Source organism: Anabrus simplex, chromosome 6, assembly GCF_040414725.1.
Source record: "Anabrus simplex isolate iqAnaSimp1 chromosome 6, ASM4041472v1, whole genome shotgun sequence".
NCBI lineage: Eukaryota > Metazoa > Arthropoda > Insecta > Orthoptera > Tettigoniidae > Anabrus > Anabrus simplex.
Window position 1 is genome coordinate 348,458,299 of NC_090270.1, and position 71,785 is coordinate 348,530,083.

At 48.5% G+C, this 71,785-nt stretch overlaps 3 protein-coding genes and 5 non-coding genes across 8 annotated transcripts; all 8 read left to right on the forward strand.

Annotated features, from left to right (window-relative positions):
• Positions 1 to 8,429: 8,429 nt before the first annotated feature.
• On the forward strand, positions 8,430 to 8,548 carry LOC137501333 (5S ribosomal RNA). Its single transcript, XR_011018483.1, has one exon. It is a non-coding gene; the product is annotated as a 5S ribosomal RNA (ribosomal RNA).
• A 10,479-nt stretch (positions 8,549 to 19,027) lies between these two features.
• On the forward strand, positions 19,028 to 31,609 carry LOC137501307 (histone H2B-like; the record flags this gene model as incomplete). Its single annotated transcript, XM_068228309.1, has 2 exons — positions 19,028 to 19,144; positions 31,283 to 31,609. Coding segments are annotated over exons 1-2 (444 nt in total), but the record flags the coding sequence as incomplete, so codon positions are not given.
• On the forward strand, positions 19,888 to 20,006 carry LOC137501334 (5S ribosomal RNA). Its single transcript, XR_011018484.1, has one exon. It is a non-coding gene; the product is annotated as a 5S ribosomal RNA (ribosomal RNA).
• Positions 31,610 to 32,280: 671 nt separating the features above from the next.
• LOC137501335 (5S ribosomal RNA) lies at positions 32,281 to 32,399 on the forward strand. The gene has a single exon (XR_011018485.1). It is a non-coding gene; the product is annotated as a 5S ribosomal RNA (ribosomal RNA).
• Positions 32,400 to 43,639: 11,240 nt separating this feature from the next.
• On the forward strand, positions 43,640 to 45,825 carry LOC137501308 (histone H2B-like; the record flags this gene model as incomplete). Its single annotated transcript, XM_068228310.1, has 2 exons — positions 43,640 to 43,702; positions 45,499 to 45,825. Coding segments are annotated over exons 1-2 (390 nt in total), but the record flags the coding sequence as incomplete, so codon positions are not given.
• A 671-nt stretch (positions 45,826 to 46,496) lies between these two features.
• On the forward strand, positions 46,497 to 46,615 carry LOC137501336 (5S ribosomal RNA). The gene has a single exon (XR_011018486.1). It is a non-coding gene; the product is annotated as a 5S ribosomal RNA (ribosomal RNA).
• Positions 46,616 to 60,276: 13,661 nt separating this feature from the next.
• Positions 60,277 to 62,021, forward strand: LOC137501309 (histone H2B-like; the record flags this gene model as incomplete). Its single annotated transcript, XM_068228311.1, has 2 exons — positions 60,277 to 60,432; positions 61,695 to 62,021. Coding segments are annotated over exons 1-2 (483 nt in total), but the record flags the coding sequence as incomplete, so codon positions are not given.
• A 674-nt stretch (positions 62,022 to 62,695) lies between these two features.
• Positions 62,696 to 62,814, forward strand: LOC137501337 (5S ribosomal RNA). Its single transcript, XR_011018487.1, has one exon. It is a non-coding gene; the product is annotated as a 5S ribosomal RNA (ribosomal RNA).
• Positions 62,815 to 71,785: the final 8,971 nt, after the last annotated feature.

The window sequence follows — 71,785 nt, forward strand, 5'->3', positions numbered from 1 at the left end:
AGGTAAGATAAGATACTATCGCTGACCCGTTGATATAACGACGACGTTCGGTAATAAGTTGCAAGTCTGTTGTGCGCTATTTTCTGCAGGTAACTGGGCGTCTCTCATAAGCTTGCTTACGAACGATGATGTACTAGTGCAGGAGAGTGACCCTTGTGCGCGTGTTCCGACAAATCGTAGCATTGACTCCCAGGACTTTGCATTTCTACCTAAGATGAGACGGTTTCCTAATAAGACTGAGAAAGTAACGTTTTCAACGACAAGTGTTAGTTGAAAGTGTCGTGACGTTTTAGGTTAGGTGACGTGAGGAAAGTGCTCGATTTCAGTAGCCTGCACGTCGGCTGACCGACCTTTCGGCAAGTGATGAATTCCATAGAACTAACCTCAACTCCCCATATCATTACCGTTACCGTCCTGGATTTAAATAGGCCATTCTGAGCTCAACTTGGCGAGTTCGATTCCGGTTCACTCCCTTGGTATTTGAATGGCCAAATACGTCGGCCTCATGCCTGTAGATTTACGGGCACGTAAAATAGAAGAACTCCTGCGGGACAAAATTTCGCCTCAGCGGCGTCTCCGGAAACGGTAAATAGTAGTTAGTGGGGCGTAAAGTAAATAACATTTTTCACTACCTACCACTACTACTTCCTGTTAGGCCGGTAGGGATTTTTCGTACTTCGGCAATAATACGTCCATTTGCCCAGCACCTGAACACTGCGTACCTGTACGTCCTACTTTTTCCTCCTTACCTTAGTACTACCGGTTAGAATTCAAAGAATAGGGAGGTTAGGTATCCTGCGTCTAACACGGTCGCCCTTTCACTGCTACCCGGGTCCTATATCCTCTTTTCTGCTGAAGACAAACACCTCAACTTCTCTTCTTAATGTTAATAACTACAATCATCATCTTCATTACCTGATTGCTTTCACGAGTTCGCAGGAATTGATAGGCCTAGAATGGAGACCCTGTACTAAGACATGATTGCAGCGAACCGAGAAAAGGGGCATAAACTGATCGTGGATCTGCTAACTTCAAGCTAAATTACGCACACTTTTATCATCACCAGTCTTGAAAACTGGGAAGGAGGCCTGCATCTTCTCATTACAGGGTAGATGCTAGATATTTCGGGTGCAATATACTGCAGGTTAGGCTTGGATCACCTAAACTAATTAAGAAAAAATAAAAATCTTGAGGTACCGTACCGGTACTGGTCTGGTCTAGTCATACGAAGAGTAACCCTAGCGCAGCTGGCCTAAAAATCATCAGGTCCCTTTACGCATATCCTCCCATGAATGTAAATGACTCGGTATCCCTCATTACGGTACTTCAATTGATATTTGAGGGAAGAGGACTCTTAAACCTCCTGTTTTCTTCACAGGGTATTCTTTTACAGCACAAACTTGAGTAATAGTAGTAGTAGTAGTAGTAGTAGTAGTAGAAGAAGAAGAAGAAGAAGGAAGGAAGGAAGGAAGGAAGGAAGGAAGGAAGGAAGGAAGGAAGGAAGGAAGGAAGGAAGGAAGGAAGGAAGGAAGGTTGTAGTCAGGAAGGGCATCCAGCCGTATAATCACACCGAATCCACATGGCGAGAGAAGTTGTGTTAACCGTGCATCTACCCTCTGTTAGATCCTTCCTTCCTTCCTTCCTTCCTTCCTTCCTTCCTTCCTGATTTCCATCTGCAAGTAAGAATTGAACGTCCAACGTGTTAACCCAACACGTATTCCTGCAATTCCCGGCGTCGTTCGGACCAGGAGAAAGAAAGAAAGAAAGAAAGAAAGAAAGAAAGAAAGAAAGAAAGAAAGAAAGAAAGAAAGAAAGAGAGAAAGAAAAAGTTCCTTACACGTCGAAAGGGACATAGCATTCTCGCGGTTTCGCACTTTACTGACCTTATTCTTTTTTGAGGTTAGGTATGCCGCTGTACTTGTAAGTCAAAGAAGTAATTGCGTAGCCTTTTTGTAATTACATTCGACGTAACCTCAAACTTTAATACTATTATTTGATGTCAGTTCACGCGATCGTCTTCGTTCTATGCTGCTAATAGTGTGATCGATTCTCGGCGCAGCCAGTAGGTTATTTTAAGGAGGCATACTCTCACTTAATGGCAGCTTTGAAACCAAAGGTCGGTTACGAAAGTTAGGTAAAAGTCGTCGTCGTCGACATAGTAGTAGCGGTAGTTGTTTTTTTTTTAATAGCCTTAGCCTACTGTTGTTGTTTGTTGTTTGAGTCACCAGTCCGTAGACTGGTTTGATGCAGCCCTCCACGCCACCCTATCCTGTGCCAACCTTTTCGTTTCTATGTAACTATTGCATCCTACATGTGCTTGTCATGTCCGTACCTTGGTCTACCCCTACAGTTCTTACCGCCTACACATCGTTCTAAAACCAACTGAATAAGTCCTGGGTGTCTTAAGATGGGTCCTATCATTGTATCTCTTGTTCTCATCCAATTTTTTCTGAAGTTGTTCTCTGTAGGCAGCTCCCTCGGAAGCTTCTGTCTACCTCAAGCTGTCCAACTTGAGGGAGGACGCGATCGGCTGTAATATTGGAACAATTAGTAATACCGCCTGGTGTAGATATACTATATATGGGCTTCTTTTCGATTGTGAATAGGCCTAGAGATATTCGGTCCTGGCTTTGTTGCCCGGGGTAGGCGGGACGTTTCTACCAGGCTGTGCTTCCCTCCTACAGGTCAGGGACAAAGTCTTTCGTGAGACTTAACCGGCTGTCTTCCGGTCTGGGCCTTTAGGTACGCCCTGAAATACACCTAGACGTTCTAGGATTCCTCTTTAACTAGGCTTCTCTTCTCTTCCCTTACAAGGGCCTTAAAACAGCAGGAAGTGAGAGAGGGTACCTGACCGTGAGGCAAGTGCCTATGGCCCTAAATACTGCGACTAAAATGAACTTAAAGAGCTAGCAAGAGACCTGGAATCTGACAAGTCGTGGAAACTAGTCCCTAATTTATATGTTTCCTTCTTTATGCCCTTTTATGCAATGCTATTAGAGGCAGATTACGGTGGGTCTCCTTGCTACTGCAGAAATCCACCTGAAGGCCGAACGTCCCTTGCTCTCATTCGAAAGTGGCTAGAGTCCACGAACAGTTCTCTGCCTTGGCAGCTAGAGGAAGGATGGGACTTCCTTCAGGTAAGCGGTGGTCGCTCCCGGGGGCGTCGCGACGACGGCGGCTGCCCCTAAATGTCGGCATGGAGAGGGAGCTGAGGAAATGCTGTCCATGGAACACACCTGCGCCAGGACGCCCTGAACAAGGCGGGCAGCACTTCTTTCATTTGAGGAGCAGCATTAATCCTTTGGCTATCCCTTCCTACCTTGAACTGAACCTTCCGCCGCCCCCACGGGACGCAGGGTGCACGAGAAAGGAGCTAGGAAGCACGTCCCCAACTTATCGCCGCGCAGCCCACCCGACAGCTAGCCACTGCTGTTTCCTGCGCGGTCCGAGTAGCCTGATACACTCCGCCATTCGGGAAAATTTAACACATTCGCACCGTGACCATGGCTGACACTGCAACAGCATCGGCAGCATCCGCACCCGCCTCGGCTCCGGCCCAGGCGTCGCCCAAGAAGAACAAGGCTTCCGCATCCAAGAAACCTCGCACCAAGCCTGCACATCCGAAAACCTCCGAGATGGTGGGCAGTGCCATCAAGAGCCTCAAGGAGCGAGGTGGATCTTCTCTCCAAGCTATCAAGAAGTACATCTCTGCCAACTACAAGGTGGACTCTGAGAAGCTGGCCCCATTCATCAAGAAGTACCTGAAATCTGCTGTGGCTTCCGGAGAGCTGGTCCAGACCAAGGGGAAGGGAGCTTCAGGTTCCTTCAAACTCGCCTCAGCTGCCAAGCCGGAGAAAGCCAGCGCAGCCCCTGTCAAGCGGTCCGCCGCCCCCAAGGAGAAGCGCATCCCCAAGGCGAAGAAGGCTGGGGGAGCCAAGGCTGCAGCCAAGAAAGCCATTTCCAAAAAGCCTGCTGAGAAGAAGAAGGCAGCTCCTGCTCCCAAACCAAAGCAGAAGGCTCCTTCCAAGGCTAAGAAGGCCGCCAAGGTGCCCACTAAGAAACCTAAGGCACCTAAGCCTAAAAAGGCCGCTAAGCCCAAGGCCTCGCCTAAAAAGGCACCTGCAAAAAGGAAGTGAGAACCCTCGAGGTTCTTACACTACCCGTGCACCTCTTGCTCTCACGAGAGCGGAGGTTGCAAAAACGGCCCTTATCAGGGCCATCACCTTCTTTCTAAAAGAGCCTATGAAGTCTTTGAATGTGAACCCTGGCCTCTCTCCTACCTCTGTCTCATAAAGAGGCAAGTGTGCACAAGTGCCCCACTACTCTCTTATTATTATTATTATTATTATTATTATTATTATTATTATTATTATTATTATTATTATTATTATTATTATTTAGTATTTTCTTTACTGTTATTGCACTTGGAGTTTTCCTTAATCCCCTTGGCACAACAACCACCATCAAGATTTATATACTTTGTTATTATTATTATTATTATTATTATTATCAACATCGCCTTTATTATTCAGTATTTTCTTTACTATGATTGCTCTAGGACTCTTCGCATCGTCCTGTGGAATAAAAAATAAAATAAAAAAACCCACCGCCATCCAGATGTATATACTTTGTCGTTGTTGTTATTATTATTATTATTATTATTATTATTATTAAGTTTTGTGTCTACTGCGCTTGCACTTGGAAGGTTCACATCATCCCCTGGAAACAACAACAACCACCACCACCACCACCATCATCATCATCAAGATTTATATTATTATTATTTATTTCCTTTTAAAGAATATTTTAATTCACTGCCCGTGCTAGCTCAGAGACTACGACTGCTCTTTCTGGGATATTTTGGTGGCCCTGAAAAGGGCCGTTTGGTGAAAGGTCCAGCGTTAAGCTAGCTCTGGACTTAGGCACGCTCCCCTCGGATGCGGCGGGCGAGCTGGATGTCCTTTGGCATGATGGTGACACGCTTGGCATGGATGGCACACAAGTTGGTGTCTTCGAAAAGACCCACCAGGTAGGCTTCGCTGGCCTCCTGCAAGGCCATGACGGCCGAGCTCTGGAAGCGCAGGTCGGTCTTGAAGTCCTGAGCTATTTCTCTCACGAGCCGCTGGAAAGGCAGCTTGCGGATGAGCAGCTCGGTGCTCTTCTGGTAGCGCCTGATCTCACGGAGGGCCACGGTACCGGGCCTGTACCGATGAGGCTTCTTCACTCCACCCGTGGCAGGCGCGCTCTTACGGGCAGCCTTGGTTGCCAGCTGCTTGCGGGGGGCCTTGCCTCCGGTGGATTTACGTGCAGTCTGCTTCGTCCGGGCCATGACGTACGGTACTCACTGTCGACACGCTGCAGGGAGAATAACAGGAGCTCGCTCCCGCTCGCCTTGTTTTATTCCTTCGCTTCCCCCTCCCTGTGCTGCTGCAGCGCTGCCATTCGCTAGCCAGTTGCCGACGTCACCGGGGCCAGGCTCGTTCAACAAAAGCACAGGCAAAAGCGGGGCCTGGCACATTCGAGCTCTGAACTCGCTGTTGTACTGATCTACCATGACCGGACGAGGCAAGGGAGGAAAGGGACTCGGCAAAGGAGGCGCCAAGCGTCACAGGAAGGTGCTCCGAGACAACATCCAGGGCATCACCAAGCCTGCCATCAGACGTCTCGCCTGCCATCAGACGTCTCGCCCGCAGAGGTGGGGTCAAGCGTATCTCGGGCCTAATCTACGAGGAGACTCGTGGCGTGCTCAAGGTTTTCCTGGAGAACGTCATCCGGGATGCCGTAACATACACCGAGCACGCCAAGAGGAAGACCGTGACCGCCATGGACGTAGTGTACGCCCTCAAGAGACAGGGACGTACCCTTTACGGTTTCGGCGGTTAGATCTCTTCCGAGCGTGCTCCCGGCAGGGGGCATGCAGTGTTTAAAAAAAACGGCCCTTTTCAGGGCCACCACTTACCTCTCAAAAGAGCTTTGTGTCCCGTGTCCAGTACTCCTCTAGCATTGCTTGTGCAGCACTTCTTCCTAGGAGGTACTGTACTGTACTGTACTGTACAGTACACTTCTCCTCGAGCCCTGCAGAGAAGAAAATATGCCCTCAACGTTAGTAATGAAGTCTAGTCTGAAGTTTATTTTTAATGGACACTAGATATCTGTATCTGATCCTCTTTCTTTCTTTCTTTCTTTCTTTCTTTCTTTCTTTCTTTCTTTCTTTCTTTCATTCAGAAACTAATCACTTGGCTTCTTTCTAAATAAATAAATAAATAAATAAATAAATAAATAAATGCTAAAACGTGCCTATTCCTCTGGTTCATTCTACTCTGATAACCTACTCCAGTTTTGAAGGTTATACCGTAAACTGGTATGATATTAAAAGTACTTCTTATGCAACCTTCCTTCCTTCCTTCCTTCCTTCCTTCCTTCCTTCCTTCCTTCCTTCCTTCCTTCCTTCCTTCCTTCAATTAATGAACTGTGTAATATATCATTAAGTTGGCTAGGCTATTTTCTGTCCTAAACACTAAATTCCAGCATCTGTTGCTACTGAAGGGACACTAAACACAATTCTTCTCTTTGCTGTTGTTGTTCTTGGTTTCACTATTATTATTATTATTATTATTATTATTATTATTATTATTATTATTAGAGACCTGTATGTACTGTACTGTACTGTACTGCTCTTTCTCTTTTGACACCTCCTTTACTACTGAGCAATAAAGCCTGACAAGCAACTCTTTCCTTAACCAGCTGGTGGCCCTGAAAAGGGCCGTTTTTTAAATTTTTGCCTGGGAAACCAAGGCTAAGGCAATTAAGCCTTCTTCTCGGTCTTCTTGGGCAGGAGCACTGCCTGAATATTGGGCAGCACACCTCCCTGGGCAATGGTCACACCAGACAGGAGTTTGTTTAACTCCTCATCATTACGTATGGCCAACTGCAAGTGACGGGGGATGATCCTCGTCTTCTTGTTGTCACGGGCTGCATTGCCTGCCAACTCAAGAACTTCAGCAGCCAGGTACTCCATGACCGCAGCCAGGTACACGGGAGCACCAGCACCCACTCGCTCTGCATAGTTTCCCTTGCGGAGGAGACGGTGGATACGCCCGACAGGAAACTGCAGGCCTGCACGGCTGGAACGGCTTTTGGACTTGCCCTTAACTTTTCCTCCCTTGCCTCGTCCTGACATGATGCTCTGCTAGTCTGCTTCGCACCAAATGGTATTTTGCAGCCTTGTGACCACCAGTTTTGTACTCTGGCAGGTTACGCGAGGCAGCGAGCCAGCCAATGAGGCTGCAGCTAGTTCGCCCCCATTGGCTAGTACGACACAGGCGTTTTCTTTCAAATACACGCTGAAACCGGGTGCCCCCAGCCATTCGTTTGGATTCTCAGTAGCTACACGAGACAACCATGCCTCCTAAGACTAGCGGAAAGGCCGCCAAGAAAGCCGGCAAGGCCCAGAAGAACATCTCCAAGGGAGATAAGAAGAAGAAGCGCAAGAGGAAGGAGAGCTACGCCATCTACATCTACAAAGTACTTAAACAGGTACACCCTGATACTGGCATCTCCAGCAAGGCGATGAGCATCATGAACAGCTTCGTCAACGACATCTTCGAGCGTATCGCCGCGGAGGCTTCCCGTCTGGCCCACTACAACAAGCGCTCCACCATCACTAGTCGGGAGATCCAGACTGCCGTCCGTCTCTTGCTGCCCGGAGAGCTGGCCAAGCACGCCGTCAGCGAGGGCACCAAGGCAGTCACCAAATACACCAGCTCCAAGTAAGGAGCTACAGGGAATAACCACCCTTCTTAAGAAACGGCCCTTTTCAGGGCCACCACACCTTTAAAAAAAAGAGCAGTTGTGTTAGCCTCTTACCCTTAAGCAAACCAAAGGCAAGTTAAAAGGGGGACATCACATCAAAGTGGTTAGCATTGTTACTTTAAGGTCAAAAGAAATTAGAAAACCTCATAATAATAATAATAATAATAATAATAATAATAATAATAATAATAATAATAATAATAATAATCGTCGTCGTTAACACCATCATAGCCGGACGGATTATTCAGTCCTTTTGCCGCTTGAAACGACAATCGCACCGCCGTCAAGAACAACAACAACTACTACTACTACTACTACTACTACTACTACCACTACCACGGGGCCCTGGGTCTTTCTTTCTTTTCTTTCTTGAGGAGATTGGTTGGGATTGAATGTAGGCCCTGGGTCGAGTTGGGGTTAGGTTACGACGAAGTGAGGTTAAAACTACTCGGGTTAGGTTCCGCCGCGCCCCGCCGCGCGCGCTCAGTACCGCCCTCGTACGCTCCTCCATCGCGATCTCCGAGCAAAGTCTCGTCTCGACAACGCGCCCGCCCACCTCCAAAGAATAAATAACCGTTGCCTTCTGTACACATGCATCAATGAAGACTTCCTTTCTCGCCAACGGCCATACCATGTTGAATACACCGGTTCTCGTCCGATCACCGCAGTTAAGCAACATTGGGCGTGGTCAGTACTTGGATGGGTGACCGCTTGGGAACACCACGTGCCGTTGGCTCAATTCCCTTTTTACCTACTATTCTGATCTCTAAATAACCCTTTATCATCAACTTTAGCCTTACGGCTGCACAAATGTCGAAATTGATCGATTTTTGTTACATGTGAAACTAACCAGATGTTCTTAACTTTCCAACATGATTCAAGTTTATTGTAGATACTTAACTTCCTCCGAGGTGCCCGCCTAACCTGACCTGATGATGATGATGATGATGATGATGATGATGATGATGATGATGATGATGATGATGCGAGAGAGAGAGAGAGAGAGAGAGAGAGAGAGAGAGAGAGAGAGAGAGAGAGAGAGAGTGTGTGTGTGTGTGTGTGTGTGTGTGTGTGTGTGTGTGCTGTTATTTTTCTTTTAGGTTAGTGCAGCATAGTGTGCCCTGTCTGTAGGCGGCCCCTCACGGATTCTTAACTCTTCATTCTACTACGTCCTATTTCGCGTAAGATTACAGGTAAGAAGGGTAATCAGTGCCAGGGCGGAACGTGGGTTCGAATCTCCCTGCCCGCCAAGAAAATCGCGAGGAAGATGGTTTCCAAACAACGTCATCGACACTGTCGTGATAACAATGAAAGCCGTGTCCTAGCAACCGCACGCCGCATGTAGCAGCCCTTCAAAGAGGCGAAAAATGATTTCATTTTATGTTCTTTCAGGTAAGATAAGATACTATCGCTGACCCGTTGATATAACGACGACGTTCGGTAATAAGTTGCAAGTCTGTTGTGCGCTATTTTCTGCAGGTAACTGGGCGTCTCTCATAAGCTTGCTTACGAACGATGATGTACTAGTGCAGGAGAGTGACCCTTGTGCGCGTGTTCCGACAAATCGTAGCATTGACTCCCAGGACTTTGCATTTCTACCTAAGATGAGACGGTTTCCTAATAAGACTGAGAAAGTAACGTTTTCAACGACAAGTGTTAGTTGAAAGTGTCGTGACGTTTTAGGTTAGGTGACGTGAGGAAAGTGCTCGATTTCAGTAGCCTGCACGTCGGCTGACCGACCTTTCGGCAAGTGATGAATTCCATAGAACTAACCTCAACTCCCCATATCATTACCGTTACCGTCCTGGATTTAAATAGGCCATTCTGAGCTCAACTTGGCGAGTTCGATTCCGGTTCACTCCCTTGGTATTTGAATGGCCAAATACGTCGGCCTCATGCCTGTAGATTTACGGGCACGTAAAATAGAAGAACTCCTGCGGGACAAAATTTCGCCTCAGCGGCGTCTCCGGAAACGGTAAATAGTAGTTAGTGGGGCGTAAAGTAAATAACATTTTTCACTACCTACCACTACTACTTCCTGTTAGGCCGGTAGGGATTTTTCGTACTTCGGCAATAATACGTCCATTTGCCCAGCACCTGAACACTGCGTACCTGTACGTCCTACTTTTTCCTCCTTACCTTAGTACTACCGGTTAGAATTCAAAGAATAGGGAGGTTAGGTATCCTGCGTCTAACACGGTCGCCCTTTCACTGCTACCCGGGTCCTATATCCTCTTTTCTGCTGAAGACAAACACCTCAACTTCTCTTCTTAATGTTAATAACTACAATCATCATCTTCATTACCTGATTGCTTTCACGAGTTCGCAGGAATTGATAGGCCTAGAATGGAGACCCTGTACTAAGACATGATTGCAGCGAACCGAGAAAAGGGGCATAAACTGATCGTGGATCTGCTAACTTCAAGCTAAATTACGCACACTTTTATCATCACCAGTCTTGAAAACTGGGAAGGAGGCCTGCATCTTCTCATTACAGGGTAGATGCTAGATATTTCGGGTGCAATATACTGCAGGTTAGGCTTGGATCACCTAAACTAATTAAGAAAAAATAAAAATCTTGAGGTACCGTACCGGTACTGGTCTGGTCTAGTCATACGAAGAGTAACCCTAGCGCAGCTGGCCTAAAAATCATCAGGTCCCTTTACGCATATCCTCCCATGAATGTAAATGACTCGGTATCCCTCATTACGGTACTTCAATTGATATTTGAGGGAAGAGGACTCTTAAACCTCCTGTTTTCTTCACAGGGTATTCTTTTACAGCACAAACTTGAGTAATAGTAGTAGTAGTAGTAGTAGTAGTAGTAGTAGTAGTAGTAGAAGAAGAAGAAGAAGAAGGAAGGAAGGAAGGAAGGAAGGAAGGAAGGAAGGAAGGAAGGAAGGAAGGAAGGAAGGAAGGAAGGAAGGAAGGTTGTAGTCAGGAAGGGCATCCAGCCGTATAATCACACCGAATCCACATGGCGAGAGAAGTTGTGTTAACCGTGCATCTACCCTCTGTTAGATCCTTCCTTCCTTCCTTCCTTCCTTCCTTCCTTCCTTCCTGATTTCCATCTGCAAGTAAGAATTGAACGTCCAACGTGTTAACCCAACACGTATTCCTGCAATTCCCGGCGTCGTTCGGACCAGGAGAAAGAAAGAAAGAAAGAAAGAAAGAAAGAAAGAAAGAAAGAAAGAAAGAAAGAAAGAAAGAGAGAAAGAAAAAGTTCCTTACACGTCGAAAGGGACATAGCATTCTCGCGGTTTCGCACTTTACTGACCTTATTCTTTTTTGAGGTTAGGTATGCCGCTGTACTTGTAAGTCAAAGAAGTAATTGCGTAGCCTTTTTGTAATTACATTCGACGTAACCTCAAACTTTAATACTATTATTTGATGTCAGTTCACGCGATCGTCTTCGTTCTATGCTGCTAATAGTGTGATCGATTCTCGGCGCAGCCAGTAGGTTATTTTAAGGAGGCATACTCTCACTTAATGGCAGCTTTGAAACCAAAGGTCGGTTACGAAAGTTAGGTAAAAGTCGTCGTCGTCGACATAGTAGTAGCGGTAGTTGTTTTTTTTTTAATAGCCTTAGCCTACTGTTGTTGTTTGTTGTTTGAGTCACCAGTCCGTAGACTGGTTTGATGCAGCCCTCCACGCCACCCTATCCTGTGCCAACCTTTTCGTTTCTATGTAACTATTGCATCCTACATGTGCTTGTCATGTCCGTACCTTGGTCTACCCCTACAGTTCTTACCGCCTACACATCGTTCTAAAACCAACTGAATAAGTCCTGGGTGTCTTAAGATGGGTCCTATCATTGTATCTCTTGTTCTCATCCAATTTTTTCTGAAGTTGTTCTCTGTAGGCAGCTCCCTCGGAAGCTTCTGTCTACCTCAAGCTGTCCAACTTGAGGGAGGACGCGATCGGCTGTAATATTGGAACAATTAGTAATACCGCCTGGTGTAGATATACTATATATGGGCTTCTTTTCGATTGTGAATAGGCCTAGAGATATTCGGTCCTGGCTTTGTTGCCCGGGGTAGGCGGGACGTTTCTACCAGGCTGTGCTTCCCTCCTACAGGTCAGGGACAAAGTCTTTCGTGAGACTTAACCGGCTGTCTTCCGGTCTGGGCCTTTAGGTACGCCCTGAAATACACCTAGACGTTCTAGGATTCCTCTTTAACTAGGCTTCTCTTCTCTTCCCTTACAAGGGCCTTAAAACAGCAGGAAGTGAGAGAGGGTACCTGACCGTGAGGCAAGTGCCTATGGCCCTAAATACTGCGACTAAAATGAACTTAAAGAGCTAGCAAGAGACCTGGAATCTGACAAGTCGTGGAAACTAGTCCCTAATTTATATGTTTCCTTCTTTATGCCCTTTTATGCAATGCTATTAGAGGCAGATTACGGTGGGTCTCCTTGCTACTGCAGAAATCCACCTGAAGGCCGAACGTCCCTTGCTCTCATTCGAAAGTGGCTAGAGTCCACGAACAGTTCTCTGCCTTGGCAGCTAGAGGAAGGATGGGACTTCCTTCAGGTAAGCGGTGGTCGCTCCCGGGGGCGTCGCGACGACGGCGGCTGCCCCTAAATGTCGGCATGGAGAGGGAGCTGAGGAAATGCTGTCCATGGAACACACCTGCGCCAGGACGCCCTGAACAAGGCGGGCAGCACTTCTTTCATTTGAGGAGCAGCATTAATCCTTTGGCTATCCCTTCCTACCTTGAACTGAACCTTCCGCCGCCCCCACGGGACGCAGGGTGCACGAGAAAGGAGCTAGGAAGCACGTCCCCAACTTATCGCCGCGCAGCCCACCCGACAGCTAGCCACTGCTGTTTCCTGCGCGGTCCGAGTAGCCTGATACACTCCGCCATTCGGGAAAATTTAACACATTCATTCGCACATTCATTCACAGGATTCGCAGCTCAGCGCTCGTGCAGTGCAGTCCTGTAAGCACTCAGCTCCAGCAGCCAAGAATCAAGAACCTAGCACCCAGAACGCTAGATATTCAGCCGCTAACTGCGATACCTACGCTCCAGTCAAGACACAGGGTCCTACCAGCGAGCCCCTGCAACACGGGAATAGGCCACCAGTAACACAGCCTATTTCAAATTAACAATCGCCAACTGCCACCAACAATAGGCAGATACTACAACCGCCTGCTAGCCAAGTTCACAGCAGGCCCAAGCAATTTGTCAGAGCCAAGCAATTTGTCAGAGCCCTCAGTGAGGTCACCGGTTCGAGGCTTGTCCCGTTGAGATACGGAAAAACTAAACCTGCTTCGACCGTGCCCACTGAGTGAGCACCAAACAGCGCGCCGGTCCTCTTAGTGAGTTTGACCGTTCCAGTGTTTTAACATAAACACCCAAGCTCCCCAGCCCATACCAGCCGTCAGGACCACCTTGGTGGACTGAGTAGCCAAGACACTGACGCTCCCATCTACCATGTCCACGAAACCCCCAACCACTCCCAATTTCAGATACCCATTAGAAATAGGAGCCAGACACCAAAACACCTGGTATGATCCATTCATCTTTCCCATCTCATATGATGTTCACCTCCATACTGTCAAGCCCTTTCACCGTGAACGCGTATATACAGCCATACAGCCAGTCATACAGCATGTCCAGCTCTTACAGGAGCTCTTTAATGGATGTATTATTCTATTCCCCACGGATATTGAAGGCAGTTATAACGCCATATTTGAACATCTCAAAAAGCAGAAAATCCATTACAGAGTGTGCTCTGGGTATGCGCCAGTCGCCGAAGCAGCTGCCCAAACGGAGCTGGACACTACACATACAGAAACACTGGACACAACACACACAGAAGTTCAGACCAACCCAACACCTCTCACTTTCACTAAAATCTCACAAACTCACCAAAACCATGCACACCAGACAGCGCAGACAGATGACCCACCTATCATCACGGACTCCCCCCTCTCCCCCCCACCAGCATCCGAACCCGGGACTGAGACCCCATTAGTCTCACAACCGAGTACGGAAACACACTCCAAGTACACTCAGACTAGGAACAGGCGTAAAAAACCTGCCCCTAAGTCAAAGAAATCACCAACACCCAACACCAACACCACAGAGACTCGAACCCGCACCCCCTCCCACACAACACTCATTACACAGTGTTTCAATTGCCTTCGTCTGAACCACTCTGCAGCTTCGTGCTCAGAGGCTCAACGGTGCAATCGGTGTGGCGGTCCCCATCGTCACACTGAGTGCACTGTACCACGCAGCCAGCCGAGGTGTGCGAACTGCCAAGGCAGTCATGCCGCCTCTTTTCCTGGCTGCCCGTTCCTGAAGAGGGCAATTCGAGACCACTACAGACACGCCAGACACATACAAGCTCACCACAACACACCACAGACACCACTCAGACACGACACCGCCACCTTACACTACCCGAACCCAGGACCACCTACCAATGCACCCATGAGCCAGCCCTGCCAAGTTTCCCACGCCCTGATCAGCCTACTCACCAAGCTAATTGAAACCCAGAATCAACCTCTACTCCCCACTATGCCTGCCAAACAACTGATCATAAACTAAATCCAGCCCAGAAAATCGTCCCCGCCAAGTCACCAATAAGTAAGAACCAGACCTCACTTCCAAACTAAAGCCTCCAAGCAAAACACTGGAACATACGGACACCGAGGCGGGTGCACTCAAACGAACTGCCGCATTTATTACGCTGTCTCCATCCACACTTAAATGCTGTTTTCTCTCTGAATTTAAGTATCACAACCAACCGATACACAGGAATATAAATATATTCCAGCGCACAATCCAGCGGCAAGGCCCGGTCAACCACAGCAACATCGGGCGTGGCTAACGTTTGGATGGGTGACCACCCAGACCTAGCCCTTGCCGCTGGCCCAAAAAGTAATTTAGAAATTATTAATACCATCCAGCCATGGCACGCACAGAATAAGGTTGAATTTTTCCATAATACCACTCAACAGCACACACTTTACAGTAAAATTTTCACCATTTTATTATTATTATTATTATTATTATTATCAACCAAATATATTTTATTCTTTTTATACTTATTTTCTACAACAGGCCAGGTGAGGAGCGCGGCATAGCGCACCGGTACTGGCACCGCAAACGGCACCCCCTAGGGGTGTCCAAACTGAACATATGGAAATTTAACACATTCGCACCGTGACCATGGCTGACACTGCAACAGCATCGGCAGCATCCGCACCCGCCTCGGCTCCGGCCCAGGCGTCGCCCAAGAAGAACAAGGCTTCCGCATCCAAGAAACCTCGCACCAAGCCTGCACATCCGAAAACCTCCGAGATGGTGGGCAGTGCCATCAAGAGCCTCAAGGAGCGAGGTGGATCTTCTCTCCAAGCTATCAAGAAGTACATCTCTGCCAACTACAAGGTGGACTCTGAGAAGCTGGCCCCATTCATCAAGAAGTACCTGAAATCTGCTGTGGCTTCCGGAGAGCTGGTCCAGACCAAGGGGAAGGGAGCTTCAGGTTCCTTCAAACTCGCCTCAGCTGCCAAGCCGGAGAAAGCCAGCGCAGCCCCTGTCAAGCGGTCCGCCGCCCCCAAGGAGAAGCGCATCCCCAAGGCGAAGAAGGCTGGGGGAGCCAAGGCTGCAGCCAAGAAAGCCATTTCCAAAAAGCCTGCTGAGAAGAAGAAGGCAGCTCCTGCTCCCAAACCAAAGCAGAAGGCTCCTTCCAAGGCTAAGAAGGCCGCCAAGGTGCCCACTAAGAAACCTAAGGCACCTAAGCCTAAAAAGGCCGCTAAGCCCAAGGCCTCGCCTAAAAAGGCACCTGCAAAAAGGAAGTGAGAACCCTCGAGGTTCTTACACTACCCGTGCACCTCTTGCTCTCACGAGAGCGGAGGTTGCAAAAACGGCCCTTATCAGGGCCATCACCTTCTTTCTAAAAGAGCCTATGAATGTGAACCCTGGCCTCTCTCCTACCTCTGTCTCATAAAGAGGCAAGTGTGCACAAGTGCCCCACTACTCTCTTATTATTATTATTATTATTATTATTATTATTATTATTATTATTATTATTATTATTATTATTATTATTATTTAGTATTTTCTTTACTGTTATTGCACTTGGAGTTTTCCTTAATCCCCTTGGCACAACAACCACCATCAAGATTTATATACTTTGTTATTATTATTATTATTATTATTATTATTATCAACATCGCCTTTATTATTCAGTATTTTCTTTACTATGATTGCTCTAGGACTCTTCGCATCGTCCTGTGGAATAAAAAATAAAATAAAAAAACCCACCGCCATCCAGATGTATATACTTTGTCGTTGTTGTTATTATTATTATTATTATTATTATTATTATTAAGTTTTGTGTCTACTGCGCTTGCACTTGGAAGGTTCACATCATCCCCTGGAAACAACAACAACCACCACCACCACCATCATCATCATCAAGATTTATATTATTATTATTTATTTCCTTTTAAAGAATATTTTAATTCACTGCCCGTGCTAGCTCAGAGACTACGACTGCTCTTTCTGGGATATTTTGGTGGCCCTGAAAAGGGCCGTTTGGTGAAAGGTCCAGCGTTAAGCTAGCTCTGGACTTAGGCACGCTCCCCTCGGATGCGGCGGGCGAGCTGGATGTCCTTTGGCATGATGGTGACACGCTTGGCATGGATGGCACACAAGTTGGTGTCTTCGAAAAGACCCACCAGGTAGGCTTCGCTGGCCTCCTGCAAGGCCATGACGGCCGAGCTCTGGAAGCGCAGGTCGGTCTTGAAGTCCTGAGCTATTTCTCTCACGAGCCGCTGGAAAGGCAGCTTGCGGATGAGCAGCTCGGTGCTCTTCTGGTAGCGCCTGATCTCACGGAGGGCCACGGTACCGGGCCTGTACCGATGAGGCTTCTTCACTCCACCCGTGGCAGGCGCGCTCTTACGGGCAGCCTTGGTTGCCAGCTGCTTGCGGGGGGCCTTGCCTCCGGTGGATTTACGTGCAGTCTGCTTCGTCCGGGCCATGACGTACGGTACTCACTGTCGACACGCTGCAGGGAGAATAACAGGAGCTCGCTCCCGCTCGCCTTGTTTTATTCCTTCGCTTCCCCCTCCCTGTGCTGCTGCAGCGCTGCCATTCGCTAGCCAGTTGCCGACGTCACCGGGGCCAGGCTCGTTCAACAAAAGCACAGGCAAAAGCGGGGCCTGGCACATTCGAGCTCTGAACTCGCTGTTGTACTGATCTACCATGACCGGACGAGGCAAGGGAGGAAAGGGACTCGGCAAAGGAGGCGCCAAGCGTCACAGGAAGGTGCTCCGAGACAACATCCAGGGCATCACCAAGCCTGCCATCAGACGTCTCGCCCGCAGAGGTGGGGTCAAGCGTATCTCGGGCCTAATCTACGAGGAGACTCGTGGCGTGCTCAAGGTTTTCCTGGAGAACGTCATCCGGGATGCCGTAACATACACCGAGCACGCCAAGAGGAAGACCGTGACCGCCATGGACGTAGTGTACGCCCTCAAGAGACAGGGACGTACCCTTTACGGTTTCGGCGGTTAGATCTCTTCCGAGCGTGCTCCCGGCAGGGGGCATGCAGTGTTTAAAAAAAACGGCCCTTTTCAGGGCCACCACTTACCTCTCAAAAGAGCTTTGTGTCCCGTGTCCAGTACTCCTCTAGCATTGCTTGTGCAGCACTTCTTCCTAGGAGGTACTGTACTGTACTGTACTGTACAGTACACTTCTCCTCGAGCCCTGCAGAGAAGAAAATATGCCCTCAACGTTAGTAATGAAGTCTAGTCTGAAGTTTATTTTTAATGGACACTAGATATCTGTATCTGATCCTCTTTCTTTCTTTCTTTCTTTCTTTCTTTCTTTCTTTCTTTCTTTCTTTCATTCAGAAACTAATCACTTGGCTTCTTTCTAAATAAATAAATAAATAAATAAATAAATAAATAAATGCTAAAACGTGCCTATTCCTCTGGTTCATTCTACTCTGATAACCTACTCCAGTTTTGAAGGTTATACCGTAAACTGGTATGATATTAAAAGTACTTCTTATGCAACCTTCCTTCCTTCCTTCCTTCCTTCCTTCCTTCCTTCCTTCCTTCCTTCCTTCCTTCCTTCCTTCCTTCAATTAATGAACTGTGTAATATATCATTAAGTTGGCTAGGCTATTTTCTGTCCTAAACACTAAATTCCAGCATCTGTTGCTACTGAAGGGACACTAAACACAATTCTTCTCTTTGCTGTTGTTGTTCTTGGTTTCACTATTATTATTATTATTATTATTATTATTATTATTATTATTATTATTAGAGACCTGTATGTACTGTACTGTACTGTACTGCTCTTTCTCTTTTGACACCTCCTTTACTACTGAGCAATAAAGCCTGACAAGCAACTCTTTCCTTAACCAGCTGGTGGCCCTGAAAAGGGCCGTTTTTTAAATTTTTGCCTGGGAAACCAAGGCTAAGGCAATTAAGCCTTCTTCTCGGTCTTCTTGGGCAGGAGCACTGCCTGAATATTGGGCAGCACACCTCCCTGGGCAATGGTCACACCAGACAGGAGTTTGTTTAACTCCTCATCATTACGTATGGCCAACTGCAAGTGACGGGGGATGATCCTCGTCTTCTTGTTGTCACGGGCTGCATTGCCTGCCAACTCAAGAACTTCAGCAGCCAGGTACTCCATGACCGCAGCCAGGTACACGGGAGCACCAGCACCCACTCGCTCTGCATAGTTTCCCTTGCGGAGGAGACGGTGGATACGCCCGACAGGAAACTGCAGGCCTGCACGGCTGGAACGGCTTTTGGACTTGCCCTTAACTTTTCCTCCCTTGCCTCGTCCTGACATGATGCTCTGCTAGTCTGCTTCGCACCAAATGGTATTTTGCAGCCTTGTGACCACCAGTTTTGTACTCTGGCAGGTTACGCGAGGCAGCGAGCCAGCCAATGAGGCTGCAGCTAGTTCGCCCCCATTGGCTAGTACGACACAGGCGTTTTCTTTCAAATACACGCTGAAACCGGGTGCCCCCAGCCATTCGTTTGGATTCTCAGTAGCTACACGAGACAACCATGCCTCCTAAGACTAGCGGAAAGGCCGCCAAGAAAGCCGGCAAGGCCCAGAAGAACATCTCCAAGGGAGATAAGAAGAAGAAGCGCAAGAGGAAGGAGAGCTACGCCATCTACATCTACAAAGTACTTAAACAGGTACACCCTGATACTGGCATCTCCAGCAAGGCGATGAGCATCATGAACAGCTTCGTCAACGACATCTTCGAGCGTATCGCCGCGGAGGCTTCCCGTCTGGCCCACTACAACAAGCGCTCCACCATCACTAGTCGGGAGATCCAGACTGCCGTCCGTCTCTTGCTGCCCGGAGAGCTGGCCAAGCACGCCGTCAGCGAGGGCACCAAGGCAGTCACCAAATACACCAGCTCCAAGTAAGGAGCTACAGGGAATAACCACCCTTCTTAAGAAACGGCCCTTTTCAGGGCCACCACACCTTTAAAAAAAAGAGCAGTTGTGTTAGCCTCTTACCCTTAAGCAAACCAAAGGCAAGTTAAAAGGGGGACATCACATCAAAGTGGTTAGCATTGTTACTTTAAGGTCAAAAGAAATTAGAAAACCTCATAATAATAATAATAATAATAATAATAATAATAATAATAATAATAATAATAATAATAATAATCGTCGTCGTTAACACCATCATAGCCGGACGGATTATTCAGTCCTTTTGCCGCTTGAAACGACAATCGCACCGCCGTCAAGAACAACAACAACTACTACTACTACTACTACTACTACTACTACCACTACCACGGGGCCCTGGGTCTTTCTTTCTTTTCTTTCTTGAGGAGATTGGTTGGGATTGAATGTAGGCCCTGGGTCGAGTTGGGGTTAGGTTACGACGAAGTGAGGTTAAAACTACTCGGGTTAGGTTCCGCCGCGCCCCGCCGCGCGCGCTCAGTACCGCCCTCGTACGCTCCTCCATCGCGATCTCCGAGCAAAGTCTCGTCTCGACAACGCGCCCGCCCACCTCCAAAGAATAAATAACCGTTGCCTTCTGTACACATGCATCAATGAAGACTTCCTTTCTCGCCAACGGCCATACCATGTTGAATACACCGGTTCTCGTCCGATCACCGCAGTTAAGCAACATTGGGCGTGGTCAGTACTTGGATGGGTGACCGCTTGGGAACACCACGTGCCGTTGGCTCAATTCCCTTTTTACCTACTATTCTGATCTCTAAATAACCCTTTATCATCAACTTTAGCCTTACGGCTGCACAAATGTCGAAATTGATCGATTTTTGTTACATGTGAAACTAACCAGATGTTCTTAACTTTCCAACATGATTCAAGTTTATTGTAGATACTTAACTTCCTCCGAGGTGCCCGCCTAACCTGACCTGATGATGATGATGATGATGATGATGATGATGATGATGATGATGATGATGATGATGCGAGAGAGAGAGAGAGAGAGAGAGAGAGAGAGAGAGAGAGAGAGAGAGTGTGTGTGTGTGTGTGTGTGTGTGTGTGTGTGTGTGTGCTGTTATTTTTCTTTTAGGTTAGTGCAGCATAGTGTGCCCTGTCTGTAGGCGGCCCCTCACGGATTCTTAACTCTTCATTCTACTACGTCCTATTTCGCGTAAGATTACAGGTAAGAAGGGTAATCAGTGCCAGGGCGGAACGTGGGTTCGAATCTCCCTGCCCGCCAAGAAAATCGCGAGGAAGATGGTTTCCAAACAACGTCATCGACACTGTCGTGATAACAATGAAAGCCGTGTCCTAGCAACCGCACGCCGCATGTAGCAGCCCTTCAAAGAGGCGAAAAATGATTTCATTTTATGTTCTTTCAGGTAAGATAAGATACTATCGCTGACCCGTTGATATAACGACGACGTTCGGTAATAAGTTGCAAGTCTGTTGTGCGCTATTTTCTGCAGGTAACTGGGCGTCTCTCATAAGCTTGCTTACGAACGATGATGTACTAGTGCAGGAGAGTGACCCTTGTGCGCGTGTTCCGACAAATCGTAGCATTGACTCCCAGGACTTTGCATTTCTACCTAAGATGAGACGGTTTCCTAATAAGACTGAGAAAGTAACGTTTTCAACGACAAGTGTTAGTTGAAAGTGTCGTGACGTTTTAGGTTAGGTGACGTGAGGAAAGTGCTCGATTTCAGTAGCCTGCACGTCGGCTGACCGACCTTTCGGCAAGTGATGAATTCCATAGAACTAACCTCAACTCCCCATATCATTACCGTTACCGTCCTGGATTTAAATAGGCCATTCTGAGCTCAACTTGGCGAGTTCGATTCCGGTTCACTCCCTTGGTATTTGAATGGCCAAATACGTCGGCCTCATGCCTGTAGATTTACGGGCACGTAAAATAGAAGAACTCCTGCGGGACAAAATTTCGCCTCAGCGGCGTCTCCGGAAACGGTAAATAGTAGTTAGTGGGGCGTAAAGTAAATAACATTTTTCACTACCTACCACTACTACTTCCTGTTAGGCCGGTAGGGATTTTTCGTACTTCGGCAATAATACGTCCATTTGCCCAGCACCTGAACACTGCGTACCTGTACGTCCTACTTTTTCCTCCTTACCTTAGTACTACCGGTTAGAATTCAAAGAATAGGGAGGTTAGGTATCCTGCGTCTAACACGGTCGCCCTTTCACTGCTACCCGGGTCCTATATCCTCTTTTCTGCTGAAGACAAACACCTCAACTTCTCTTCTTAATGTTAATAACTACAATCATCATCTTCATTACCTGATTGCTTTCACGAGTTCGCAGGAATTGATAGGCCTAGAATGGAGACCCTGTACTAAGACATGATTGCAGCGAACCGAGAAAAGGGGCATAAACTGATCGTGGATCTGCTAACTTCAAGCTAAATTACGCACACTTTTATCATCACCAGTCTTGAAAACTGGGAAGGAGGCCTGCATCTTCTCATTACAGGGTAGATGCTAGATATTTCGGGTGCAATATACTGCAGGTTAGGCTTGGATCACCTAAACTAATTAAGAAAAAATAAAAATCTTGAGGTACCGTACCGGTACTGGTCTGGTCTAGTCATACGAAGAGTAACCCTAGCGCAGCTGGCCTAAAAATCATCAGGTCCCTTTACGCATATCCTCCCATGAATGTAAATGACTCGGTATCCCTCATTACGGTACTTCAATTGATATTTGAGGGAAGAGGACTCTTAAACCTCCTGTTTTCTTCACAGGGTATTCTTTTACAGCACAAACTTGAGTAATAGTAGTAGTAGTAGTAGTAGTAGTAGTAGTAGTAGTAGTAGAAGAAGAAGAAGAAGAAGGAAGGAAGGAAGGAAGGAAGGAAGGAAGGAAGGAAGGAAGGAAGGAAGGAAGGAAGGAAGGAAGGAAGGAAGGTTGTAGTCAGGAAGGGCATCCAGCCGTATAATCACACCGAATCCACATGGCGAGAGAAGTTGTGTTAACCGTGCATCTACCCTCTGTTAGATCCTTCCTTCCTTCCTTCCTTCCTTCCTTCCTTCCTTCCTGATTTCCATCTGCAAGTAAGAATTGAACGTCCAACGTGTTAACCCAACACGTATTCCTGCAATTCCCGGCGTCGTTCGGACCAGGAGAAAGAAAGAAAGAAAGAAAGAAAGAAAGAAAGAAAGAAAGAAAGAAAGAAAGAAAGAAAGAGAGAAAGAAAAAGTTCCTTACACGTCGAAAGGGACATAGCATTCTCGCGGTTTCGCACTTTACTGACCTTATTCTTTTTTGAGGTTAGGTATGCCGCTGTACTTGTAAGTCAAAGAAGTAATTGCGTAGCCTTTTTGTAATTACATTCGACGTAACCTCAAACTTTAATACTATTATTTGATGTCAGTTCACGCGATCGTCTTCGTTCTATGCTGCTAATAGTGTGATCGATTCTCGGCGCAGCCAGTAGGTTATTTTAAGGAGGCATACTCTCACTTAATGGCAGCTTTGAAACCAAAGGTCGGTTACGAAAGTTAGGTAAAAGTCGTCGTCGTCGACATAGTAGTAGCGGTAGTTGTTTTTTTTTTAATAGCCTTAGCCTACTGTTGTTGTTTGTTGTTTGAGTCACCAGTCCGTAGACTGGTTTGATGCAGCCCTCCACGCCACCCTATCCTGTGCCAACCTTTTCGTTTCTATGTAACTATTGCATCCTACATGTGCTTGTCATGTCCGTACCTTGGTCTACCCCTACAGTTCTTACCGCCTACACATCGTTCTAAAACCAACTGAATAAGTCCTGGGTGTCTTAAGATGGGTCCTATCATTGTATCTCTTGTTCTCATCCAATTTTTTCTGAAGTTGTTCTCTGTAGGCAGCTCCCTCGGAAGCTTCTGTCTACCTCAAGCTGTCCAACTTGAGGGAGGACGCGATCGGCTGTAATATTGGAACAATTAGTAATACCGCCTGGTGTAGATATACTATATATGGGCTTCTTTTCGATTGTGAATAGGCCTAGAGATATTCGGTCCTGGCTTTGTTGCCCGGGGTAGGCGGGACGTTTCTACCAGGCTGTGCTTCCCTCCTACAGGTCAGGGACAAAGTCTTTCGTGAGACTTAACCGGCTGTCTTCCGGTCTGGGCCTTTAGGTACGCCCTGAAATACACCTAGACGTTCTAGGATTCCTCTTTAACTAGGCTTCTCTTCTCTTCCCTTACAAGGGCCTTAAAACAGCAGGAAGTGAGAGAGGGTACCTGACCGTGAGGCAAGTGCCTATGGCCCTAAATACTGCGACTAAAATGAACTTAAAGAGCTAGCAAGAGACCTGGAATCTGACAAGTCGTGGAAACTAGTCCCTAATTTATATGTTTCCTTCTTTATGCCCTTTTATGCAATGCTATTAGAGGCAGATTACGGTGGGTCTCCTTGCTACTGCAGAAATCCACCTGAAGGCCGAACGTCCCTTGCTCTCATTCGAAAGTGGCTAGAGTCCACGAACAGTTCTCTGCCTTGGCAGCTAGAGGAAGGATGGGACTTCCTTCAGGTAAGCGGTGGTCGCTCCCGGGGGCGTCGCGACGACGGCGGCTGCCCCTAAATGTCGGCATGGAGAGGGAGCTGAGGAAATGCTGTCCATGGAACACACCTGCGCCAGGACGCCCTGAACAAGGCGGGCAGCACTTCTTTCATTTGAGGAGCAGCATTAATCCTTTGGCTATCCCTTCCTACCTTGAACTGAACCTTCCGCCGCCCCCACGGGACGCAGGGTGCACGAGAAAGGAGCTAGGAAGCACGTCCCCAACTTATCGCCGCGCAGCCCACCCGACAGCTAGCCACTGCTGTTTCCTGCGCGGTCCGAGTAGCCTGATACACTCCGCCATTCGGGAAAATTTAACACATTCGGCAATTCGAGACCATTACAGACGCGCCAGGCACTTACAGGCTCACCACTACACACCACAGACACCACTCAGCCATAATACACTGCATCATTCGAACCCAGGACCTTCTACCAACGCCCATACGACCCAGCCCTGCCAAGCTTCCCATGCCCTGATCAGTCTTCTTACCAAGCTAATATCAACTCCGGATCAGCCTCTACTTCCCATGCCTGCCAAGCAACTGATCCTCAATTAAATTAAATCCCGCCCTGAATACCGCCCCCGCCCAGTAACAAGCAAAGACCTCACTCCTCACTTCCTTAAAGCACTGGAACTCACGGAAACCGAGGCGGGAGCACTACATAAATGCTGCTAACTAACAATGCTGAATTTCTCAAAATTAACACCTACAGATGCTGTAAAATTATTATTTAACATCCGCAGATACTTGCACTTTTAAAGTAAAAGTGCAAGTTGCGAACCTTTGACACGGTGAAGCGTTACAGACTTCCAAACGTAACATATGCTAGGCAAACCCTGCTCCAACAGGGTGAGCCACACCGTCCACAAAAACAGCTGTGCTAGCCATGGTTACTGAATGTAAATTCTCCTAGGTACCAACACACATACATACTACTTACACAAATAGTTAAGCAACATCGGGAATGGCCACCCAGTGGATGGGTGACCACAACAAGTACACTCACACATACATCCAACAAAACACATACATTAACAACACCATTTACTGAAAATAATACACAACAAATAAATCAAATATACGAGCTTTCACAAAACTGCAACATAACATTAAAGGCCGACAGAGGAGTCTCGAAGAGACACCGGCATCGGCACAACACTAACACCTATCTCTCGAGATAGGTGTACCATACCGAACCCTGGGGGATTTAACACATTCATTCGCATCATTCACATTCATTCAATCAATCGGCAGTGCAGTCCTGTAAGCACTAAGCTCCGGCTACCAAGAACCCAGCACCCAGAACGCTAGTTACCCTGCCGCTAACTGCGATACCTACGCTCCAACCAAGATTTAGGGTTCTATCAGAGAGCCCCTTCACCACGGGAATAGGCCACCTGCAACACAGCCTATTTCAAATCAACAATCGCTAACTGCCACCAACAATAGGCAGAAACTGCAATCGCCTGCTAGCCAAGTTACGGCAGGCCCAAGCAATTTGTCAGAGCCCTCAGTGTGGTCACTGGTTCGAGGCTTGTCCCGTTGAGATACGTCAAAACTAAACCTGCTTCGACCGTGCCCACTGAGTGAGCACCTAACAGCGCGCCGGTCCTCTTATTGAGTTTGACCGTTCCAGTGTTTTATCATAAACACCCAAGTCTCCCCAGCCCATACCAGCCGTCAGGACCACCTTGGTGGATTGAGTAGCCAAGACACTGACATTCCCATCTCAAACCATGTCCAGGAAACCCCCAACCACCCCCAATTTCGACCAACCTCTCCAAATTCGCACCAATAACCGTGACACCTGGTACGATCCTTTTATTTTTCCAATGCCTTACGACCAGTACCCATCCAGACACACCCGATTCCACCACCGCCAACGCACATACCTAGCCATCCAGCCAGTCATAAAGCACGTCCAGCTCTTAGAGGAGCTCTCTAATGGATGCATAACTGTTTTCCCTATGGATATTGAGGGCAGCTATAGCGCCATTCTTGAACACCTAAAAACTAGGGACATCCGTTACAGAGTATGCATTGGGTACGCGCCAGACGCCGAAGTAGCTACCCAAACTGAGCTGGACGCAACACACACACCACTAACATTCACAAAAACCACACAAACTCACTTAAACCAAGAGCACCAGACAGTACAAACAGACGACCCTCCAATCATCTTGGACTCACCCCTCTCCCCCCCGCCAGAATCCGAACCCGGGACTGAGACCCCATTAATCTCACAACCGGGTACGGAAACACTCCCCCCCTCACCAGCATCCGAACCCGGGAATGAGACCCCATTAGTCTCACAACCGGGTACGGTAACACACTCCAGATACACTCAGACTGGGAGCAGGCGTAAAAAACCTGCCCCTAAGTCAGCGCCGCTCACATCCAACACCTACACTTCAGAGACACGAACACGCACCCCCCCTCACACAACACTCATTACACAGTGTTTCAATTGTCTTCGGTTGAACCACTCTGCAGCCTCGTGCTCAGAGGCTCAGCGGTGTAATCGGTGTGGCGGTCCCCATCGTCACACTGAGTGCACTGTACCACGCAGCCAGCCGAGGTGCGCGAACTGCCAAGGCAGTCACGCCGCCTCATTTCCTGGCTGCCCGTTCTTGAAGAGGGCAATTCGAGACCATTACAGACGCGCCAGGCACTTACAGGCTCACCACTACTCACCACAGACACCACTCAGCCATAATACACTTCACCATTCGAACCCAGGACCTTCTACCAACGCCCATACGACCCAGCCCTGCCAAGCTTCCCATGCCCTGATCAGTCTTCTTACCAAGCTAATATCAACTCCGGATCAGCCTCTACTTCCCATGCCTGCCAAGCAACTGATCCTCAACTAAATTAAATCCCGCCCTGCATACCGCCCCCGCCCAGTAACAAGCAAAGACCTCACTCCTCACTTCCTTAAAGCACTGGAACTCACGGAATCCGAGGCGGGAGCACTACTTAAATGCTGCTAATTAACAATGCTGTACTTTCCAACTTAACACCTATAGATGCTGTAAAATTATTACTTAACATCCGCAGATACTTGCACTTTAAAGTAAAAGTGCAAGTTGCGAACTGTTGACACGATGAAGCGTTACAGACTTCCAAACGTAACATATGCTAGGCAAACCCTGCTCCATCAGGGTGAGCCACATCGTCTACAAAAACAGCTGTGCTAGCCATGGTTACTGAATGTAAATTCTCCTAGGTACCAACACACATACATACTACTTACACAAATAGTTAAGCAACATCGGGAATGGCCACCCAGTGGATGGGTGACCACAACAAGTACACTCACACATACATTCAACAAAACACATACATTAACAACACCATTTACTGAAAATAACACACAACAAATAAATCAAACATACGAACTTTCACAAAACTGCAACATAACATTAAAGGCCGACAGAGGAGTCTCGAAGAGACACCGGCATCGGCACAACACTAACACCTATCTCTAGATAGGTGTACCATACCGAACCCTGGGGATTTAACACATTCGCACCGTGACCATGGCTGACACTGCAACAGCATCGGCAGCATCCGCACCCGCCTCGGCTCCGGCCCAGGCGTCGCCCAAGAAGAACAAGGCTTCCGCATCCAAGAAACCTCGCACCAAGCCTGCACATCCGAAAACCTCCGAGATGGTGGGCAGTGCCATCAAGAGCCTCAAGGAGCGAGGTGGATCTTCTCTCCAAGCTATCAAGAAGTACATCTCTGCCAACTACAAGGTGGACTCTGAGAAGCTGGCCCCATTCATCAAGAAGTACCTGAAATCTGCTGTGGCTTCCGGAGAGCTGGTCCAGACCAAGGGGAAGGGAGCTTCAGGTTCCTTCAAACTCGCCTCAGCTGCCAAGCCGGAGAAAGCCAGCGCAGCCCCTGTCAAGCGGTCCGCCGCCCCCAAGGAGAAGCGCATCCCCAAGGCGAAGAAGGCTGGGGGAGCCAAGGCTGCAGCCAAGAAAGCCATTTCCAAAAAGCCTGCTGAGAAGAAGAAGGCAGCTCCTGCTCCCAAACCAAAGCAGAAGGCTCCTTCCAAGGCTAAGAAGGCCGCCAAGGTGCCCACTAAGAAACCTAAGGCACCTAAGCCTAAAAAGGCCGCTAAGCCCAAGGCCTCGCCTAAAAAGGCACCTGCAAAAAGGAAGTGAGAACCCTCGAGGTTCTTACACTACCCGTGCACCTCTTGCTCTCACGAGAGCGGAGGTTGCAAAAACGGCCCTTATCAGGGCCATCACCTTCTTTCTAAAAGAGCCTATGAAGTCTTTGAATGTGAACCCTGGCCTCTCTCCTACCTCTGTCTCATAAAGAGGCAAGTGTGCACAAGTGCCCCACTACTCTCTTATTATTATTATTATTATTATTATTATTATTATTATTATTATTATTATTATTATTATTATTATTATTATTATTATTTAGTATTTTCTTTACTGTTATTGCACTTGGAGTTTTCCTTAATCCCCTTGGCACAACAACCACCATCAAGATTTATATACTTTGTTATTATTATTATTATTATTATTATTATTATCAACATCGCCTTTATTATTCAGTATTTTCTTTACTATGATTGCTCTAGGACTCTTCGCATCGTCCTGTGGAATAAAAAATAAAATAAAAAAACCCACCGCCATCCAGATGTATATACTTTGTCGTTGTTGTTATTATTATTATTATTATTATTATTATTATTAAGTTTTGTGTCTACTGCGCTTGCACTTGGAAGGTTCACATCATCCCCTGGAAACAACAACAACCACCACCACCACCATCATCATCATCAAGATTTATATTATTATTATTTATTTCCTTTTAAAGAATATTTTAATTCACTGCCCGTGCTAGCTCAGAGACTACGACTGCTCTTTCTGGGATATTTTGGTGGCCCTGAAAAGGGCCGTTTGGTGAAAGGTCCAGCGTTAAGCTAGCTCTGGACTTAGGCACGCTCCCCTCGGATGCGGCGGGCGAGCTGGATGTCCTTTGGCATGATGGTGACACGCTTGGCATGGATGGCACACAAGTTGGTGTCTTCGAAAAGACCCACCAGGTAGGCTTCGCTGGCCTCCTGCAAGGCCATGACGGCCGAGCTCTGGAAGCGCAGGTCGGTCTTGAAGTCCTGAGCTATTTCTCTCACGAGCCGCTGGAAAGGCAGCTTGCGGATGAGCAGCTCGGTGCTCTTCTGGTAGCGCCTGATCTCACGGAGGGCCACGGTACCGGGCCTGTACCGATGAGGCTTCTTCACTCCACCCGTGGCAGGCGCGCTCTTACGGGCAGCCTTGGTTGCCAGCTGCTTGCGGGGGGCCTTGCCTCCGGTGGATTTACGTGCAGTCTGCTTCGTCCGGGCCATGACGTACGGTACTCACTGTCGACACGCTGCAGGGAGAATAACAGGAGCTCGCTCCCGCTCGCCTTGTTTTATTCCTTCGCTTCCCCCTCCCTGTGCTGCTGCAGCGCTGCCATTCGCTAGCCAGTTGCCGACGTCACCGGGGCCAGGCTCGTTCAACAAAAGCACAGGCAAAAGCGGGGCCTGGCACATTCGAGCTCTGAACTCGCTGTTGTACTGATCTACCATGACCGGACGAGGCAAGGGAGGAAAGGGACTCGGCAAAGGAGGCGCCAAGCGTCACAGGAAGGTGCTCCGAGACAACATCCAGGGCATCACCAAGCCTGCCATCAGACGTCTCGCCCGCAGAGGTGGGGTCAAGCGTATCTCGGGCCTAATCTACGAGGAGACTCGTGGCGTGCTCAAGGTTTTCCTGGAGAACGTCATCCGGGATGCCGTAACATACACCGAGCACGCCAAGAGGAAGACCGTGACCGCCATGGACGTAGTGTACGCCCTCAAGAGACAGGGACGTACCCTTTACGGTTTCGGCGGTTAGATCTCTTCCGAGCGTGCTCCCGGCAGGGGGCATGCAGTGTTTAAAAAAAACGGCCCTTTTCAGGGCCACCACTTACCTCTCAAAAGAGCTTTGTGTCCCGTGTCCAGTACTCCTCTAGCATTGCTTGTGCAGCACTTCTTCCTAGGAGGTACTGTACTGTACTGTACTGTACAGTACACTTCTCCTCGAGCCCTGCAGAGAAGAAAATATGCCCTCAACGTTAGTAATGAAGTCTAGTCTGAAGTTTATTTTTAATGGACACTAGATATCTGTATCTGATCCTCTTTCTTTCTTTCTTTCTTTCTTTCTTTCTTTCTTTCTTTCTTTCTTTCATTCAGAAACTAATCACTTGGCTTCTTTCTAAATAAATAAATAAATAAATAAATAAATAAATAAATGCTAAAACGTGCCTATTCCTCTGGTTCATTCTACTCTGATAACCTACTCCAGTTTTGAAGGTTATACCGTAAACTGGTATGATATTAAAAGTACTTCTTATGCAACCTTCCTTCCTTCCTTCCTTCCTTCCTTCCTTCCTTCCTTCCTTCCTTCCTTCCTTCCTTCCTTCCTTCAATTAATGAACTGTGTAATATATCATTAAGTTGGCTAGGCTATTTTCTGTCCTAAACACTAAATTCCAGCATCTGTTGCTACTGAAGGGACACTAAACACAATTCTTCTCTTTGCTGTTGTTGTTCTTGGTTTCACTATTATTATTATTATTATTATTATTATTATTATTATTATTATTATTAGAGACCTGTATGTACTGTACTGTACTGTACTGCTCTTTCTCTTTTGACACCTCCTTTACTACTGAGCAATAAAGCCTGACAAGCAACTCTTTCCTTAACCAGCTGGTGGCCCTGAAAAGGGCCGTTTTTTAAATTTTTGCCTGGGAAACCAAGGCTAAGGCAATTAAGCCTTCTTCTCGGTCTTCTTGGGCAGGAGCACTGCCTGAATATTGGGCAGCACACCTCCCTGGGCAATGGTCACACCAGACAGGAGTTTGTTTAACTCCTCATCATTACGTATGGCCAACTGCAAGTGACGGGGGATGATCCTCGTCTTCTTGTTGTCACGGGCTGCATTGCCTGCCAACTCAAGAACTTCAGCAGCCAGGTACTCCATGACCGCAGCCAGGTACACGGGAGCACCAGCACCCACTCGCTCTGCATAGTTTCCCTTGCGGAGGAGACGGTGGATACGCCCGACAGGAAACTGCAGGCCTGCACGGCTGGAACGGCTTTTGGACTTGCCCTTAACTTTTCCTCCCTTGCCTCGTCCTGACATGATGCTCTGCTAGTCTGCTTCGCACCAAATGGTATTTTGCAGCCTTGTGACCACCAGTTTTGTACTCTGGCAGGTTACGCGAGGCAGCGAGCCAGCCAATGAGGCTGCAGCTAGTTCGCCCCCATTGGCTAGTACGACACAGGCGTTTTCTTTCAAATACACGCTGAAACCGGGTGCCCCCAGCCATTCGTTTGGATTCTCAGTAGCTACACGAGACAACCATGCCTCCTAAGACTAGCGGAAAGGCCGCCAAGAAAGCCGGCAAGGCCCAGAAGAACATCTCCAAGGGAGATAAGAAGAAGAAGCGCAAGAGGAAGGAGAGCTACGCCATCTACATCTACAAAGTACTTAAACAGGTACACCCTGATACTGGCATCTCCAGCAAGGCGATGAGCATCATGAACAGCTTCGTCAACGACATCTTCGAGCGTATCGCCGCGGAGGCTTCCCGTCTGGCCCACTACAACAAGCGCTCCACCATCACTAGTCGGGAGATCCAGACTGCCGTCCGTCTCTTGCTGCCCGGAGAGCTGGCCAAGCACGCCGTCAGCGAGGGCACCAAGGCAGTCACCAAATACACCAGCTCCAAGTAAGGAGCTACAGGGAATAACCACCCTTCTTAAGAAACGGCCCTTTTCAGGGCCACCACACCTTTAAAAAAAAGAGCAGTTGTGTTAGCCTCTTACCCTTAAGCAAACCAAAGGCAAGTTAAAAGGGGGACATCACATCAAAGTGGTTAGCATTGTTACTTTAAGGTCAAAAGAAATTAGAAAACCTCATAATAATAATAATAATAATAATAATAATAATAATAATAATAATAATAATAATAATAATAATAATCGTCGTCGTTAACACCATCATAGCCGGACGGATTATTCAGTCCTTTTGCCGCTTGAAACGACAATCGCACCGCCGTCAAGAACAACAACAACTACTACTACTACTACTACTACTACTACTACCACTACCACGGGGCCCTGGGTCTTTCTTTCTTTTCTTTCTTGAGGAGATTGGTTGGGATTGAATGTAGGCCCTGGGTCGAGTTGGGGTTAGGTTACGACGAAGTGAGGTTAAAACTACTCGGGTTAGGTTCCGCCGCGCCCCGCCGCGCGCGCTCAGTACCGCCCTCGTACGCTCCTCCATCGCGATCTCCGAGCAAAGTCTCGTCTCGACAACGCGCCCGCCCACCTCCAAAGAATAAATAACCGTTGCCTTCTGTACACATGCATCAATGAAGACTTCCTTTCTCGCCAACGGCCATACCATGTTGAATACACCGGTTCTCGTCCGATCACCGCAGTTAAGCAACATTGGGCGTGGTCAGTACTTGGATGGGTGACCGCTTGGGAACACCACGTGCCGTTGGCTCAATTCCCTTTTTACCTACTATTCTGATCTCTAAATAACCCTTTATCATCAACTTTAGCCTTACGGCTGCACAAATGTCGAAATTGATCGATTTTTGTTACATGTGAAACTAACCAGATGTTCTTAACTTTCCAACATGATTCAAGTTTATTGTAGATACTTAACTTCCTCCGAGGTGCCCGCCTAACCTGACCTGATGATGATGATGATGATGATGATGATGATGATGATGCGAGAGAGAGAGAGAGAGAGAGAGAGAGAGAGAGAGAGAGAGAGAGAGAGAGAGAGAGTGTGTGTGTGTGTGTGTGTGTGTGTGTGTGTGTGTGCTGTTATTTTTCTTTTAGGTTAGTGCAGCATAGTGTGCCCTGTCTGTAGGCGGCCCCTCACGGATTCTTAACTCTTCATTCTACTACGTCCTATTTCGCGTAAGATTACAGGTAAGAAGGGTAATCAGTGCCAGGGCGGAACGTGGGTTCGAATCTCCCTGCCCGCCAAGAAAATCGCGAGGAAGATGGTTTCCAAACAACGTCATCGACACTGTCGTGATAACAATGAAAGCCGTGTCCTAGCAACCGCACGCCGCATGTAGCAGCCCTTCAAAGAGGCGAAAAATGATTTCATTTTATGTTCTTTCAGGTAAGATAAGATACTATCGCTGACCCGTTGATATAACGACGACGTTCGGTAATAAGTTGCAAGTCTGTTGTGCGCTATTTTCTGCAGGTAACTGGGCGTCTCTCATAAGCTTGCTTACGAACGATGATGTACTAGTGCAGGAGAGTGACCCTTGTGCGCGTGTTCCGACAAATCGTAGCATTGACTCCCAGGACTTTGCATTTCTACCTAAGATGAGACGGTTTCCTAATAAGACTGAGAAAGTAACGTTTTCAACGACAAGTGTTAGTTGAAAGTGTCGTGACGTTTTAGGTTAGGTGACGTGAGGAAAGTGCTCGATTTCAGTAGCCTGCACGTCGGCTGACCGACCTTTCGGCAAGTGATGAATTCCATAGAACTAACCTCAACTCCCCATATCATTACCGTTACCGTCCTGGATTTAAATAGGCCATTCTGAGCTCAACTTGGCGAGTTCGATTCCGGTTCACTCCCTTGGTATTTGAATGGCCAAATACGTCGGCCTCATGCCTGTAGATTTACGGGCACGTAAAATAGAAGAACTCCTGCGGGACAAAATTTCGCCTCAGCGGCGTCTCCGGAAACGGTAAATAGTAGTTAGTGGGGCGTAAAGTAAATAACATTTTTCACTACCTACCACTACTACTTCCTGTTAGGCCGGTAGGGATTTTTCGTACTTCGGCAATAATACGTCCATTTGCCCAGCACCTGAACACTGCGTACCTGTACGTCCTACTTTTTCCTCCTTACCTTAGTACTACCGGTTAGAATTCAAAGAATAGGGAGGTTAGGTATCCTGCGTCTAACACGGTCGCCCTTTCACTGCTACCCGGGTCCTATATCCTCTTTTCTGCTGAAGACAAACACCTCAACTTCTCTTCTTAATGTTAATAACTACAATCATCATCTTCATTACCTGATTGCTTTCACGAGTTCGCAGGAATTGATAGGCCTAGAATGGAGACCCTGTACTAAGACATGATTGCAGCGAACCGAGAAAAGGGGCATAAACTGATCGTGGATCTGCTAACTTCAAGCTAAATTACGCACACTTTTATCATCACCAGTCTTGAAAACTGGGAAGGAGGCCTGCATCTTCTCATTACAGGGTAGATGCTAGATATTTCGGGTGCAATATACTGCAGGTTAGGCTTGGATCACCTAAACTAATTAAGAAAAAATAAAAATCTTGAGGTACCGTACCGGTACTGGTCTGGTCTAGTCATACGAAGAGTAACCCTAGCGCAGCTGGCCTAAAAATCATCAGGTCCCTTTACGCATATCCTCCCATGAATGTAAATGACTCGGTATCCCTCATTACGGTACTTCAATTGATATTTGAGGGAAGAGGACTCTTAAACCTCCTGTTTTCTTCACAGGGTATTCTTTTACAGCACAAACTTGAGTAATAGTAGTAGTAGTAGTAGTAGTAGTAGTAGTAGTAGTAGTAGTAGAAGAAGAAGAAGAAGAAGGAAGGAAGGAAGGAAGGAAGGAAGGAAGGAAGGAAGGAAGGAAGGAAGGAAGGAAGGAAGGAAGGAAGGAAGGTTGTAGTCAGGAAGGGCATCCAGCCGTATAATCACACCGAATCCACATGGCGAGAGAAGTTGTGTTAACCGTGCATCTACCCTCTGTTAGATCCTTCCTTCCTTCCTTCCTTCCTTCCTTCCTTCCTTCCTGATTTCCATCTGCAAGTAAGAATTGAACGTCCAACGTGTTAACCCAACACGTATTCCTGCAATTCCCGGCGTCGTTCGGACCAGGAGAAAGAAAGAAAGAAAGAAAGAAAGAAAGAAAGAAAGAAAGAAAGAAAGAAAGAAAGAAAGAGAGAAAGAAAAAGTTCCTTACACGTCGAAAGGGACATAGCATTCTCGCGGTTTCGCACTTTACTGACCTTATTCTTTTTTGAGGTTAGGTATGCCGCTGTACTTGTAAGTCAAAGAAGTAATTGCGTAGCCTTTTTGTAATTACATTCGACGTAACCTCAAACTTTAATACTATTATTTGATGTCAGTTCACGCGATCGTCTTCGTTCTATGCTGCTAATAGTGTGATCGATTCTCGGCGCAGCCAGTAGGTTATTTTAAGGAGGCATACTCTCACTTAATGGCAGCTTTGAAACCAAAGGTCGGTTACGAAAGTTAGGTAAAAGTCGTCGTCGTCGACATAGTAGTAGCGGTAGTTGTTTTTTTTTTAATAGCCTTAGCCTACTGTTGTTGTTTGTTGTTTGAGTCACCAGTCCGTAGACTGGTTTGATGCAGCCCTCCACGCCACCCTATCCTGTGCCAACCTTTTCGTTTCTATGTAACTATTGCATCCTACATGTGCTTGTCATGTCCGTACCTTGGTCTACCCCTACAGTTCTTACCGCCTACACATCGTTCTAAAACCAACTGAATAAGTCCTGGGTGTCTTAAGATGGGTCCTATCATTGTATCTCTTGTTCTCATCCAATTTTTTCTGAAGTTGTTCTCTGTAGGCAGCTCCCTCGGAAGCTTCTGTCTACCTCAAGCTGTCCAACTTGAGGGAGGACGCGATCGGCTGTAATATTGGAACAATTAGTAATACCGCCTGGTGTAGATATACTATATATGGGCTTCTTTTCGATTGTGAATAGGCCTAGAGATATTCGGTCCTGGCTTTGTTGCCCGGGGTAGGCGGGACGTTTCTACCAGGCTGTGCTTCCCTCCTACAGGTCAGGGACAAAGTCTTTCGTGAGACTTAACCGGCTGTCTTCCGGTCTGGGCCTTTAGGTACGCCCTGAAATACACCTAGACGTTCTAGGATTCCTCTTTAACTAGGCTTCTCTTCTCTTCCCTTACAAGGGCCTTAAAACAGCAGGAAGTGAGAGAGGGTACCTGACCGTGAGGCAAGTGCCTATGGCCCTAAATACTGCGACTAAAATGAACTTAAAGAGCTAGCAAGAGACCTGGAATCTGACAAGTCGTGGAAACTAGTCCCTAATTTATATGTTTCCTTCTTTATGCCCTTTTATGCAATGCTATTAGAGGCAGATTACGGTGGGTCTCCTTGCTACTGCAGAAATCCACCTGAAGGCCGAACGTCCCTTGCTCTCATTCGAAAGTGGCTAGAGTCCACGAACAGTTCTCTGCCTTGGCAGCTAGAGGAAGGATGGGACTTCCTTCAGGTAAGCGGTGGTCGCTCCCGGGGGCGTCGCGACGACGGCGGCTGCCCCTAAATGTCGGCATGGAGAGGGAGCTGAGGAAATGCTGTCCATGGAACACACCTGCGCCAGGACGCCCTGAACAAGGCGGGCAGCACTTCTTTCATTTGAGGAGCAGCATTAATCCTTTGGCTATCCCTTCCTACCTTGAACTGAACCTTCCGCCGCCCCCACGGGACGCAGGGTGCACGAGAAAGGAGCTAGGAAGCACGTCCCCAACTTATCGCCGCGCAGCCCACCCGACAGCTAGCCACTGCTGTTTCCTGCGCGGTCCGAGTAGCCTGATACACTCCGCCATTCGGGAAAATTTAACACATTCACATTCACATTCGAACACAACACACACAACACAAGTCGCAGCTCAGCGCTCGTGCAGTGCAGTCCTGTAAGCACTCAGCTCCAGCTACCAAGAACCTAACACCCAGAACGCTAGTCATCCAGTCACCAGCTGCGATACCTACGCTCCAGCCAAGTCACAGGAGCCCCTTCACCACGGGAATAGGCCACCTGCAATACTGCCTATTTCAAACCAACAATTGCCAACTGCCGCCAACAATAGGCAGAAACAGCAATCGCCTGCTCGCCAAGTTCACGGCAGGCCCAAGCAATTTGTCAGAGCCAAGCAATTGTCAGAGCCCTCAGTGTGGTCACTGGTTCGGAACTCGTCCCGTTGCGACACGGTAAAACTACACTTGTTCCGACCGTGCCCACTGAGTGAGCACCTAAACAGCGCGCCGGTCCTCGAAAGAGTTTGACCGTTTCCAGTGCTTCATAGCACCCCAGAACCCACCAAGCACATTCCCTAACCCTGAGTCGGGTCAATTCTGGTGGATTGAGTAGCCAGAACCCCGGCCCCTCCCATCCAGCCATGTCCACAGACTCCAGCTTTGACTACAGCAACTGGTCCTGGAAATCTCCTAGCAATCCAAAAACTGAAACTCCCATCACCGAAGAAGATTACGAAATTCCGTTCCATTACATACGTTTTGATTCTCCATTCCCTACCTCTGAAAAATGCGACGTCCTAATAATTCCACTCCAAACAGCCGGACCAGTACCACTTACCAGGAAAGCAGTTTTACAATCCATCAAACCCATCCTAGAAGACTACATAGCAGTGGCAGAAGAAACTCATAACAACCTTCTCCTGATCACTCCTATCAAAAATAAATTCACCTCCATTATCATGAAAACCATCCAGAACTCAGGACTCCCGCCACCCATCATAATCAACCCCATCCACTGTACATCAAACCCAAGTTACACCCCCGCACCCTATCCAGAAACACAAGACGTCAGTACCATAACCGACCCCGAACCACCCGTCCAAACCGAACCAGTTCCATCACCGCCACCACCACCGCCTACCCAATCCACAGAATCTCAAACAAACCCACAGCCACCACTCAAAGACACTCACACACAAACAAAAAACAGACACAGAAAACCACCTCACACAGCACCACCTCACCACCGAACCCAGGCACCTACACACTCATCCCTCATCACACAGTGCTTTAATTGCCTGGAATTAAACCACGTAGCAAATTCCTGCGCTAAACCTACCAGATGCAATAGGTGTGGCGGTTCTCACCATCACACAGATTGCAAGGTACCACGTGAGCAGGCGAGGTGTGCCAACTGCCAAGGCAGTCATGCCGCCTCGTTTCCTGGCTGCCCTTACATCAAGCGCGCAATTAAAGCACACTACAGACGCTCCAGACACTTGCATCCTACCACTCAACCACCCCCACCACTCATCCAACCGACCCCACCACCTAAGCACCCGAACCCAGGACCCATGACTACCCACCCAGCACCGCCCACTCCAGACATAACCGCACTCTTACAGCTCTTCCTACTCAACCTCATTTCCACCCAGGCCGGATCACTACCCACGCCTACCCCGCAAAACCACACCACCCCCCAGTAACCGCCCCCCCCCGCCCCCACCAAGTCACTTTTCCCCACCAAGACAAGAGCAAGAACCATGAAATCTCTCACTTCCTAAAAGCGACCTTCTAGCCTACCAAGCCCACCATACCATAATACAGCCAAAACACCCAATCAAAACCACCACCACCACCAAAAAGTCAGACCACCACAACCAAAAAGCACTGGAAACAAAACCGACGCCGAGGCGGGACTTTAATTAAGCTGCAAACACATATGCTGTACTTCTAAATTAATAGTATTACAAACACCGAATACTCATGAATACAAACGTATTCTAGCAAAAAATCCAGCGGCAAGGCCCGATTAACCAAGCAACATCGGGCGTGGCTAACGTTTGGATGGGTGACCACCCAGGCCTAGCCCTTGCCGCTGGCACAAAAAGCAATTTAGAAATTTTTAATAACATCCAGCCATGGCACGCATAGAATAAGGTTGAATTTTTCCATAATACCACTCAACAGCACCCACTTTACCGTAATATTTCCACCATTTTATTATTATTATTATTATTATTATTATTATCAACCAAATATATTTTATTCTTTTTATACTTATTTACTACAACAGGCCAGGTGAGGAGCGCGGCATAGCGCACCGGTACTGGCACCGCAACCGGCACCCCCTAAGGGGTGTCCAAACTGAACATATGGGAAATTTAACACATTCGCACCGTGACCATGGCTGACACTGCAACAGCATCGGCAGCATCCGCACCCGCCTCGGCTCCGGCCCAGGCGTCGCCCAAGAAGAACAAGGCTTCCGCATCCAAGAAACCTCGCACCAAGCCTGCACATCCGAAAACCTCCGAGATGGTGGGCAGTGCCATCAAGAGCCTCAAGGAGCGAGGTGGATCTTCTCTCCAAGCTATCAAGAAGTACATCTCTGCCAACTACAAGGTGGACTCTGAGAAGCTGGCCCCATTCATCAAGAAGTACCTGAAATCTGCTGTGGCTTCCGGAGAGCTGGTCCAGACCAAGGGGAAGGGAGCTTCAGGTTCCTTCAAACTCGCCTCAGCTGCCAAGCCGGAGAAAGCCAGCGCAGCCCCTGTCAAGCGGTCCGCCGCCCCCAAGGAGAAGCGCATCCCCAAGGCGAAGAAGGCTGGGGGAGCCAAGGCTGCAGCCAAGAAAGCCATTTCCAAAAAGCCTGCTGAGAAGAAGAAGGCAGCTCCTGCTCCCAAACCAAAGCAGAAGGCTCCTTCCAAGGCTAAGAAGGCCGCCAAGGTGCCCACTAAGAAACCTAAGGCACCTAAGCCTAAAAAGGCCGCTAAGCCCAAGGCCTCGCCTAAAAAGGCACCTGCAAAAAGGAAGTGAGAACCCTCGAGGTTCTTACACTACCCGTGCACCTCTTGCTCTCACGAGAGCGGAGGTTGCAAAAACGGCCCTTATCAGGGCCATCACCTTCTTTCTAAAAGAGCCTATGAAGTCTTTGAATGTGAACCCTGGCCTCTCTCCTACCTCTGTCTCATAAAGAGGCAAGTGTGCACAAGTGCCCCACTACTCTCTTATTATTATTATTATTATTATTATTATTATTATTATTATTATTATTATTATTATTATTATTATTATTATTTAGTATTTTCTTTACTGTTATTGCACTTGGAGTTTTCCTTAATCCCCTTGGCACAACAACCACCATCAAGATTTATATACTTTGTTATTATTATTATTATTATTATTATTATCAACATCGCCTTTATTATTCAGTATTTTCTTTACTATGATTGCTCTAGGACTCTTCGCATCGTCCTGTGGAATAAAAAATAAAATAAAAAAACCCACCGCCATCCAGATGTATATACTTTGTCGTTGTTGTTATTATTATTATTATTATTATTATTATTATTAAGTTTTGTGTCTACTGCGCTTGCACTTGGAAGGTTCACATCATCCCCTGGAAACAACAACAACCACCACCACCACCATCATCATCATCAAGATTTATATTATTATTATTTATTTCCTTTTAAAGAATATTTTAATTCACTGCCCGTGCTAGCTCAGAGACTACGACTGCTCTTTCTGGGATATTTTGGTGGCCCTGAAAAGGGCCGTTTGGTGAAAGGTCCAGCGTTAAGCTAGCTCTGGACTTAGGCACGCTCCCCTCGGATGCGGCGGGCGAGCTGGATGTCCTTTGGCATGATGGTGACACGCTTGGCATGGATGGCACACAAGTTGGTGTCTTCGAAAAGACCCACCAGGTAGGCTTCGCTGGCCTCCTGCAAGGCCATGACGGCCGAGCTCTGGAAGCGCAGGTCGGTCTTGAAGTCCTGAGCTATTTCTCTCACGAGCCGCTGGAAAGGCAGCTTGCGGATGAGCAGCTCGGTGCTCTTCTGGTAGCGCCTGATCTCACGGAGGGCCACGGTACCGGGCCTGTACCGATGAGGCTTCTTCACTCCACCCGTGGCAGGCGCGCTCTTACGGGCAGCCTTGGTTGCCAGCTGCTTGCGGGGGGCCTTGCCTCCGGTGGATTTACGTGCAGTCTGCTTCGTCCGGGCCATGACGTACGGTACTCACTGTCGACACGCTGCAGGGAGAATAACAGGAGCTCGCTCCCGCTCGCCTTGTTTTATTCCTTCGCTTCCCCCTCCCTGTGCTGCTGCAGCGCTGCCATTCGCTAGCCAGTTGCCGACGTCACCGGGGCCAGGCTCGTTCAACAAAAGCACAGGCAAAAGCGGGGCCTGGCACACAACACACATTCCCGAGCGAGCGAGCGGAGAAGAAGGAGCTCAGAGAAGAGAAGAAGAGGTACGCTCTGATTGGAGCGCAGCCAGCAGCAACCAGCAGCGAGCAAGCAGCGAGGACAAGGCCGCCTAGTGCCTTCCCCGCCGAGTCGCAGCAGTCAACGGAGCTGTAGGGCGGGCTTGCCTACCCTACATCCAAAAAGAGCAAATTGTCGGTCCCGCGGTGTTCTGTCGCAGTGTCCGCTTGCTTCTTGCCGGGGAGACACCCCTCAAAAAACTCTTGCCTGAAGCAACGGCTCTGAGCAGGCACACTCTCTTGCCTTGTCCGAGGTCCGCCTACGGGTGTTTGACCTGCCCTCCCCTGCTATCAGACCGGCCCCGTGCCCTTGGTCATATCGATAGCTCGTAGAGCGTGCAATCTAGGTAGGATTACACAACCTGGTGCACACCACTCACCTACACTGCTAAGCCATGTCAGGCCGCACTCACCAGAACAACACTTCCGGCAAACCTGGCCGGTCTGGGGTGGATCGAGTAGCCTCGGGCCGTCCTAGTTATGTCGGAAATCCACCAACACCAGGCTCACACCTAGCCCGTAAACTCGAGGTACGCAATCAGTACTACAATCAGCCTCCGAGGGACCCCAGATTGAAATCTGCCCTGCCGACAGTAGATGAAGCACTAGGCTCGCATATCAACCAGATAGCCGAGTCATTGAGACCATACTTCGAAATGGCGCCGCCACACCCCAGGCTAAAACCTGCAACGCTGACCACGGACTCCCCCCAGTATGAAGACGAGGACGACTACGAGTCTGTAGACGAAGGATGCGAGGTTTATCTAGGGGATGAACCCTCGCACAACCTAGTCAACCTCATTCACGAGAAGAAGAAGAAAAAGAAGAAGAAATCAAGTACACCTGCACCTACGGCCGAAAGACAACAGCAGACCCCGGTATCAGAAGAGGTATCGAAGCCGAGAACAGAGACACAAGGCCCCACCACCTCTACCCAGGGTGAAGCAGGAACGCCCTCTACCATGAAGAAAAGGACCTTGGCCGACACGTCACCAGTCATCACCGAGGAATCTGCACTTCAAACCAAAAGAGTACATACCACTACGGACGCTGATGGATTCATAACACCACCGAACAGAAAAACTGCCCAGCCGAAGGAAAAAACTGCTCCAAAACCAGTACCCGTAAATAACAGGTACGAACAGCTAGAGAAAATACCTGAAGAAATAAACATGGACACAACCAGTAGAACAGCAAGGCGAAAACCTCCTCCCATCATCATCAAAGAGGACGCCATGCCTTACTCAGGCCGAAGAGACTTCATCAAATCGTGTATTAACGGACAATTCACTGCGCGGGTAGTCCGAAATAACGTAGTCAAATACCTGCTGACTACTATGGAAGACTACCACGCGTTAGTGAAGGCACTAAAGGACCAAGGGGTGGCATTCTACACCCACCCAGCCGAACCGAGCGGCAAAATTCAGGCAATCATCAGAAACTTGCCACTTGACACGAAACCGGAAGACATAACTAGCGAGCTGACAGAAAAAGGATACCCAGTCTGTCAGACAGTACAGCTGAGCAAAACCTATAATATAAGAAGACGTACAGAGAACGGCACAGAGGAAGAGGTAACTAGAGAGAGAAAGCCCATCCCACTGTTCGCCGTAACACTCCAATACTCCGAAAAATCCAGACAGATATTCAACGAGTATACACTGATGGATTTGATTATAAAAGTCGAAAGACCGAAAAAACCCGCAGGACCGCCACAGTGCAAACGCTGCCAGCGCACAGGGCACACGCACAAAAGCTGTAACCTTTTGCCGCGTTGTGTCAAGTGCCCGGGGGCACATAGCACTGCAGAATGTACCCTCACTGACAGTAAACAGTTTACCTGTGTCAACTGTAAGGGCAACCACACTGCTAACTACGGTGGCTGTCCCGTAATAATCCGAGCCAAGGAAGGGCAGACCCTCAGGAAGAAGAAGGAGAAAGAGGCTCCCGGCACATCCACCGCACAGACGTTCCAGCTGAGACCGACAGAGTTCCCCCCACTACCTCAACCAGAAGAGGAGGAAAAGTCTCAGCCGGAGAAGCAAATGCAAAGAAAGAAGAAGCAGGCAGACTACGCCTACCAGACACGAACAATGCCCCCAACCCGAGAGGAGGCGCTAGAAATGCTATCACAAGTACCGCCGGAGGAAAGGCACACAATACTAATGAACCACATCCACTCCAGCGGTATTGCAGACAGAATATCGAACATGTTACTAGACATAATATACCCGCCCAAAGGAATGACCCTGGAGGCAGTCGTCTATCGCCATATGTTTGCTCGTCAGTAAACTACGGCGATCGAATCTGAAAAGGGCCGAATACGAACCACTTCAAGGAACATACATGTATATAGATACCATGTCACATATACACACTGACAATTAATGTTAATTATTAGGCTAAATTTAATTCGTAGGCTTAGATTAATGTTAGGTTAGACACTGTAAATATACCATAGAACACTCCTGAACTCCAGGAAAGAATTACTGTAGCAATTTAATTTAATATAAATTATCCTAATACCAAACACTACCATGAGTTGCACGCTCTACGAGCCTCATATTAAAATGGAATATAAGGACCCAATCGGTCGGGAATTCCAATAGAACCACAGCTGCCGCTCTTCAAGCGGCAGCAGTCGCAATGCGAGGCTCAGGCTCAGGGCCTGGCACATTCGAGCTCTGAACTCGCTGTTGTACTGATCTACCATGACCGGACGAGGCAAGGGAGGAAAGGGACTCGGCAAAGGAGGCGCCAAGCGTCACAGGAAGGTGCTCCGAGACAACATCCAGGGCATCACCAAGCCTGCCATCAGACGTCTCGCCCGCAGAGGTGGGGTCAAGCGTATCTCGGGCCTAATCTACGAGGAGACTCGTGGCGTGCTCAAGGTTTTCCTGGAGAACGTCATCCGGGATGCCGTAACATACACCGAGCACGCCAAGAGGAAGACCGTGACCGCCATGGACGTAGTGTACGCCCTCAAGAGACAGGGACGTACCCTTTACGGTTTCGGCGGTTAGATCTCTTCCGAGCGTGCTCCCGGCAGGGGGCATGCAGTGTTTAAAAAAAACGGCCCTTTTCAGGGCCACCACTTACCTCTCAAAAGAGCTTTGTGTCCCGTGTCCAGTACTCCTCTAGCATTGCTTGTGCAGCACTTCTTCCTAGGAGGTACTGTACTGTACTGTACTGTACAGTACACTTCTCCTCGAGCCCTGCAGAGAAGAAAATATGCCCTCAACGTTAGTAATGAAGTCTAGTCTGAAGTTTATTTTTAATGGACACTAGATATCTGTATCTGATCCTCTTTCTTTCTTTCTTTCTTTCTTTCTTTCTTTCTTTCTTTCTTTCTTTCATTCAGAAACTAATCACTTGGCTTCTTTCTAAATAAATAAATAAATAAATAAATAAATAAATAAATGCTAAAACGTGCCTATTCCTCTGGTTCATTCTACTCTGATAACCTACTCCAGTTTTGAAGGTTATACCGTAAACTGGTATGATATTAAAAGTACTTCTTATGCAACCTTCCTTCCTTCCTTCCTTCCTTCCTTCCTTCCTTCCTTCCTTCCTTCCTTCCTTCCTTCCTTCCTTCAATTAATGAACTGTGTAATATATCATTAAGTTGGCTAGGCTATTTTCTGTCCTAAACACTAAATTCCAGCATCTGTTGCTACTGAAGGGACACTAAACACAATTCTTCTCTTTGCTGTTGTTGTTCTTGGTTTCACTATTATTATTATTATTATTATTATTATTATTATTATTATTATTATTAGAGACCTGTATGTACTGTACTGTACTGTACTGCTCTTTCTCTTTTGACACCTCCTTTACTACTGAGCAATAAAGCCTGACAAGCAACTCTTTCCTTAACCAGCTGGTGGCCCTGAAAAGGGCCGTTTTTTAAATTTTTGCCTGGGAAACCAAGGCTAAGGCAATTAAGCCTTCTTCTCGGTCTTCTTGGGCAGGAGCACTGCCTGAATATTGGGCAGCACACCTCCCTGGGCAATGGTCACACCAGACAGGAGTTTGTTTAACTCCTCATCATTACGTATGGCCAACTGCAAGTGACGGGGGATGATCCTCGTCTTCTTGTTGTCACGGGCTGCATTGCCTGCCAACTCAAGAACTTCAGCAGCCAGGTACTCCATGACCGCAGCCAGGTACACGGGAGCACCAGCACCCACTCGCTCTGCATAGTTTCCCTTGCGGAGGAGACGGTGGATACGCCCGACAGGAAACTGCAGGCCTGCACGGCTGGAACGGCTTTTGGACTTGCCCTTAACTTTTCCTCCCTTGCCTCGTCCTGACATGATGCTCTGCTAGTCTGCTTCGCACCAAATGGTATTTTGCAGCCTTGTGACCACCAGTTTTGTACTCTGGCAGGTTACGCGAGGCAGCGAGCCAGCCAATGAGGCTGCAGCTAGTTCGCCCCCATTGGCTAGTACGACACAGGCGTTTTCTTTCAAATACACGCTGAAACCGGGTGCCCCCAGCCATTCGTTTGGATTCTCAGTAGCTACACGAGACAACCATGCCTCCTAAGACTAGCGGAAAGGCCGCCAAGAAAGCCGGCAAGGCCCAGAAGAACATCTCCAAGGGAGATAAGAAGAAGAAGCGCAAGAGGAAGGAGAGCTACGCCATCTACATCTACAAAGTACTTAAACAGGTACACCCTGATACTGGCATCTCCAGCAAGGCGATGAGCATCATGAACAGCTTCGTCAACGACATCTTCGAGCGTATCGCCGCGGAGGCTTCCCGTCTGGCCCACTACAACAAGCGCTCCACCATCACTAGTCGGGAGATCCAGACTGCCGTCCGTCTCTTGCTGCCCGGAGAGCTGGCCAAGCACGCCGTCAGCGAGGGCACCAAGGCAGTCACCAAATACACCAGCTCCAAGTAAGGAGCTACAGGGAATAACCACCCTTCTTAAGAAACGGCCCTTTTCAGGGCCACCACACCTTTAAAAAAAAGAGCAGTTGTGTTAGCCTCTTACCCTTAAGCAAACCAAAGGCAAGTTAAAAGGGGGACATCACATCAAAGTGGTTAGCATTGTTACTTTAAGGTCAAAAGAAATTAGAAAACCTCATAATAATAATAATAATAATAATAATAATAATAATAATAATAATAATAATAATAATAATAATAATCGTCGTCGTTAACACCATCATAGCCGGACGGATTATTCAGTCCTTTTGCCGCTTGAAACGACAATCGCACCGCCGTCAAGAACAACAACAACTACTACTACTACTACTACTACTACTACTACCACTACCACGGGGCCCTGGGTCTTTCTTTCTTTTCTTTCTTGAGGAGATTGGTTGGGATTGAATGTAGGCCCTGGGTCGAGTTGGGGTTAGGTTACGACGAAGTGAGGTTAAAACTACTCGGGTTAGGTTCCGCCGCGCCCCGCCGCGCGCGCTCAGTACCGCCCTCGTACGCTCCTCCATCGCGATCTCCGAGCAAAGTCTCGTCTCGACAACGCGCCCGCCCACCTCCAAAGAATAAATAACCGTTGCCTTCTGTACACATGCATCAATGAAGACTTCCTTTCTCGCCAACGGCCATACCATGTTGAATACACCGGTTCTCGTCCGATCACCGCAGTTAAGCAACATTGGGCGTGGTCAGTACTTGGATGGGTGACCGCTTGGGAACACCACGTGCCGTTGGCTCAATTCCCTTTTTACCTACTATTCTGATCTCTAAATAACCCTTTATCATCAACTTTAGCCTTACGGCTGCACAAATGTCGAAATTGATCGATTTTTGTTACATGTGAAACTAACCAGATGTTCTTAACTTTCCAACATGATTCAAGTTTATTGTAGATACTTAACTTCCTCCGAGGTGCCCGCCTAACCTGACCTGATGATGATGATGATGATGATGATGATGATGATGATGATGATGATGATGATGATGCGAGAGAGAGAGAGAGAGAGAGAGAGAGAGAGAGAGAGAGAGAGAGAGAGAGAGTGTGTGTGTGTGTGTGTGTGTGTGTGTGTGTGTGTGTGTGCTGTTATTTTTCTTTTAGGTTAGTGCAGCATAGTGTGCCCTGTCTGTAGGCGGCCCCTCACGGATTCTTAACTCTTCATTCTACTACGTCCTATTTCGCGTAAGATTACAGGTAAGAAGGGTAATCAGTGCCAGGGCGGAACGTGGGTTCGAATCTCCCTGCCCGCCAAGAAAATCGCGAGGAAGATGGTTTCCAAACAACGTCATCGACACTGTCGTGATAACAATGAAAGCCGTGTCCTAGCAACCGCACGCCGCATGTAGCAGCCCTTCAAAGAGGCGAAAAATGATTTCATTTTATGTTCTTTCAGGTAAGATAAGATACTATCGCTGACCCGTTGATATAACGACGACGTTCGGTAATAAGTTGCAAGTCTGTTGTGCGCTATTTTCTGCAGGTAACTGGGCGTCTCTCATAAGCTTGCTTACGAACGATGATGTACTAGTGCAGGAGAGTGACCCTTGTGCGCGTGTTCCGACAAATCGTAGCATTGACTCCCAGGACTTTGCATTTCTACCTAAGATGAGACGGTTTCCTAATAAGACTGAGAAAGTAACGTTTTCAACGACAAGTGTTAGTTGAAAGTGTCGTGACGTTTTAGGTTAGGTGACGTGAGGAAAGTGCTCGATTTCAGTAGCCTGCACGTCGGCTGACCGACCTTTCGGCAAGTGATGAATTCCATAGAACTAACCTCAACTCCCCATATCATTACCGTTACCGTCCTGGATTTAAATAGGCCATTCTGAGCTCAACTTGGCGAGTTCGATTCCGGTTCACTCCCTTGGTATTTGAATGGCCAAATACGTCGGCCTCATGCCTGTAGATTTACGGGCACGTAAAATAGAAGAACTCCTGCGGGACAAAATTTCGCCTCAGCGGCGTCTCCGGAAACGGTAAATAGTAGTTAGTGGGGCGTAAAGTAAATAACATTTTTCACTACCTACCACTACTACTTCCTGTTAGGCCGGTAGGGATTTTTCGTACTTCGGCAATAATACGTCCATTTGCCCAGCACCTGAACACTGCGTACCTGTACGTCCTACTTTTTCCTCCTTACCTTAGTACTACCGGTTAGAATTCAAAGAATAGGGAGGTTAGGTATCCTGCGTCTAACACGGTCGCCCTTTCACTGCTACCCGGGTCCTATATCCTCTTTTCTGCTGAAGACAAACACCTCAACTTCTCTTCTTAATGTTAATAACTACAATCATCATCTTCATTACCTGATTGCTTTCACGAGTTCGCAGGAATTGATAGGCCTAGAATGGAGACCCTGTACTAAGACATGATTGCAGCGAACCGAGAAAAGGGGCATAAACTGATCGTGGATCTGCTAACTTCAAGCTAAATTACGCACACTTTTATCATCACCAGTCTTGAAAACTGGGAAGGAGGCCTGCATCTTCTCATTACAGGGTAGATGCTAGATATTTCGGGTGCAATATACTGCAGGTTAGGCTTGGATCACCTAAACTAATTAAGAAAAAATAAAAATCTTGAGGTACCGTACCGGTACTGGTCTGGTCTAGTCATACGAAGAGTAACCCTAGCGCAGCTGGCCTAAAAATCATCAGGTCCCTTTACGCATATCCTCCCATGAATGTAAATGACTCGGTATCCCTCATTACGGTACTTCAATTGATATTTGAGGGAAGAGGACTCTTAAACCTCCTGTTTTCTTCACAGGGTATTCTTTTACAGCACAAACTTGAGTAATAGTAGTAGTAGTAGTAGTAGTAGTAGTAGTAGTAGTAGTAGAAGAAGAAGAAGAAGAAGGAAGGAAGGAAGGAAGGAAGGAAGGAAGGAAGGAAGGAAGGAAGGAAGGAAGGAAGGAAGGAAGGAAGGAAGGTTGTAGTCAGGAAGGGCATCCAGCCGTATAATCACACCGAATCCACATGGCGAGAGAAGTTGTGTTAACCGTGCATCTACCCTCTGTTAGATCCTTCCTTCCTTCCTTCCTTCCTTCCTTCCTTCCTTCCTGATTTCCATCTGCAAGTAAGAATTGAACGTCCAACGTGTTAACCCAACACGTATTCCTGCAATTCCCGGCGTCGTTCGGACCAGGAGAAAGAAAGAAAGAAAGAAAGAAAGAAAGAAAGAAAGAAAGAAAGAAAGAAAGAAAGAAAGAGAGAGAAGAAAAAGTTCCTTACACGTCGAAAGGGACATAGCATTCTCGCGGTTTCGCACTTTACTGACCTTATTCTTTTTTGAGGTTAGGTATGCCGCTGTACTTGTAAGTCAAAGAAGTAATTGCGTAGCCTTTTTGTAATTACATTCGACGTAACCTCAAACTTTAATACTATTATTTGATGTCAGTTCACGCGATCGTCTTCGTTCTATGCTGCTAATAGTGTGATCGATTCTCGGCGCAGCCAGTAGGTTATTTTAAGGAGGCATACTCTCACTTAATGGCAGCTTTGAAACCAAAGGTCGGTTACGAAAGTTAGGTAAAAGTCGTCGTCGTCGACATAGTAGTAGCGGTAGTTGTTTTTTTTTTAATAGCCTTAGCCTACTGTTGTTGTTTGTTGTTTGAGTCACCAGTCCGTAGACTGGTTTGATGCAGCCCTCCACGCCACCCTATCCTGTGCCAACCTTTTCGTTTCTATGTAACTATTGCATCCTACATGTGCTTGTCATGTCCGTACCTTGGTCTACCCCTACAGTTCTTACCGCCTACACATCGTTCTAAAACCAACTGAATAAGTCCTGGGTGTCTTAAGATGGGTCCTATCATTGTATCTCTTGTTCTCATCCAATTTTTTCTGAAGTTGTTCTCTGTAGGCAGCTCCCTCGGAAGCTTCTGTCTACCTCAAGCTGTCCAACTTGAGGGAGGACGCGATCGGCTGTAATATTGGAACAATTAGTAATACCGCCTGGTGTAGATATACTATATATGGGCTTCTTTTCGATTGTGAATAGGCCTAGAGATATTCGGTCCTGGCTTTGTTGCCCGGGGTAGGCGGGACGTTTCTACCAGGCTGTGCTTCCCTCCTACAGGTCAGGGACAAAGTCTTTCGTGAGACTTAACCGGCTGTCTTCCGGTCTGGGCCTTTAGGTACGCCCTGAAATACACCTAGACGTTCTAGGATTCCTCTTTAACTAGGCTTCTCTTCTCTTCCCTTACAAGGGCCTTAAAACAGCAGGAAGTGAGAGAGGGTACCTGACCGTGAGGCAAGTGCCTATGGCCCTAAATACTGCGACTAAAATGAACTTAAAGAGCTAGCAAGAGACCTGGAATCTGACAAGTCGTGGAAACTAGTCCCTAATTTATATGTTTCCTTCTTTATGCCCTTTTATGCAATGCTATTAGAGGCAGATTACGGTGGGTCTCCTTGCTACTGCAGAAATCCACCTGAAGGCCGAACGTCCCTTGCTCTCATTCGAAAGTGGCTAGAGTCCACGAACAGTTCTCTGCCTTGGCAGCTAGAGGAAGGATGGGACTTCCTTCAGGTAAGCGGTGGTCGCTCCCGGGGGCGTCGCGACGACGGCGGCTGCCCCTAAATGTCGGCATGGAGAGGGAGCTGAGGAAATGCTGTCCATGGAACACACCTGCGCCAGGACGCCCTGAACAAGGCGGGCAGCACTTCTTTCATTTGAGGAGCAGCATTAATCCTTTGGCTATCCCTTCCTACCTTGAACTGAACCTTCCGCCGCCCCCACGGGACGCAGGGTGCACGAGAAAGGAGCTAGGAAGCACGTCCCCAACTTATCGCCGCGCAGCCCACCCGACAGCTAGCCACTGCTGTTTCCTGCGCGGTCCGAGTAGCCTGATACACTCCGCCATTCGGGAAAATTTAACACATTCGCACCGTGACCATGGCTGACACTGCAACAGCATCGGCAGCATCCGCACCCGCCTCGGCTCCGGCCCAGGCGTCGCCCAAGAAGAACAAGGCTTCCGCATCCAAGAAACCTCGCACCAAGCCTGCACATCCGAAAACCTCCGAGATGGTGGGCAGTGCCATCAAGAGCCTCAAGGAGCGAGGTGGATCTTCTCTCCAAGCTATCAAGAAGTACATCTCTGCCAACTACAAGGTGGACTCTGAGAAGCTGGCCCCATTCATCAAGAAGTACCTGAAATCTGCTGTGGCTTCCGGAGAGCTGGTCCAGACCAAGGGGAAGGGAGCTTCAGGTTCCTTCAAACTCGCCTCAGCTGCCAAGCCGGAGAAAGCCAGCGCAGCCCCTGTCAAGCGGTCCGCCGCCCCCAAGGAGAAGCGCATCCCCAAGGCGAAGAAGGCTGGGGGAGCCAAGGCTGCAGCCAAGAAAGCCATTTCCAAAAAGCCTGCTGAGAAGAAGAAGGCAGCTCCTGCTCCCAAACCAAAGCAGAAGGCTCCTTCCAAGGCTAAGAAGGCCGCCAAGGTGCCCACTAAGAAACCTAAGGCACCTAAGCCTAAAAAGGCCGCTAAGCCCAAGGCCTCGCCTAAAAAGGCACCTGCAAAAAGGAAGTGAGAACCCTCGAGGTTCTTACACTACCCGTGCACCTCTTGCTCTCACGAGAGCGGAGGTTGCAAAAACGGCCCTTATCAGGGCCATCACCTTCTTTCTAAAAGAGCCTATGAAGTCTTTGAATGTGAACCCTGGCCTCTCTCCTACCTCTGTCTCATAAAGAGGCAAGTGTGCACAAGTGCCCCACTACTCTCTTATTATTATTATTATTATTATTATTATTATTATTATTATTATTATTATTATTATTATTATTATTATTATTTAGTATTTTCTTTACTGTTATTGCACTTGGAGTTTTCCTTAATCCCCTTGGCACAACAACCACCATCAAGATTTATATACTTTGTTATTATTATTATTATTATTATTATTATCAACATCGCCTTTATTATTCAGTATTTTCTTTACTATGATTGCTCTAGGACTCTTCGCATCGTCCTGTGGAATAAAAAATAAAATAAAAAAACCCACCGCCATCCAGATGTATATACTTTGTCGTTGTTGTTATTATTATTATTATTATTATTATTATTATTAAGTTTTGTGTCTACTGCGCTTGCACTTGGAAGGTTCACATCATCCCCTGGAAACAACAACAACCACCACCACCACCATCATCATCATCAAGATTTATATTATTATTATTTATTTCCTTTTAAAGAATATTTTAATTCACTGCCCGTGCTAGCTCAGAGACTACGACTGCTCTTTCTGGGATATTTTGGTGGCCCTGAAAAGGGCCGTTTGGTGAAAGGTCCAGCGTTAAGCTAGCTCTGGACTTAGGCACGCTCCCCTCGGATGCGGCGGGCGAGCTGGATGTCCTTTGGCATGATGGTGACACGCTTGGCATGGATGGCACACAAGTTGGTGTCTTCGAAAAGACCCACCAGGTAGGCTTCGCTGGCCTCCTGCAAGGCCATGACGGCCGAGCTCTGGAAGCGCAGGTCGGTCTTGAAGTCCTGAGCTATTTCTCTCACGAGCCGCTGGAAAGGCAGCTTGCGGATGAGCAGCTCGGTGCTCTTCTGGTAGCGCCTGATCTCACGGAGGGCCACGGTACCGGGCCTGTACCGATGAGGCTTCTTCACTCCACCCGTGGCAGGCGCGCTCTTACGGGCAGCCTTGGTTGCCAGCTGCTTGCGGGGGGCCTTGCCTCCGGTGGATTTACGTGCAGTCTGCTTCGTCCGGGCCATGACGTACGGTACTCACTGTCGACACGCTGCAGGGAGAATAACAGGAGCTCGCTCCCGCTCGCCTTGTTTTATTCCTTCGCTTCCCCCTCCCTGTGCTGCTGCAGCGCTGCCATTCGCTAGCCAGTTGCCGACGTCACCGGGGCCAGGCTCGTTCAACAAAAGCACAGGCAAAAGCGGGGCCTGGCACACCATCAGATTCAGCCTGGGAACCTCGCTTCGAGCACTTGGCCTCTCCTCGCCGAAGAAAAGAAGCAGCGGAAAGCGTTGTGCTACGGGGCGCAGTGTCACACCCTTCTGCTTTGAGCAATTTGTCCGGGGCCGTGCTTGCACTCAACTGTAATACGGTCCCACCCGTGAGCAATTTGTCTGTGTGGAACACTGTGCCACGTGCCCGCGACCGCCACTGTAGTGACGTGGGACCCTACGTCTGTGCTTGTCACGGGCTGCCAGCTCGCCCAGTCTACCCACCGGCTGCCCTTCTCATCCAACCGGACCGTCTCTGCTGCTGCTCTGCTGTCCCCGTACTGAGACTGGTAGTGTAGGAGAGCAAGTTTAGCGTCTCAGTGCGGGTGTTAGGCCTAGTCGCAGGTCCCCCCTTTTAGTCGCCCCGGCGGCCAACATAAACAACTGAACGTGAACTTGGTGCACCACTGTTCGTGTCTTGTCCGTGGCACCAACCACTTTAAAAACTCGCCCTGACACGACGGTGACAACAAGTCCACGTACCCCGTCCACCCTCGGGTGTTTGACTACCCCCCCCCCCGTGCTCACCGCCCTTCACCCATTATTGACTGCATTACTGTGACAAGTACATCCCCTGCTGGCTGCGCCACTCTTCTAACCAGTCCCGGCCCCCTGCCTCGGCAGGTGGCCACCCCCCCCCCCGGCCTAATTAAGTTACTCCCCCCCCCCCTCCCCTTTTTCTCTCACTATGGTCCGATCTGGTTCTAAAACCATCCCACCGGTACCCCCCCCGGCCCAGATACCTGCTGGCGAACCTCCGCTCCCCAACAATCTCTCTCCCATGCCTAAAAGAGCCACGAGAGCCACGACACGTTCTGCCGACCCTAAAAGGGGCACCAACAATCCCACCGACGCTCACCAGCCGTCCACCCTCCCTCCCTCGGCAGTCATGACTACTGATAGCCCCTTATCGCCCTCACCTGACTCTCCAGTCCTCCCTTCAACCACCAGTGAGGACGATTCGGCTACTGCCACTACTCAAGATGAGCCTGAGTGCTCTCCCCGCTCCACCCCTGATCACTCACACTGCTCAGGCTCTTCAGGCCCTGGCACTACGGACTCCGACGAAGAGGGCTATGAGTCCCCTAGTGGAAGGCAACAGAAAAAGAGGCCTCGCCGCCTCTCCACTCAGCCTAGGCCGTTGGTCCTCAATAACTCCTACGAGATTTTCAATATAATCCCCCTGGACAGCAATGACCCGGCGAACGCCGCCCATCGCGGTATCGTCGCGTCTCGCAACGGCCCGACGGAAGCCGCCCTAAACGGCACCGCCGCGCCTCACTCTACCCAGCTAAGCCCTGCCCCGTCAGACGCTGCTCACTCCAGCACTGCCGCGGCAGGCGCCTCCCAGTCTGGCCTGGTTCCGGCAAGCGCTGACCGCACCAGCTTTGTCGCTACCGGTGCCACCCCCAATACTGATGAAGCCCCCAACAACCAGGCTGCAACTAATAATGCCTCCGCTAGGACTCCTAAAATCAGGATTCCTCCTATCTATATCCGTGAGGAAAAAGGCAAGCAACTAAACATTGCTTCTCTCAGACGCTCACTCTCCGAAAATCAAATTTCATACAAGATGAAAGTCCTCTTCGACGGGGTTCGTATCCAAACTCAGACAGTCCAAGATTACACGACCCTGAAGAACCTGGCTGCTGCTCGCATGGGCCAATTCCATACCCGGCCCCTCTTGGAACGGCGATACCGAAAAGCAGTGATTCGCGGCCTGCACGTCACTGAAGACCCCCAGGCAATTAAAGACGCACTCACTGCTCTAGGGTTCGAGGTAGCCACCGTCTCTCAACTCACCTCCACCCGCACCCGCAAAAAGCTTCCTATGTTCCTCGCCACATACTACGGTGGCGCCACCGAGGACAATAATATTTTCGACATTAAATTCCTACTTGACACAGTTGTCAGAATTGAGCGATACAATAGCCCTGATGGCCCAGTTCAATGCTATCGCTGCCAACGCTTCGGGCACACCTCAGGTGGTTGCCACTGCACATCCAAATGTGTCGTATGTGGCGAGGCACATAGTTCCCAAGATTGCCCACGCAAAGGTGACGCAACCCAAAAACCCCGTTGTGCCAACTGCAACGAGCACCATACTGCTAGCTATCGAGGTTGCCCTGTATACCTCAGGATTCTTGCGCAACAGCAAAACCGCCTTCCTTCCACTAAGAAAGGCGCATCTGGACCCACCCCCATCACTAAACCCGCCAGGCTTCGCAATAACGTCACCTTTGCTAACGCGGCTAACTCTTCAGGTTCCACTGCTCCTCAACCAGAAACCCCCTCCAACCCCCCCCCGCCTGCTCTCTCTCAAGAGAACTTTCCTGACCTGCCCCCAATCGCCCCCCCCCCTTCTCATCAAACGTCTTCGCCCCTCCCCACCTCCTCTCACATGTCCGATATCATGGAAATCTTCAAGTTATTTAAAGATCCCTCTTTTCGTGGCATTCTTTCCCTCATCAAAACAACTCTTCAGAAGCTCAAAACAGCCTCCTCTCCTGCCGACAAACTTGAAATCATCATGTCTGCCGTTCTTTCTTTTTGTGAATAATGGCCCCTACCAACCGACAAGCGTGCCCCAAACAGTTGAGAGTCCTCTTCTGGAACGCCGAAGGAATCTGCAGGGACATCACCGAGCTTTCGGAATATCTAGTAGACGAGAGCATTGACGTCGCCCTGATCTGCGAAACCTGGCTGAAACCTGGATTGTCGGCCCGTATTAGCAACTATACTCTCTACAGAGATGACAGGCCCAACCGTATTCGTGGTGGTACCAGTATTTACGTGAGGCATAACCTCACCCATCACCGTATCCCCACCCCTAATAATCTCACTGGTCTCGAGGCTACGACAATCCAGGTTCTCACCCGGAGAGGACCTCTCAACTTATCTGCGTGCTATATTTCACCAAATTCCGTTTTTGACCCGCAAGACCTGGACCGTATCATTGACGTGGTGGTCCCGACTGTCCTGGCCGGGGATTTCAATGCTAAGAATCCACGCTGGAACAGCCGGATCACTACTGCCAGGGGCAAACAACTTGCCCGTTACTGCGACCGGAACCATCTTGTGACCCACGGCCCTGATCGGCCGACCCACTTCCCCCACAACCCCAATCACCGACCCGACACCCTGGATTTTGCCATTTCCCACAAAGTACACCAATATCTAAATCTCACCACCCTTGACCTTTTTGACTCAGATCACCAACCTGTTCTAATGACCCTAGACTCTTCTCCTAACTACACCCCTATTCACATCCCTATTTATAACCGTAAAATCAACTGGTCCACCTTCCGCGATGAACTCTCCACCACCCTTAATGGCAACCCCAGTGTGTTGGGTCCGGACGATATTGACAGTCTGGCCCTTCATATCTCTACTTCCATCATTAATGCTGCCCAGGTTGCTGCAGAGGGGCCCAGCGTGGTGCAAACCAAGAAGGACACGCTCCCCTCAGCAATCCTGACACAGATCAAAATTAAAAATAGAATTCGAAGGCTGTGGCGGCTGACCAGGGACCCGTATCTTAAGTCCCAATGGAACCGGTCAAAGAGAAATTTACAAACCCTGATAACCAACCACAGAAGGGATGCATGGCGGTCCAGGCTTGCCGGCCTCAGTGTGGAAGACAACTCATTATACAAACTAGCACGCAGATTTACTAACAATAGGACTGGCATACCCACCCTCCATGGTAGGAATGGAATGGCCTACACTGACAAAGACAAGGCTGACGCATTGGCTGACACGTTTGAAAGTACGTGCACTCCCAATGTTGAACCCTGTGACGAAGACTTCATCGAGTTAGTTGAGAATGAAAACGAACTACACGCCACTGACGTAACTGCCCTCCCTCCCGACTTCAAATTTGTTACGCCGTCCGAACTGTTCCTCGCCATAAAACGTCTTAAGAACAGGAAATCTCCTGGCCTAGATAACGTGTCCGCGTCTTTCCTCAAGAACCTACCTAGAAAGGCGCTGACATGCTTGACAAAGCTTTTTAACGCGATCTTCCGGTATGGTCACTTCCCGGCCTGCTGGAAGATCGCAAAAGTAATTATGATCCCCAAACCCAACAAGGACAAAACCTTTCCACAGAACTACAGACCCATCTCCCTCCTCAGTATAATTTCAAAATTATTCGAAACCCTGTTCTTAAGCAGACTGAACACTTTTATTGACGACAAAAACCTTATGAACGAGGAGCAGTTCGGCTTCCGGCGAGGCCATTCCACTGTCCACCAACTTACTCGGTTAACGGAGGAAATCACTAAGAACTTCAACCATCGTCGACATACTGGTGTCTGTTTCTTAGACATTTCCCGGGCGTTTGATAAGGTCTGGCATGACGGTCTTATTTATAAACTAAGGACTTTAGGCTTTCCTCCTTACGCACTACGTTTATTGACGAACTACTTAGCTGACCGAAAGTTTCAGGTCCAGGTTGGTGCTGCGCTGTCGGACCCTCGCCCCCTTGAGGCGGGTGTCCCTCAGGGTGGCGTGATCTCACCTGTTATTTTCAACCTTTATATGACCGACATGCCCAAGCCTACGCACGGGAAATTATATTTATATGCAGATGACACTGCGATATCCTCTGTCTCGTGGCAGGCACCTAAAGCCAAAGAATATCTCCAAGATGCCCTCTCCACCCTCGAACCCTGGTTCGAGAAGTGGAGAATCAAAATCAACGTAGACAAATGTAGTGCTACACTATTTTCTAAACGTCGTCCTGATCCTCCCCCTCCCCTGATGTTTTTCGGCGAAGTCATCAGGTGGACCAATAAAACTAAATATCTAGGTGTCACCCTAGACAGAGGACTTACCTTTGCGGACCACACTAAAATTATCGCTGCGCAAGCTAAAGTGCGCCTTTTCAAAATTATTCCTATGATTAAAGCCGACAATGGGCTCTCTCTTGAAAACAGAATCCGCTTGTACAAGACGATGGTTCGACCCATCTTAGAGTATGCCAGTCCTATTTGGGGCATAGCAGCCAAGTCCCACCTGTCGACAGTGCAGCGCGTGCAGAATCGTGCGCTGCGTTGCCTGACGGGTGCTCAATGGTTTGAGCGTAACTCTGACCTCCATGACACACTACAACTCCCCACCCTCACATCTAGGATAGAACGTGCAGCACATCAATTTTACAGTAAACTCCACCTCAGCTCTAACCCCCTCATCTCAGACCTGGGGAACTATGATACGGATGGTCTCCGTTATCGCAGGCCAAAAGATGCCCTCAATATAACAACTTAGTACCCCCTTCTCACCCTTCTGGGTGCAGGTCATATCCTGGCCAATCAGATCCTACACAAAAGTCCACACACTTCACACAGTAATGCAGTCCCGGTAGCATATATCACGAAATAGCACTCAAGGCCGTTACAGGTCGATGGGCTACAATCACTCATCGGTCCTCGTGACCAATGAGATTTGTGGTTTGTTGTTGGCCTGGCACATTCGAGCTCTGAACTCGCTGTTGTACTGATCTACCATGACCGGACGAGGCAAGGGAGGAAAGGGACTCGGCAAAGGAGGCGCCAAGCGTCACAGGAAGGTGCTCCGAGACAACATCCAGGGCATCACCAAGCCTGCCATCAGACGTCTCGCCCGCAGAGGTGGGGTCAAGCGTATCTCGGGCCTAATCTACGAGGAGACTCGTGGCGTGCTCAAGGTTTTCCTGGAGAACGTCATCCGGGATGCCGTAACATACACCGAGCACGCCAAGAGGAAGACCGTGACCGCCATGGACGTAGTGTACGCCCTCAAGAGACAGGGACGTACCCTTTACGGTTTCGGCGGTTAGATCTCTTCCGAGCGTGCTCCCGGCAGGGGGCATGCAGTGTTTAAAAAAAAACGGCCCTTTTCAGGGCCACCACTTACCTCTCAAAAGAGCTTTGTGTCCCGTGTCCAGTACTCCTCTAGCATTGCTTGTGCAGCACTTCTTCCTAGGAGGTACTGTACTGTACTGTACTGTACAGTACACTTCTCCTCGAGCCCTGCAGAGAAGAAAATATGCCCTCAACGTTAGTAATGAAGTCTAGTCTGAAGTTTATTTTTAATGGACACTAGATATCTGTATCTGATCCTCTTTCTTTCTTTCTTTCTTTCTTTCTTTCTTTCTTTCTTTCTTTCTTTCATTCAGAAACTAATCACTTGGCTTCTTTCTAAATAAATAAATAAATAAATAAATAAATAAATAAATGCTAAAACGTGCCTATTCCTCTGGTTCATTCTACTCTGATAACCTACTCCAGTTTTGAAGGTTATACCGTAAACTGGTATGATATTAAAAGTACTTCTTATGCAACCTTCCTTCCTTCCTTCCTTCCTTCCTTCCTTCCTTCCTTCCTTCCTTCCTTCCTTCCTTCCTTCCTTCAATTAATGAACTGTGTAATATATCATTAAGTTGGCTAGGCTATTTTCTGTCCTAAACACTAAATTCCAGCATCTGTTGCTACTGAAGGGACACTAAACACAATTCTTCTCTTTGCTGTTGTTGTTCTTGGTTTCACTATTATTATTATTATTATTATTATTATTATTATTATTATTATTATTATTATTAGAGACCTGTATGTACTGTACTGTACTGTACTGCTCTTTCTCTTTTGACACCTCCTTTACTACTGAGCAATAAAGCCTGACAAGCAACTCTTTCCTTAACCAGCTGGTGGCCCTGAAAAGGGCCGTTTTTTAAATTTTTGCCTGGGAAACCAAGGCTAAGGCAATTAAGCCTTCTTCTCGGTCTTCTTGGGCAGGAGCACTGCCTGAATATTGGGCAGCACACCTCCCTGGGCAATGGTCACACCAGACAGGAGTTTGTTTAACTCCTCATCATTACGTATGGCCAACTGCAAGTGACGGGGGATGATCCTCGTCTTCTTGTTGTCACGGGCTGCATTGCCTGCCAACTCAAGAACTTCAGCAGCCAGGTACTCCATGACCGCAGCCAGGTACACGGGAGCACCAGCACCCACTCGCTCTGCATAGTTTCCCTTGCGGAGGAGACGGTGGATACGCCCGACAGGAAACTGCAGGCCTGCACGGCTGGAACGGCTTTTGGACTTGCCCTTAACTTTTCCTCCCTTGCCTCGTCCTGACATGATGCTCTGCTAGTCTGCTTCGCACCAAATGGTATTTTGCAGCCTTGTGACCACCAGTTTTGTACTCTGGCAGGTTACGCGAGGCAGCGAGCCAGCCAATGAGGCTGCAGCTAGTTCGCCCCCATTGGCTAGTACGACACAGGCGTTTTCTTTCAAATACACGCTGAAACCGGGTGCCCCCAGCCAGCCAGCAGCCAGCCTAGCCAGCCATTCCAGGCCTAGCACTCTGCCTGGACGGAGCCATACCATCTCGGCTCCGCATTTCTTACCAAGGGTGGTTGTTCACTGCAGCTCCAGCCAAGACTCCCAGCAAGATGGCCGCCAAGTCCGGAGCTCTCCAGCTCCCACCGCCACAGCAGAGGCCATATCACTCAGCGCTCGCCCGCTACTGCGAGCAGCCAATCACAGCTCTCCGCCAAGACCCAGCCACGAATCACTGCTCCAGGCTACCGGCACCAAGTCTCACGCAAGTCTGGCAGCCTACTACCAAGTCCAGGGCATCATTCGAGCAAATTTGTCACCGTGAGCCGTGCGTCCTGACTTCGCAACTTGTCGGTGGCGTTAACCACTTAAAAAACTACCCCTGTTGCGACTTAGGCGCCGGCTCACCAGCTTCCAGGTCCGCCCAGTGCGTTTGACCCCATCACGTCCCCCTGAAATACAATGGGGCTCCCTGGCTCCCCTCAGGTTGGGGGTCTACAGGGTACGTGCTCTATGGCAACCTGTAGCTACCTGCCCACTGGCAACCAATCTGGGGTACCTGGCCCCCATTTTTCCCAGCCAAGAGTTTCCGTCTAGGCTCCACACCGCCAAGCCCAGCCAAGTCAAGCCTGCAAACGTGGTCTGTGGCTCCGAAAACGGAACCTCGGCTCATCATCGGACTGAGCGCTCCCTGTCCCCCCCCCCGCAGTTGTGCGGCTACCATACGGCAACTAGCGTGGTAGGTGCGCAGGTCACTCATGTCCTTCATAATCATCGGACTGAGCGCTCCCTGTCCCCCCCCCCGCAGTTGTGCGGCTACCATACGGCAACTTGTGGGGTGGGTGCGCAGGTCACTCATGTCCATCATAATCATCCCTCTCATCCCACCTGTCCCCCCCCCCTGTTGTACGGTCCCCATACGGCAACTTGTGGGGTGGGTGCGCAGGTCACCCATGTCCATCATAATCATCCCTCTCATCCTCACATGCCCAGGAATCCGCCCAGCTTCCACTACAGGGCCCCCTCGGTGGATCGAGTAGCCGAGACCCTGTAATCCTAAATCTACTCTTCCAGCTCCCACCTCCCTGCCAATTATCCAAGGCCATGAAACCCAGCACACATGACCCAGTCAAGAGTCATCCCTTCCTCACTACATGCCTTCTTCACCCACACTTGAATACATGCCACACCATAACCCTGCTACCAAGCATTAGTAACTTGAGCACTATTAGTTAAGCGAAGAGGGGGTTTTTTCATCTCTGACGTGGCGAACCTGTTTTCTCCACGACAGATTGCTTTTCCCCCACTAGTGTATTGCGCGATTTTAGAGATGTTTTCCGACTTTGGAGACTTCGCAGAGACCGATGAGTAAGGAGGCCTATGTGCGCCTCGGGACTCTCGAGAAATAGATATCAACAAAAAAAAAAAAAAAAAAAAAAAAAAAAAAAAGGTGCCCCCAGCCATTCGTTTGGATTCTCAGTAGCTACACGAGACAACCATGCCTCCTAAGACTAGCGGAAAGGCCGCCAAGAAAGCCGGCAAGGCCCAGAAGAACATCTCCAAGGGAGATAAGAAGAAGAAGCGCAAGAGGAAGGAGAGCTACGCCATCTACATCTACAAAGTACTTAAACAGGTACACCCTGATACTGGCATCTCCAGCAAGGCGATGAGCATCATGAACAGCTTCGTCAACGACATCTTCGAGCGTATCGCCGCGGAGGCTTCCCGTCTGGCCCACTACAACAAGCGCTCCACCATCACTAGTTGGGAGATCCAGACTGCCGTCCGTCTCTTGCTGCCCGGAGAGCTGGCCAAGCACGCCGTCAGCGAGGGCACCAAGGCAGTCACCAAATACACCAGCTCCAAGTAAGGAGCTACAGGGAATAACCACCCTTCTTAAGAAACGGCCCTTTTCAGGGCCACCACACCTTTAAAAAAAAGAGCAGTTGTGTTAGCCTCTTACCCTTAAGCAAACCAAAGGCAAGTTAAAAGGGGGACATCACATCAAAGTGGTTAGCATTGTTACTTTAAGGTCAAAAGAAATTAGAAAACCTCATAATAATAATAATAATAATAATAATAATAATAATAATAATAATAATAATAATAATAATAATAATAATCGTCGTCGTTAACACCATCATAGCCGGACGGATTATTCAGTCCTTTTGCCGCTTGAAACGACAATCGCACCGCCGTCAAGAACAACAACAACTACTACTACTACTACTACTACTACTACTACCACTACCACGGGGCCCTGGGTCTTTCTTTCTTTTCTTTCTTGAGGAGATTGGTTGGGATTGAATGTAGGCCCTGGGTCGAGTTGGGGTTAGGTTACGACGAAGTGAGGTTAAAACTACTCGGGTTAGGTTCCGCCGCGCCCCGCCGCGCGCGCTCAGTACCGCCCTCGTACGCTCCTCCATCGCGATCTCCGAGCAAAGTCTCGTCTCGACAACGCGCCCGCCCACCTCCAAAGAATAAATAACCGTTGCCTTCTGTACACATGCATCAATGAAGACTTCCTTTCTCGCCAACGGCCATACCATGTTGAATACACCGGTTCTCGTCCGATCACCGCAGTTAAGCAACATTGGGCGTGGTCAGTACTTGGATGGGTGACCGCTTGGGAACACCACGTGCCGTTGGCTCAATTCCCTTTTTACCTACTATTCTGATCTCTAAATAACCCTTTATCATCAACTTTAGCCTTACGGCTGCACAAATGTCGAAATTGATCGATTTTTGTTACATGTGAAACTAACCAGATGTTCTTAACTTTCCAACATGATTCAAGTTTATTGTAGATACTTAACTTCCTCCGAGGTGCCCGCCTAACCTGACCTGATGATGATGATGATGATGATGATGATGATGATGATGATGATGATGATGATGATGCGAGAGAGAGAGAGAGAGAGAGAGAGAGAGAGAGAGAGAGAGAGAGAGAGAGAGAGAGTGTGTGTGTGTGTGTGTGTGTGTGTGTGTGTGTGTGTGTGTGTGCTGTTATTTTTCTTTTAGGTTAGTGCAGCATAGTGTGCCCTGTCTGTAGGCGGCCCCTCACGGATTCTTAACTCTTCATTCTACTACGTCCTATTTCGCGTAAGATTACAGGTAAGAAGGGTAATCAGTGCCAGGGCGGAACGTGGGTTCGAATCTCCCTGCCCGCCAAGAAAATCGCGAGGAAGATGGTTTCCAAACAACGTCATCGACACTGTCGTGATAACAATGAAAGCCGTGTCCTAGCAACCGCACGCCGCATGTAGCAGCCCTTCAAAGAGGCGAAAAATGATTTCATTTTATGTTCTTTCAGGTAAGATAAGATACTATCGCTGACCCGTTGATATAACGACGACGTTCGGTAATAAGTTGCAAGTCTGTTGTGCGCTATTTTCTGCAGGTAACTGGGCGTCTCTCATAAGCTTGCTTACGAACGATGATGTACTAGTGCAGGAGAGTGACCCTTGTGCGCGTGTTCCGACAAATCGTAGCATTGACTCCCAGGACTTTGCATTTCTACCTAAGATGAGACGGTTTCCTAATAAGACTGAGAAAGTAACGTTTTCAACGACAAGTGTTAGTTGAAAGTGTCGTGACGTTTTAGGTTAGGTGACGTGAGGAAAGTGCTCGATTTCAGTAGCCTGCACGTCGGCTGACCGACCTTTCGGCAAGTGATGAATTCCATAGAACTAACCTCAACTCCCCATATCATTACCGTTACCGTCCTGGATTTAAATAGGCCATTCTGAGCTCAACTTGGCGAGTTCGATTCCGGTTCACTCCCTTGGTATTTGAATGGCCAAATACGTCGGCCTCATGCCTGTAGATTTACGGGCACGTAAAATAGAAGAACTCCTGCGGGACAAAATTTCGCCTCAGCGGCGTCTCCGGAAACGGTAAATAGTAGTTAGTGGGGCGTAAAGTAAATAACATTTTTCACTACCTACCACTACTACTTCCTGTTAGGCCGGTAGGGATTTTTCGTACTTCGGCAATAATACGTCCATTTGCCCAGCACCTGAACACTGCGTACCTGTACGTCCTACTTTTTCCTCCTTACCTTAGTACTACCGGTTAGAATTCAAAGAATAGGGAGGTTAGGTATCCTGCGTCTAACACGGTCGCCCTTTCACTGCTACCCGGGTCCTATATCCTCTTTTCTGCTGAAGACAAACACCTCAACTTCTCTTCTTAATGTTAATAACTACAATCATCATCTTCATTACCTGATTGCTTTCACGAGTTCGCAGGAATTGATAGGCCTAGAATGGAGACCCTGTACTAAGACATGATTGCAGCGAACCGAGAAAAGGGGCATAAACTGATCGTGGATCTGCTAACTTCAAGCTAAATTACGCACACTTTTATCATCACCAGTCTTGAAAACTGGGAAGGAGGCCTGCATCTTCTCATTACAGGGTAGATGCTAGATATTTCGGGTGCAATATACTGCAGGTTAGGCTTGGATCACCTAAACTAATTAAGAAAAAATAAAAATCTTGAGGTACCGTACCGGTACTGGTCTGGTCTAGTCATACGAAGAGTAACCCTAGCGCAGCTGGCCTAAAAATCATCAGGTCCCTTTACGCATATCCTCCCATGAATGTAAATGACTCGGTATCCCTCATTACGGTACTTCAATTGATATTTGAGGGAAGAGGACTCTTAAACCTCCTGTTTTCTTCACAGGGTATTCTTTTACAGCACAAACTTGAGTAATAGTAGTAGTAGTAGTAGTAGTAGTAGTAGTAGTAGTAGTAGAAGAAGAAGAAGAAGAAGAAGGAAGGAAGGAAGGAAGGAAGGAAGGAAGGAAGGAAGGAAGGAAGGAAGGAAGGAAGGAAGGAAGGAAGGAAGGTTGTAGTCAGGAAGGGCATCCAGCCGTATAATCACACCGAATCCACATGGCGAGAGAAGTTGTGTTAACCGTGCATCTACCCTCTGTTAGATCCTTCCTTCCTTCCTTCCTTCCTTCCTTCCTTCCTTCCTGATTTCCATCTGCAAGTAAGAATTGAACGTCCAACGTGTTAACCCAACACGTATTCCTGCAATTCCCGGCGTCGTTCGGACCAGGAGAAAGAAAGAAAGAAAGAAAGAAAGAAAGAAAGAAAGAAAGAAAGAAAGAAAGAAAGAAAGAGAGAAAGAAAAAGTTCCTTACACGTCGAAAGGGACATAGCATTCTCGCGGTTTCGCACTTTACTGACCTTATTCTTTTTTGAGGTTAGGTATGCCGCTGTACTTGTAAGTCAAAGAAGTAATTGCGTAGCCTTTTTGTAATTACATTCGACGTAACCTCAAACTTTAATACTATTATTTGATGTCAGTTCACGCGATCGTCTTCGTTCTATGCTGCTAATAGTGTGATCGATTCTCGGCGCAGCCAGTAGGTTATTTTAAGGAGGCATACTCTCACTTAATGGCAGCTTTGAAACCAAAGGTCGGTTACGAAAGTTAGGTAAAAGTCGTCGTCGTCGACATAGTAGTAGCGGTAGTTGTTTTTTTTTTAATAGCCTTAGCCTACTGTTGTTGTTTGTTGTTTGAGTCACCAGTCCGTAGACTGGTTTGATGCAGCCCTCCACGCCACCCTATCCTGTGCCAACCTTTTCGTTTCTATGTAACTATTGCATCCTACATGTGCTTGTCATGTCCGTACCTTGGTCTACCCCTACAGTTCTTACCGCCTACACATCGTTCTAAAACCAACTGAATAAGTCCTGGGTGTCTTAAGATGGGTCCTATCATTGTATCTCTTGTTCTCATCCAATTTTTTCTGAAGTTGTTCTCTGTAGGCAGCTCCCTCGGAAGCTTCTGTCTACCTCAAGCTGTCCAACTTGAGGGAGGACGCGATCGGCTGTAATATTGGAACAATTAGTAATACCGCCTGGTGTAGATATACTATATATGGGCTTCTTTTCGATTGTGAATAGGCCTAGAGATATTCGGTCCTGGCTTTGTTGCCCGGGGTAGGCGGGACGTTTCTACCAGGCTGTGCTTCCCTCCTACAGGTCAGGGACAAAGTCTTTCGTGAGACTTAACCGGCTGTCTTCCGGTCTGGGCCTTTAGGTACGCCCTGAAATACACCTAGACGTTCTAGGATTCCTCTTTAACTAGGCTTCTCTTCTCTTCCCTTACAAGGGCCTTAAAACAGCAGGAAGTGAGAGAGGGTACCTGACCGTGAGGCAAGTGCCTATGGCCCTAAATACTGCGACTAAAATGAACTTAAAGAGCTAGCAAGAGACCTGGAATCTGACAAGTCGTGGAAACTAGTCCCTAATTTATATGTTTCCTTCTTTATGCCCTTTTATGCAATGCTATTAGAGGCAGATTACGGTGGGTCTCCTTGCTACTGCAGAAATCCACCTGAAGGCCGAACGTCCCTTGCTCTCATTCGAAAGTGGCTAGAGTCCACGAACAGTTCTCTGCCTTGGCAGCTAGAGGAAGGATGGGACTTCCTTCAGGTAAGCGGTGGTCGCTCCCGGGGGCGTCGCGACGACGGCGGCTGCCCCTAAATGTCGGCATGGAGAGGGAGCTGAGGAAATGCTGTCCATGGAACACACCTGCGCCAGGACGCCCTGAACAAGGCGGGCAGCACTTCTTTCATTTGAGGAGCAGCATTAATCCTTTGGCTATCCCTTCCTACCTTGAACTGAACCTTCCGCCGCCCCCACGGGACGCAGGGTGCACGAGAAAGGAGCTAGGAAGCACGTCCCCAACTTATCGCCGCGCAGCCCACCCGACAGCTAGCCACTGCTGTTTCCTGCGCGGTCCGAGTAGCCTGATACACTCCGCCATTCGGGAAAATTTAACACATTCGCACCGTGACCATGGCTGACACTGCAACAGCATCGGCAGCATCCGCACCCGCCTCGGCTCCGGCCCAGGCGTCGCCCAAGAAGAACAAGGCTTCCGCATCCAAGAAACCTCGCACCAAGCCTGCACATCCGAAAACCTCCGAGATGGTGGGCAGTGCCATCAAGAGCCTCAAGGAGCGAGGTGGATCTTCTCTCCAAGCTATCAAGAAGTACATCTCTGCCAACTACAAGGTGGACTCTGAGAAGCTGGCCCCATTCATCAAGAAGTACCTGAAATCTGCTGTGGCTTCCGGAGAGCTGGTCCAGACCAAGGGGAAGGGAGCTTCAGGTTCCTTCAAACTCGCCTCAGCTGCCAAGCCGGAGAAAGCCAGCGCAGCCCCTGTCAAGCGGTCCGCCGCCCCCAAGGAGAAGCGCATCCCCAAGGCGAAGAAGGCTGGGGGAGCCAAGGCTGCAGCCAAGAAAGCCATTTCCAAAAAGCCTGCTGAGAAGAAGAAGGCAGCTCCTGCTCCCAAACCAAAGCAGAAGGCTCCTTCCAAGGCTAAGAAGGCCGCCAAGGTGCCCACTAAGAAACCTAAGGCACCTAAGCCTAAAAAGGCCGCTAAGCCCAAGGCCTCGCCTAAAAAGGCACCTGCAAAAAGGAAGTGAGAACCCTCGAGGTTCTTACACTACCCGTGCACCTCTTGCTCTCACGAGAGCGGAGGTTGCAAAAACGGCCCTTATCAGGGCCATCACCTTCTTTCTAAAAGAGCCTATGAAGTCTTTGAATGTGAACCCTGGCCTCTCTCCTACCTCTGTCTCATAAAGAGGCAAGTGTGCACAAGTGCCCCACTACTCTCTTATTATTATTATTATTATTATTATTATTATTATTATTATTATTATTATTATTATTATTATTATTATTATTTAGTATTTTCTTTACTGTTATTGCACTTGGAGTTTTCCTTAATCCCCTTGGCACAACAACCACCATCAAGATTTATATACTTTGTTATTATTATTATTATTATTATTATTATCAACATCGCCTTTATTATTCAGTATTTTCTTTACTATGATTGCTCTAGGACTCTTCGCATCGTCCTGTGGAATAAAAAATAAAATAAAAAAACCCACCGCCATCCAGATGTATATACTTTGTCGTTGTTGTTATTATTATTATTATTATTATTATTATTATTAAGTTTTGTGTCTACTGCGCTTGCACTTGGAAGGTTCACATCATCCCCTGGAAACAACAACAACCACCACCACCACCATCATCATCATCAAGATTTATATTATTATTATTTATTTCCTTTTAAAGAATATTTTAATTCACTGCCCGTGCTAGCTCAGAGACTACGACTGCTCTTTCTGGGATATTTTGGTGGCCCTGAAAAGGGCCGTTTGGTGAAAGGTCCAGCGTTAAGCTAGCTCTGGACTTAGGCACGCTCCCCTCGGATGCGGCGGGCGAGCTGGATGTCCTTTGGCATGATGGTGACACGCTTGGCATGGATGGCACACAAGTTGGTGTCTTCGAAAAGACCCACCAGGTAGGCTTCGCTGGCCTCCTGCAAGGCCATGACGGCCGAGCTCTGGAAGCGCAGGTCGGTCTTGAAGTCCTGAGCTATTTCTCTCACGAGCCGCTGGAAAGGCAGCTTGCGGATGAGCAGCTCGGTGCTCTTCTGGTAGCGCCTGATCTCACGGAGGGCCACGGTACCGGGCCTGTACCGATGAGGCTTCTTCACTCCACCCGTGGCAGGCGCGCTCTTACGGGCAGCCTTGGTTGCCAGCTGCTTGCGGGGGGCCTTGCCTCCGGTGGATTTACGTGCAGTCTGCTTCGTCCGGGCCATGACGTACGGTACTCACTGTCGACACGCTGCAGGGAGAATAACAGGAGCTCGCTCCCGCTCGCCTTGTTTTATTCCTTCGCTTCCCCCTCCCTGTGCTGCTGCAGCGCTGCCATTCGCTAGCCAGTTGCCGACGTCACCGGGGCCAGGCTCGTTCAACAAAAGCACAGGCAAAAGCGGGGCCTGGCACATTCGAGCTCTGAACTCGCTGTTGTACTGATCTACCATGACCGGACGAGGCAAGGGAGGAAAGGGACTCGGCAAAGGAGGCGCCAAGCGTCACAGGAAGGTGCTCCGAGACAACATCCAGGGCATCACCAAGCCTGCCATCAGACGTCTCGCCCGCAGAGGTGGGGTCAAGCGTATCTCGGGCCTAATCTACGAGGAGACTCGTGGCGTGCTCAAGGTTTTCCTGGAGAACGTCATCCGGGATGCCGTAACATACACCGAGCACGCCAAGAGGAAGACCGTGACCGCCATGGACGTAGTGTACGCCCTCAAGAGACAGGGACGTACCCTTTACGGTTTCGGCGGTTAGATCTCTTCCGAGCGTGCTCCCGGCAGGGGGCATGCAGTGTTTAAAAAAAACGGCCCTTTTCAGGGCCACCACTTACCTCTCAAAAGAGCTTTGTGTCCCGTGTCCAGTACTCCTCTAGCATTGCTTGTGCAGCACTTCTTCCTAGGAGGTACTGTACTGTACTGTACTGTACAGTACACTTCTCCTCGAGCCCTGCAGAGAAGAAAATATGCCCTCAACGTTAGTAATGAAGTCTAGTCTGAAGTTTATTTTTAATGGACACTAGATATCTGTATCTGATCCTCTTTCTTTCTTTCTTTCTTTCTTTCTTTCTTTCTTTCTTTCTTTCTTTCATTCAGAAACTAATCACTTGGCTTCTTTCTAAATAAATAAATAAATAAATAAATAAATAAATAAATGCTAAAACGTGCCTATTCCTCTGGTTCATTCTACTCTGATAACCTACTCCAGTTTTGAAGGTTATACCGTAAACTGGTATGATATTAAAAGTACTTCTTATGCAACCTTCCTTCCTTCCTTCCTTCCTTCCTTCCTTCCTTCCTTCCTTCCTTCCTTCCTTCCTTCCTTCCTTCAATTAATGAACTGTGTAATATATCATTAAGTTGGCTAGGCTATTTTCTGTCCTAAACACTAAATTCCAGCATCTGTTGCTACTGAAGGGACACTAAACACAATTCTTCTCTTTGCTGTTGTTGTTCTTGGTTTCACTATTATTATTATTATTATTATTATTATTATTATTATTATTATTATTATTAGAGACCTGTATGTACTGTACTGTACTGTACTGCTCTTTCTCTTTTGACACCTCCTTTACTACTGAGCAATAAAGCCTGACAAGCAACTCTTTCCTTAACCAGCTGGTGGCCCTGAAAAGGGCCGTTTTTTAAATTTTTGCCTGGGAAACCAAGGCTAAGGCAATTAAGCCTTCTTCTCGGTCTTCTTGGGCAGGAGCACTGCCTGAATATTGGGCAGCACACCTCCCTGGGCAATGGTCACACCAGACAGGAGTTTGTTTAACTCCTCATCATTACGTATGGCCAACTGCAAGTGACGGGGGATGATCCTCGTCTTCTTGTTGTCACGGGCTGCATTGCCTGCCAACTCAAGAACTTCAGCAGCCAGGTACTCCATGACCGCAGCCAGGTACACGGGAGCACCAGCACCCACTCGCTCTGCATAGTTTCCCTTGCGGAGGAGACGGTGGATACGCCCGACAGGAAACTGCAGGCCTGCACGGCTGGAACGGCTTTTGGACTTGCCCTTAACTTTTCCTCCCTTGCCTCGTCCTGACATGATGCTCTGCTAGTCTGCTTCGCACCAAATGGTATTTTGCAGCCTTGTGACCACCAGTTTTGTACTCTGGCAGGTTACGCGAGGCAGCGAGCCAGCCAATGAGGCTGCAGCTAGTTCGCCCCCATTGGCTAGTACGACACAGGCGTTTTCTTTCAAATACACGCTGAAACCGGGTGCCCCCAGCCAGCCAGCAGCCAGCCAGCCTAGCATTCCAGGCCTAGCACTCTGCCTGGACGGAGCCATACCATCTCGGCTCCGCGTTTCTTACCAAGGGTGGTTGTTCACTGCAGCTCCAGCCAAGACTCCCAGCAAGATGGCCGCCAAGTCCGGAGCTCTCCAGCTCCCACCGCCACAGCAGAGGCCATATCACTCAGCGCTCGCCCGCTACTGCGAGCAGCCAATCACAGCTCTCCGCCAAGACCCAGCCACGAATCACTGCTCCAGGCTACCGGCACCAAGTCTCACGCAAGTCTGGCAGCCTACTACCAAGTCCAGGGCATCATTCGAGCAAATTTGTCACCGTGAGCCGTGCGTCCTGACTTCGCAACTTGTCGGTGGCGTTAACCACTTAAAAAACTACCCCTGTTGCGACTTAGGCGCCGGCTCACCAGCTTCCAGGTCCGCCCAGTGCGTTTGACCCCATCACGTCCCCCTGAAATACAATGGGGCTCCCTGGCTCCCCTCAGGTTGGGGGTCTACAGGGTACGTGCTCTTTGGCAACCTGTAGCTACCTGCCCACTGGCAACCAATCTGGGGTACCTGGCCCCCATTTTTCCCAGCCAAGAGTTTCCGTCTAGGCTCCACACCGCCAAGCCCAGCCAAGTCAAGCCTGCAAACGTGGTCTGTGGCTCCGAAAACGGAACCTCGGCTCATCATCGGACTGAGCGCTCCCTGTCCCCCCCCCCGCAGTTGTGCGGCTACCATACGGCAACTAGCGTGGTAGGTGCGCAGGTCACTCATGTCCTTCATAATCATCGGACTGAGCGCTCCCTGTCCCCCCCCCCGCAGTTGTGCGGCTACCATACGGCAACTTGTGGGGTGGGTGCGCAGGTCACTCATGTCCATCATAATCATCCCTCTCATCCCACCTGTCCCCCCCCCCTGTTGTACGGTCCCCATACGGCAACTTGTGGGGTGGGTGTGCAGG